The following is a 72,089-nucleotide window of genomic DNA, read 5'->3' as shown; positions in this document are numbered from 1 at the left end:
AGTCTTCTGTTCACATCTTGATTGCCAATGTTGGTGATGGTTTCTAGTACCATGAACTGTAATTGAGAAATGTTGTGTCTATGATCATTGAAGTGTGCAGCGATAGCTGATTTCTCATTTCTAGTCCTTATATTACTTTTGTGTTCCGTTACTCGTGTTTTAATCTTCCTTGTGGTTTTGCCCACATAAACCAGTCTGCATGGGCACTTGAGCAGATAGATTAAATTCATAGAGTCACAGGTTGCTGTTACTTTCAGTTGTATAGGAGTTCCTCGTCGAGGATGAATAATCGTGGTCCCTTTAATTATGGCATGGCAATTGTTACAATTATGGCATGGTATTGTGCCCTTGAATACGTCATGGTTAACTATCTGTGTCCGTTTCGATAAGATTGATGTTGCTGGTTGCACTGTTAAGAGGCAAGAGAGCTTTCTTTTAAATGCTGCGTACATCTACATGACATGCGAGATCATCAACGGAAAAAGACACATCGATTGGTTTTCCTACATTGCTTTGACACATGTTTGCCTATGGCTCTGTCAGTCATGGAATTTCAAACCCACTGAGCTGTCAACGTTCTCCGACTTCCATCTCATTGAAAATGTCCTGGTAGCAAGGTCAAACGTACACCATTTTTGATTGTGAATTAGGGTATTATGTGAATGTGAAGCTGGTCACCACCACTCTAAATGGTGGCTAGTACACAAAAGGTTAATATCATTAATTTGTTTTGATGAGTATAATATTCTGTATTACTGTGGTTAAATGCGATATTAGCATGGTTTTGTATACTCTTCCGTTGCTGAAATGTTTGAAATAGAATGTGTAAATAATACATTTAGAAAATATTTTTTACAGATATATTTTTACCAAAAATAGACATGTAAATAATATCACTAAAAACAATTCATGTTGTGTTAAATTGTGTAAAACATGTTTGGGGGGGGGAACTAAATTAAATCTGTTTTATGTTTAAAAGATCCCAGGGAGAGTGAGGAGACAACAGGCGTTAATTCTGAGACCTTTTTCGAGAGCTTGTCACCATGAAAGAACAGGATATAATAAAAAAAGTTCTGAATAGATAGGCAAACTATTCTTAATTTATGTCACCAGCTGGAGCGAGATCTTCTGCCTCACAATATGAATCCCTATGCACAAACACCAATAGTGAAATTAATGTCTGTACTCCGTTTTGTGAACACAGGATCATTCGACTAAACTGTTGAAGTATCTGGTGGATTGTCACAACCAACTTTCAGTGCTGTGCAATAAGGTGTTATTTCTTCATTGTTGAGCCGCATCAATAGTTTCATACAGTTTCCACCAAATGAGGATTTTCCAATGTGAAGGGAGATTTTTATGCTCTGGATCACCTACCCTATGTGGTTGGAGCAACTGATGGCACACATATTGCCTTGGTGCCACCATCCAACATATAATAACTCTACTTCAATCAGAAACAGTTCATTAAATCAATTTGCAAGTTGTCTGCTAGTAAAATTTGTACATCACAAGCTTTTGTGCAAGCTTTCCATTATCAACACAAGATTCCTTTGAAGTACCCAACTTATCTTACCCCTGTAAATGTCACAACATGGACCTGAGAGGGCCTGTCTTGTTGTTAAGTACAATCTGTTTCTTCTTTTTTTGTTGCTTTTAAGTTTATTGGTAAAAAATTATCTGTAATGTTTTTTTTCATTTTATATTGGAGACTCAAATTATCCTACCCAGCCATGGTTGTTAGCACCACTGACAAATCCAACAATGCCATGGGAAGTCCTTTCAATGAGGCCCATAGTAGAACGTGTAGGTCAGTGGAGTGGGCGTTTTAGGCTCCACCCAATAAGCTATGCAAAATTACTATGACATGCTGCATGCTACGAGACATAGCCCTGCGATTGAACATCCTGTACTTTGCAGATGAAGCCACTGGGTGAGGATGTTGAAATGCCAAATGAAGATGATAGTGGTGAAGGGGATGGACTAGACTTAGATGATATTGACAACTTCTTCACATGAGTGTAAGTGTATATTCACTTATCATGACATTTAAAATCCACTTTTAATGAAATTAGATTAAACGTCTGTGCTAAATATTTTTCTGAAAGTGCAAGTGAAGGTAAATCCAGGGAACAGATGTATTTTGATCTACGTTCTGACACATTGACTACTATGTTTATTTACATTGTTTATCTATGATTGGTTTTAGGTAAAGTGCCTCTCCCAATCTGACATTTGTAATGTGTCACTTTTGTCATGTTACACAAAGCAATTTTTTTATGTTTTAATCTGATTTAGCTTCCTTCACCAGGTGATGTTTATTTGGACATTTCCAATTTGTGACATTTGCTGTTTAATCTGATTTAGCTTCCTTCACCAGGTGATGTTTATTTGGACATTTCCAATTTGTGACATTTGCTGTTATATGCTACTGTTGCGAATTACAAAGGGAAAATGGGTTGATTCTGTGAAAAAGAGATACGCATTTTGGATGTTCACATCCTTTATAAAAACAACTTGCACAATGATTAAATGGTATTTGTTGAGATTGCATTAATATTGTTTTCTGTTGATTGTTGCCACCAAGGCAATACGTGCTGGGTAAGTTGCTCTAATCACATGTGATAAGCCACCCAAATCATCCAAAGCTTACTTCACATGGGTAAAATCCACAATTTGTGTTAACTGTATGAAGCTGTTGATGTGTCTCATCATTGAAGAAATAACGTCTTTTAGAACATCACTTAAAGTTGGAAGTGACATTCCACCAGTTACTGCAACAGTTTACTGGAATGATCCTGTGGCCACAAAAGGGAGTGCTGCCATTATTTTGACAATTGGTGTTATTGATGTGGGATTCCTATAGTGAGGCAGAAGATATGGCTCCAGCTGATGAAATAAATAAATAAGAGCTGACCTATTTAATCCGTTTTTTTCATCATATCCCATTCTTCCATTGTGTCCAGGAATGGAACTGTAAATGATAATTTTGCAAGAGGTTTTTGGATTATGCATTGGTTCTAATGTTTTTTGAAACATATGATGAACAAATCTTTATTGAAATTTAGAGAAATACTAGTTTTTGAATTGTGGTTATTGTTCTGTTTTGTTAATTAATAAGAATACTGAACAAGATTACCTACATGGAATTTGTATATGAATAACCAATCTTTGTAAACTGTATGAATGAACCAACAAAAGTGAACAAATGGAGATAAGAAATACAACACCAGTCTTTGAATTATTTTGGGGGGATTTCAGTAATCAAAACCAAATAAACGTAAACAGGATGGGAACAAAAAAACAAACAAAAAATGTTCAAAGTTAATCATGGTAAGCGAAACTATTACTGAAGAGCCCAAATTGTTTGGAAGCAATGTACAACATACAACTGCCATCAAAAAGTCCAAAAATAGTTCACTGAGTGAATGGTAGACACACTGGAGGAGATTAAGTTCTACGTCTCTTTTTGGTGATGGTGGTCTTGCCATCCTCTCCTGGTGGTCGGGATGAATGTCCACTTCTATGGGGGTACTGATGGATTCACAGTTGCAGGGACTGAGGTGGGTGCAGGTGTACATTTTTTTGGGCAGGGCATTCTTTTCTGTGGCTGAGGCAGATGCAGTAGCCCCAGATATTGTTGGATTACAGGTAGGGGAAGATGTTGTTGGAAAAGCCCTGCACATATGGGTAAGTCAATGCTGCAGCATCTCAGTCAGGGAGCCTACATCTGAGTTAAGATGCTCTATCTGAACATTGTGCCCCTCTGCAATTGCTTTATCTCCCAGTGCTTCGTAGGGACATGCTCCATCATGTCCTGTGACTGATTAAAGAATCCTACGACTTGGTTGTTGGTGGCCTAGATGACAAGGGACCAAGTGGCATCACTTTGCTGGCAGACCTATTGTGTCCCATAACCCCTACCCCCACTACTCTGTGCCTTGGACCCAGTATGGCCCATTCCACTGGTTCCTGGTTGAAGTGGAGGTGGAGGTTGGTGGTGGTGGTGCATCAACAGCAGCCGGGATTGGGGGTCACAAGATTGGGATGGTGTTGCTTTGGACACAGGAAATGGGGTATCCAGAGGCTGGATTGTGGTAAAAGCTGAGGTGGGAGGTGTAGGTGTGGGCCAAGTAAGACTCAACGTAGCTGTCTGTCCAGACAGACCAGATGGACCAGCTTGCTCCTCATCATCCAGACTTGCAGGCTGAATACCTCACAATTGTGGTTCTACTTTTATAATTTCATCCACCATGATTGACTATCATTCCTCAGAAAAATTTGGATTTACCTCCATGCTGTTATGAAATGATAAACATAAATCATTGTAATAACTCTCAAGATAATACAAAGTAGACAAAATGAACAAGAAAGAAAGAAAGCAAAGCAAAACCTGACTTGACTGAAAAAGCACTCAGGAACAATGTTGTGCTGAAGTGTAATGGCAAAGGAACATGATCTGAAATGTATTGTGTTTTATTGTGTGGTATACAGGTGTAAACAATTAGCTTAAACATATCAGGTGTGTGATGCTAGCATCCATCCAAAAGGCACATCAATAGTTCAATGTTGAACACATCCCCTGACGGAATCCCTCCGTCTGCAATTCACCAGTAGGACAACACCAGTACATCTGTGAAATCTAAATAGGCTCAGCACAATCCCACCACCCTGAAGGAGATGGACTAATAGTAGCCAGCTGAGGATTCAACAGTGTCGACAGCAGTAAGCAGCCTATACGATGGACAACACTCTGTCAACATGGACAGAGGATCAGCAAGTCAACATCAAAATACGGCGGGCAAAGATCCATTAGCTCGACTGAGTAGTTGTAAACTCCACAACAGAGGGCAGATAGGAGTCCCACCAACGATCTAAATTAGGCCCATAAAATCCAATCCTTGTTTTCCATTTTCTACCCTATAATTCCAAGATGGATGAGCACAGTTTTCTGTATTTCCTCTTCTCATTCTAATACGGCCATACTCAAGCTATTTGTTGTGTCATTTCCTCTTCATTTTTTAGTAATACTGGAGACGCTACAACGGGAGACGCCACGCGATGGAGCCGGCTTAAACTGCTTTTCCAAATTCCTGCCACATTGGGCTATCTGACCCGAGTGACCCTGGTTGTGAAATTGAAGTGTCTTTCACTTAAAAAGAGAAGAAATTTTAAAATAACTGTCTTTGACTGGATGGAAGAATACATTTATATTTAGTCCTAAGAAGAATTCATTCTATTTGCCGTGAAGAAGTCTGTGGAGGACGAAATGCGTTGGCTGCATTTGTGAAGAACCAAAGAAAGATTGAACTTCTAAAAACATCCAAGATTCTGCTACTGAATGTTTCTCCATTGTGATTCATGAACTTTGATTACTATTGTACATGTTTACAAAATAACAGTTTGTGTGCTGGATCAGTATTGCTAAAAATTGTATGTCGGAACAATTCTTTGTTCTAGGAGATTTAGGGGAATAGAATCTCCGATCCGAAGCACCATAAAAAAAGAACGAACTAGGCAGTACACAGGATAGGTGCAATTGTGCTTAAAACCCCTTTCCCCAATTCTTTTGTTCTCATTTCCTCTTCATGTAGGTTCACTATGTAAGGGCAGCCTTTCCTTCCTTTCAATGCATCATAATTCAGCCACCATATTTTCCAGAAAATTCTTTGGCTCTTTACTCTTTTTTTATCCCTGATGTTTACATTGGAGAACTGGATCAATCTTCATTCTGGGCCCATCTGCAACTTCCCCCTTTGTTGGCCCTCAGAAACTTCAGTCTCCAGATTCCAACTTTCTGGAGCTTTTTATGCCACTGGAATTTTCTCCAGATTGAGAGCCTCCTGCGGACACATGTCTTTCACATGTAATTCATTTAGTGGAAAGGCACAGAGGTATCAAGAAGGATTTTTCCTTACCCCAGAGAGACCAAAATCAAGAATTGCAGCCAACGTTCATGTCCAGTGCTTTTGATTTGATCAGTTCCCAAAAGACGGCACACATTTGGTGACTGTTTTGTAGGTAAGGTACCAAATCTTAATACAGCTGGCTCTTAGTACAGAAATTAAAACTATTACGAAAACAACATCAGTTTCAAGCATCACTCCGATTTTGTGTGCATCTAAAAATCATATTTAATAAACAACACACCATGAACCAGTGCATATGTGTGTTGCCATTATTTACCCATGTCCATTCCTCAAGCTCAGCTTTCCTCACTTGGAAGGGCAGCTAAGACAGCATACTTTTACATTTACATTTAGCCAAGACAGCATACTATTACAAACATGGCCTTAAAATGGACAGTTTAGCATAACATGAAGAGGAGCTTCATTGGTACGAGACTCTTGAGGACTTATTCTCCATATTTTTATACTGCTCATCACAGTTTGCTTTAACTTCACTAGCTTTAAATGGCTTAGCTTTAAAGCTATAACTTTCCCTACCAGACCTCTACTTCCAAAAAGTACATAACTTTTCTCAGGAGCTCAATGGGCTAGTATATAATCATATCAAGTATGGTGCTTACCGCAAGCCTTAAAGTCTTGGAAAATAGAAATCTTCATCGGCTCAGAATTTATATATCATAGCTTTTTTTTCTATAGAGCCTTTTCAGAATCATTAGATTTGATGTGGTTGCACGATCAAGTACTCTTGAAACTCCGATTTTGCAATTACGTTCACTGCTGAGCGGACTTTTACAAGATGCCAAGATTCTTTGCTTTGATCCGGACTGCTTCAAAAAGGCTTGGTAGAGCAGGGAATCCTGTTTTTAAAAGTTTTTCAGTTTTATACTCACAGAGATATCAATGTGCCCATTTTTGAGAGACTACAATCCAAGCTCATAGTGAATATCACAAATCAGAGATGTTTTAAGGCATTGGCAAAGTGAAAAATTGCCCAGGGGCCAAGCCTTCCAAGAGGCTTGCTGGGAAAGTGAACATTCTCTCTATCTCACATCCGTCTATTTCTCCACTCAACTTTTAATGTATTATACAATATTGATTGACATCATGGGGCTTGAATTAGAAGAAAAGGGATAATAAAATGCGAAGCTGTTAGGGACAAGGGCACCTAAAGTAGTTTTTTTCCCAGTACCCCCAAAATCCTTAAAATCAAACTGCAACACGTTCAGGGCTGATGGGAAATACTTGGAGGGAGTTATGTAAATTCATGGGACCCCTCCAGTGTTGGAGTTGCAGATTTCGGTGCAATCCTGGTGGGATAGGCCTTGAGTTTATTTACAGTGATGGGAAATGCTCCCTTAGCTTGCGAATGATCTTTCAGTTAAGGGAAATCCTTCCAAAAGTTTCTATGTTGAACTGTTATCCACATAGAAAGCAAGCAGGGAGGTATGACCCACATAGAATCTCATTATGGATGTGAAGAAGCTTTTCTCAGAAATGTGATATACTTTAAAAGACAAACCAAATGCGTTCATATGCTGATCGTTTATGAAGAGCCAGCCCCCATTCAAAGATAAAAGCATTCCCAGAAAGACCTCCTTCAATCGGACTCCATTTAGGAAAAGTTTTCCAATGACTGGTTAACACCAATATTTTGTGGCCACTGCTTTAAAAAAAAAATATAGTTAATACGTATGCTTTTGCATGGACAACTGTAACATCTATTAGTCTTTTCAAGCACTTTGGAGTTTGGAAAAGCAGAAGAGAAAGATTAACATAGCAGGATACAGCTGGAGGGTGCTATCAATTTTTGCGATCAAATCATCAACTGACAAAAAAAGGCGTGACACATCAGATAAAAAAGTCAATCAAAAAAGTTTCAAGCCATGTTTCACTGACACAAAATTCCTCTTTGTTGAAGATGAATGAGGCAGAAGAAATAAAGGGAAGTTCCTATCTAGCCATAAAGTTGGAAAATGGAACGCCTACTGAATAGTAGAGGGGGTATTCACACTTTTTGTGTACAAACCATAACCACATGAATAATAAATCACAAAAATGGATAGAGTCAGATAAAAAACGATGTGAAATAATGTATATAGAAAAATTGTACAATTTATTCAAAAGATATTACAATCATAAAACAATTTCTTTAAAAATCATTTTTACAAAACAATTTTTGTGCCATTAGGACCAGTTAAAAATGGAACAATTCACATGAAGAACATTTAAAATAATTGTTACAAGGTTGTCGACGCAGCGTTTCGGTTTTATGATAAGACCTTCATCAGGACAAGGTTCTAATTCAGAAAGAAACATACAGTTAGAAACAATTACTGATTCATCTTTTTTTACAAAGTACATCAATAGCATGATTACAACATACAGTTAGAAAGGTCAATAGATTTTTGGCACAATCAAATCTTCTTTTCATTCATTACACATGTGGTACTGGTATTGGAAGGGCATAGGCAATGAAGGGGCATTGGCAATGAAATACTCTAACTAGGAATAGCACTTCTAGAGGGAAAATTAACTAAAGAACACATCTTTGTTAACTTCAATGTGCCTTGTGTTGAACTAATAATGTAAAGGAATAGCTGGACCAAGTCTTTCAATTGGGTCTAGGTGGGGAATATCTACAAGATTGATTTCCACAATTTACAACTGAGGTACAGACTTTAGTTACCTTTTGCTATCTGTAACTCGTAGATGGTTCCAAATTACCACCACACAGGTTAGTTATATAATCAACTTCTTCCTCTGAATTTCATCACTATTTTCTTCATAGATAGTGTACGCATCTAAATTTAGAAAGGAATCAGTATGAACTTGCTAGATATTCTCTAGATTAGCTTCATTTATATATGCTACAAAATATCCTTTTTACCTTCTTTGAATGAGGATGTTCTTTATGAATCAAGGGAGCCACCGATTTTGTGTAAATGATAAAAATAATCCTGATGGGAACAACAAGAAGAGATCGATTCTTTTGTTAATAACACTTCCTGTGTGTTTATTGATGCGAGGTTATAAATACAAAAAGACTTCACTTACCCACTAATATGGAAAAATAAATGAGAAAATACAGCGAGTGGCTGGATGCAATGATATCTGTGCCGTTCATCAACCGCTTTAATTGATTAGCGTAATACACGTCATATTTTCCATGAGCTGCGTTTTTAATTTGTCGAGCTCTACAAGATAAAATCATTTTTTTGCTCTTTTAGTGCCAGTGATGGAAAATAACTATTTTGTTAGGCTGATTTGATAGTTTATACAGTTCTACAAGAGAAAGGCTTTGCTCCTTTCATCTAAACTACGATGATTAAACACTATTATATGGCCACTACCTATCAATAATTTGTTACTTCATTGGACCCGAAGTTTTTCTTCTAACTTTCTGGTCTTTTACCTTTCTACACAAAACGTTATCGCTACATTGCATTCGGTAATTTAATGCTTTAAGTTGACTATTACCTATGCGTGCTTGCTGCCACTAACAGACTATCTTAATCCAATATTTCTCTAAATCCATGATCGCAATTAGTGATCATTGTGGTGTCTAGTATGGTCATCTCTGTATATTTTATGAAGAACATTTAAAATAATTTTTTGTAGGGTATTTCCCACTCCTTCGGCTGTATAAAGATATATCCATTTCTACAACTTAATACTCAGTTTTTGTTTATTCCAAATTACATTCCCTACTAAGCTTAGTCAAATTTATAATGCACTCTGTTCCTCGTAACTGACAATTTATTAACGCAAGTTTTTTTATCTTATTCATAAAGTGCCGTGCCTCTCGCCTTACCTTGAAGCGTTTCGTCGGCCTCCCTGCTCCTCTTGACTCACTTCATGTTCAGGATATGTTTAGGGCACTAAATTGGCGTGTTTATATATCTAGAACTCATTTCAGCTGTAAATGATTCCAGCTAATTATTGCGTCATGGCCTGCGACAAATCGTCAAGGAAGAACTACTCGGGTAGTTTTTTACACTTCCAGTGACTTCTATGGTGGATGCCTCTTCGCGGGGGTGATGTCTACGTGATTTGGGCTATAACTAAATTCTATTTCCTAATTATTTTCGTAATATTTGTGTTAAAACAGTGTTCACTTTTTTCATATAAATTTACAAACTTTCAAGTCCCGATCACGTGATACTTCCTATGCTCGAACTACTGCAGTAGTTCCGCTTGGACTACTGGGGTAGTTTTATTTTTCAGAGCTCACGAGATCTCAAGACCTATTTCTCTTATTTTGATATAAGTTAAATATTCGATCTAGATTATATTTCTTTGATGTTCTGCATGTTTTTATAAAATTACAGAGCCGCTCACCTGAGTAAAGTGATTTGTTTTACACTAGATTTATAACCTCGAATTACTGGAGTAGATTATTCTACCGATCTCGCGATTAGTTTTAATGATACGAATAACAATCTCCCTGTACGTACGTAAATAAATCTATATTGGTGGAAAACATGCTATAGATTTTATCAACATGATAACTTGATAAAAACTTATGGCGGTTCATTACTTTAACTGCAATTCACCAGACTTTGCAGTATCTCCACTGTGGTCACATGTGTGGTCCCTCAACGTATTATCTAACTGACTCAGTTTTCCAGATTACATTGCATTATATATGAGCAATACATATTTTAATACAGTTTCGGATGCAAGTGAACAATATATATTTATCTTACTATTTCTATAACTTTACGATTACAGAATCCGTTCCCAGTCTTCTTTTGTATTTAGTCCCTTTATTACTGTATTGAATCGTGACGTAAAAAATTGCTTGCGTTTTTTGCGTTTAAGGTCTATGTCTCCACCTCTGGCATTAATATAAATTGTTTCTAGCCCACAACACGTTAGGTCATTTATTGTGTGTTGAGCCTCCTGCCAATGTTCGGTTAAAGGAGCACCTTTTTTCATGGTGCGGATTGATGATTTGTGCTCGTTTATTCGTAGGCGAACTTCCCGAGAGGTTTCGCCCACGTAGGCCATGTTGCATGGACTTTTAATCATGTAGATTACATTTTTGGACCTGCAGTAAATGAAAGTCTTGACCTTATGTTTGCTCTTGTTATGGTCAATGCATTCCCCTTTAATCACCAATGCACAATTTGAGCAGTTGCAGCACGGAACCATTCCAGTGGGCAATGGGGCATTATCAATACTTGTTTGAGATTCAGAAACTGCTTCTCTATAGGTATGTACCAAGCTATTTCTTATTGTCTGTTTGCATCTAAACGCAAGCATAGGTTTAGGAAGTTTTTCTTGTTTTTGAGTGGTTACTAAATGCTAGTGCCTGTTTATTGTGTTCTTGATCTTATTTCTGACCGAGCTGTGGTTAGTTACAAAAATGAGTGTTTTTTCTTTTTGAGTTCCATTTCGTTTTGTTTGAAATAAATTGTTTCTGTTAAAATACTTGGATCTTTTGTAAGCATGCTTTACCATGCGTTTCGGATAGCCTCTGATGATGAATTTTTCAGATAAGATCTTCGCATGTTTCTTTAAGTCTGACATTTGTGTGCAATTACGCTTAAGTCTTAAAAACTGACCAAAGGGAATATTTTCCTTCAGTCATGGTGGATGGAAGCTCTTATAATGTAACATAGTGTTACGGTCTGTTTTCTTTGTAAAGAGCTCTACTTGGAGTTTACTCTAATCATGTTTGATGGTGATATCCAGAAACTCACATTGATGTTTATCATAATGTGAAGTGAATTTGAGGTTATCATCCCTCAGATTGAGCCATGAGATAAAATCATTTAATGACTCTTCAGGGCCGGTCCAAATAAAAAAGACATCATCAATATATCGTGACCATCCAGATATATTTTCATAAAAAGGGGCCAAAGAAATAAATATATGGGTGTCCTCAAATCTCGCTACGTATAGACAGGCTAGACTGGGAGCGCAAGTTGCACCCATGCTCGTGCCTTTTATTTGTTTAAAATAATCTTTATTAAACATAAAAAATATTATTTTTTAAAACTAAAGTGACACAATCTATGATAAAAATTTCATGTGCGTTCAGATCTCTATCAGTCCTCGATAGAAGGGATTCTACCATTTCTATTGTGCTGTCTTGTGGTGTATTACTGTAAAGTGCCTCAATATCGAGGGTCACGAAAAATTGAGTCTCAAAATTGAATGCGACCCCTTCAACTTTTTGAATTATATCGCTTGTATCTTTTACATAAGCTTTCTGGGTTATTACATGTGGTTGCAAAAAAATGTCCGCATATTTACCTAATGGTTCTGCCAACGAACCAATGCTTGAGACTATTGGACTCATCGGGGGATCATCAGGATTTTTGTGCACTTTGGGAAGTCCATACAGTGCAGGTACTACTGGATTGTTATTCAAAAGGAATCTATATTCGTCATTACAAATGACTGCATCTTCTTGAGCCTGGTCTAACATTATTTTAACCTTATTTTTAAGAACTAGCCAGTCCTCCCTTTTCACTCTCTGATAGTGATCTCTATTGGCTAATAGTAAATTAATTGTTTCATTGTATTGCACTGTGGACATACTCACAATACTACAGCCTTTGTCCGCGGGCTTGATGGTAAGAGTGTGACAATTTTGTAATTTCTAGAGTGCCACTTTTTCTTCCAGCTTAAGATTAAAATCGATCCAATTCTTTTGATCTAAGAGATCGGATATCCCCTTTTCTACTACTCTCTCAAATGCCTCAATATCCTTATTTATCTGGCCAATTTGAGGGGTCCATGTGGATTTGGGCTTTAAACCTTATTTATTTGAGGAAGGTCTCATTTCTTTATCCTCAAGGAAGGTTTGTAGTCTTACCTTCCTAAAAAATGCCTGGAGGTCCCTCTCTAAATTGAATCTGTCTATGGGGGAAGCTATAGCAAAACCTAGGACTATTTCTAATACTTGAGTCTCAATTTCAGTGAGGTTGACGTCAGATAAATTAATAATGGGCGCCTCATTTATGTACCCGAGGTTTTCTGACTCCTAGTTTGATATCTGTGATTGTAGTAAGGTTGAGGGATATAATTCCCTCTCCCCCTCGTTCTGCCTCGCTGTTGGCCAAAATGTTGACGCTGTTCTATAAAAGACAAAGAATCTTTCCCTGGTCCCATCAAGACCTCTTTGTCTTTTGGGTTTTGATTCCGTCCTTCTCCTGTTGTTTCTGTTTCCGAGTCTGAGCTCGTGTAAGAAGAATCGAAAAATCTAACTTTCTTTTTTTGAAAATTCCTGCCCTGGTTTTGTTGCCAAGGTCTACGGTTTTGATAGACCTCCCTCGGGCGCTCATAGTAATCTTTTTGGAGGTAGGGGTAGACATGTTCTGTGTTGTATTTTGGTATATCCTTCTTTAGTTTGTTGCTTTTTTTATTAAAAAGATAATCCCTGTATCCATTAACATCGTTTTGGATATCTTCAAGCTTCTTTTTAGCATCCTCAAGGCCTGTACTCTCCTCTAATTTCTTTTCCATCTCTTTTATTTCCTGTCTTTCTATATTAAGGATGTCAGTTGCAGTTTCAATTATCAAGAGCATCCATTCACGGCTGCAACGGTTGGCCACGTGGGTCCAATTCTCTATGAATTTTTTGTTATTAATAAAAATTCCTGGTTCGTTAGTGACTTGAAGTCCCCTTTAACAGTAATCAATCAAAAAATCTGCATAGAGTTCTGTCCTAGTTAACCTTTTTTTATTATTCCACAGAACTCACCATTCTTTCTGAATTAGAACCTTGTCCAGATGAAGGTCTTATCATAAAACCGAAACGCTCCATTGACAACCTTGTAACAATTATTTTAAATGTTCTTCATGTGAGTTGTCACATTGTTAACTGGTCCTAATAGCACAAAAATTGTTTTGTAAAAATTCTTTTTAAATAAATTGTTTTATGATTGTATTATCTTTTGAATAAATTGTACAATTTTTCTAGATATATTATTTCACATCGTTTTTTATCTGACTCTATCCATTTTTGTGATTTATTATTCATGTGGTTATGGTTTGTACACAGAAAGTGTGAATACCCCCTCTACTATTCAGTAGGTTTTCCATTTTCCAACTCTATGGCTATATAGGGACTTCCCTTTATTTCTTCTGCCTTACTACTCCTTGTCCCTGATTGGACCCAAAAGGAGACCTCCCTGTCTTTTGAGAAAATGAATGAGGGCCTATGCATTAGAATGTAGATTTACCAAAAATTTCAACTCGGTTGAGTCTAATTTCAAAATATTGAATCATGTACAGTGATGCACTATATAAACCCTATTGAAGGCCTGGAAAAAAAATTGAAAAAATCTTACATGGTCTGAAACATTTTTGATAGTATACAAAGTTTCCAAGTGCCTAAAGCTATGAGCCAAAAAGCCAATGTGGGCTTGGCTTAGTATTTGGACCCAGCCTTTCAGATAATGCAGCAACGCTTTGGCTAATGGGTGATAGCTGTGTTAGCGTCTGTTTTCAGTCGCTAACAGTTTGGGTACGCCCCCTTTGCGTGTTATTAGCTATAAATATCACTGACATGCAAAGCGGGCCCCAAACCTGTAGCTATCCCCTAAAAGCTATCGCTAACTGCTGTTAGCGACAGCTTGATAATAGGGCGAAAAAAATATCGCCGCATTAGCGGGAAAAAGTCCTGCTAAAGCGGCGATATTGCCTTTGCTAAGATGCCCCATAATTATTTATCTTAATTTTTTCCTCGTTTTAACTGTGCTGCACTTAGTGTGCTTGGGATACCTTTCCAAGATTTGGAGCATTGAATGAGAAAAGAAAATAATAATCTTGTAAATCTATTTTGTAACATTGTGAAAAACAAAGGTTTTGAACTTTTACCATGGAAATGGTCTCTTACATCCCAATATCACAATTCAAATATTACCACCCTTAAAGACCATCGACATTACCCCAAAAAATTTATTAACATCAACAAATGCTGCCCTAATTGCCATTTTTAAATGGACAAGTATGTTTTCTGTGCCCTACCGTTTGCACAACAATATCTTAGAAAGGAATTTAAGATATTGAGTAAGCAGCATGATTCTTAATCCAACATACCTAACTCTTATGTATGTCCCTTAATCAGACGTTCTCTTCAATGACATAAAGGCAATTAGTTACTTTTATATTAGAGTGAAAGCACTTTTGATTAAAACAAAAAAAGCAAATGGAATAACAGTAGGACACAATTGGATGGATAACGCAAGCAATGAGTGGAACATTTACACTGCAAAATGTTTTTTTTCTTTCTTGAATAAGCATACGGCTCAGTGTGGATTTGTAGTGCATAACGTCGGTAGGTGGTGGAGTCGCAGGTTAGGAAGAGTTATATCTAAATTTAGCAATGAATTTCATTTTTACATCTGTTTGGGGAATTGGCTTCGAATAGGTTATTTAGCTTGCTCTTTGTTGACATGTTTAATACACTCTGACCTTTGCTAGATCACTGTTAATTAAATATGTTTTATTGGCTTCATTGTTCTGGGAATGTAAAATATCTTAAATTAGTTTTTGCAGATTAATAAGTAAGCCAATCTTTCAAATCAACAGAGCAAAAACTCCGCATCTGCAAAATGTAATCATTTTTATTTCTTTGTTGATGTTGAGATTAGTAATGCAAACACAATTAAAACATGAAGTAAATGAATTGCTCTGGGTCTCAGTTCATGTAATTTGCCATGAGACACCCAGTGATGGCTCCTGTAAAAAAAGAAATAGAAGATTTGGGAACACGTTCAATGAACAAAATTTTGATAATAGAAGAATTGAGAATACGTTCCAAAAGCTAAACTCTGATTTACTTCCCCATAACAACAGACACACACACACACACACACATACACGTGTTACCATCCTTGTGGGGACTATGTGTTTTCACCAGCCTTGTGGGGACTAACCCTTCCCAATGTTTTAAAAATATACCAATAACAGAAACATGTTAAGAAAAAATTCATAATACAGGATCCTGCTTCAATTTTACAAATATGTTGTTATTTAGTCACGCGCACAGAACCATCATTGTGGGGACTTGGACATGTGTTACCATCCTTGTGGGGACCTACTCAATAATTCTCATTTCTGATTGAATACACTAATTATCTAATAGATAAATGCTATTTTTCAGTGCCATACATACACAACATGATACGTTTGTCAAATTTGAATAGGTCACTATGTCCTAGTTGCACCTAGAACAGAGATTTGTCTAATAATGCATTTTACAGTACAAAATGATCTTATATATAAAGTGCATGAACAGGGATTCACAGATGTTTAGCCTATTACTGAGTGCACACAAACATTAAGTAATATGAAAACAACACATAGTTACATTAATTTAGAGGGTTAAGATCCTGCAATGGGGTCAGAGGGCAAAACCAAGTTTCCAACTGACCACCTAGTTGTTTTTCATCAACCTCACCAATTGGCACCATCTACGTATGGCTGTGCATTAATAGTCCCCAAAGAGATGGCATGATATTATAATAATATTCTAGAGCTGACAGAGTAAGTGTATGATGATGATAATTTTCATGCCCCCACAGAGATATTGCATGATTAGATTGATGCCCAAGTCCCTACAGATATTGTGGTTTTGGTGTACGATGATAGTCATGCTGCAGTTCATGCAGAAATAACACTATTACAGTAATGCACACGTCCCACAGAAATAGTTTGTGATTATAGGAATGCCCAGGTCTCCACAGAGATAGTGTGGTATTATAGCCATGTTCAAGTCCCCACAGAGATAGTGTGTGATCATATTCACGTTCAAGTCCCCACATAGATAGTGTGTGATCATAGTAATGTTCAAGTCCCCACAGAGATAGTGTGATCATATTCACGTTCAAGTCCCCACAGAGATAGTGTGTGATCATAGTAATGTTCAAGTCCCCACAGAGATAGTGTGTGGTCATAGTAATGTTCAAGTCCCCACAGAGATAGTGTGTGATAATAGTCATGTTCCAGTCGCCACTGAGATAGTGTGTTACTATAGGAATGCCCGGACCCCCACAGAGATAGTGTGTGATTATAACCATATTAAAGTCCCACATAGAGAGTATTATGATAGTGTTGTTCAAGTGTTGTAGAGAAAGTGTACGATGAGTCATTCTGACATTCATTCAGAATTCGTATAGCGCTTAATTATAGTCACTCTCAAGATCCCGTTGACAAAATGTGTGATTATATTCATGTTCAAGTCCCCTCAGAGATAGTGTGTGATTATTGTTATGTTACATCTCCGCAGAGATAGTATGTGATTACAGTCATGTTCAGGGCCCCACATAGAGAGTGTTATAACAATGATGCTGAGGTGCTTGCTGTTATAACAGTCATGCTCAGGCTCCTGCAGAGGTAGTATGTGATTATAATGATGCCTAGGTGCCTGCTCAGGTAGTGTGTAGTTACAGTCATGTTCAAGTGATGTTGAGATATGTTGTGATTATACTGAATCTTAGGTCCCCAAAGCGATAGTGCATGATTAGGGAGGCCCACTAAGGTGGTGATTATTGACCTATAGAGAAAGTGTGTGATGCATGTAAAGTTCCAGTCCCTCTAAAGACAGTCTGTTATGATATACATGTTGATGTCCCTGAAGAGATAGTATGTGATGAGTCATATTCAATTTCATAAAGTTAAAGTATATGAACCCCCGTCCCCACAGAGATAGAGTGTAATTATAGACATGCCAGGTCCCCATAGAGATATGTGTGATGAAATTCATGTTCAATTACTAAAAGATAGCGCTTGATTGATTATTATTGATGCCCAGGTCCCCACAGATATAGTGTGTGATTATAGTGATGTCCAGGTCCCCACAGAGATAGTGTGTGATTATAAGGATGCCCAGGTCCCCACAGAGATAGTGTGTGATTATAGGGATGCCCAGGTCCTCACAGAGATAGTGTGTGACTACAGGGAAACCGGGTCCCCACAGAGATAGTGTGTGTTTATATGGAGGCAGGGCCCCACAGAGATAGTGTCTGTTTATGGGGATGGCAGGTCCCCATAGAAATACTGTGTGTTTATAGGGATGGCAGATCCCCATAAAGATATATGTGATGATAGTTATGTTCAATTACTCAAAGAAAGTGTTTGATTGGTTATATTGATGCCCAGGTCCCCACAGAGATAGTGTGTGTTTATGGGGATGGCAGGTCCCCACAGAGATAGTGTGTGATTATAGGGGTTCTAGGTCCCCACAGAGATAGTCTATAATTATAGAGATGTCAAGCTCCCCACAGTGATAGTGTGTATTTATAGAAATATCCAGGTCCTCACAGAGTTGGTGTGTGATTATAGCGTTACCACAGTCCCCGCAGAAATAGTGTGTGATGACAGTCTGGTTCAATTCCCCACAAAGGTTGTGTTTGATTGATTATATCGATATCCATGACCCCACTGAGATAGTGTGTGATTATGGACTTGTTCAAGTCCCCACAGAGATAGTATGGCTCCACAGTGATGTCTGTGATTATAGGTTTTATGAAGATTTAAATAGATAGTCATAATCTAGTGGTTTAGCAAACTAATGTAGCCACTTCAACAGTGGCAGCTGCTCCAGTAAGGTGGAAGAGCGTCGCCCCACTGCTTTAAAGCAGGGCAATGGAAAAAAAGAAATGATAATAATGGACCGTATTATCATTTTATTTTTAGTATTCCAGTTGTTTGACATGGTGTTTCTGGTTGGCTAGAGTATGCAGGTATGGTAGGACAGAACCCATCAGTCTAGTCAGGGTAAGATAGTAACACATCAAAGACAACCCCTGGCAGAGCAGTCAGGCTTATCCCAGAGGCAATGTCTAAAGCGTTTGCACAACGAACTCACACAACAGTGACAATTTAGGCACACCATAAAAAGCGACTCCACACAAGTTTACATAAAAATATCTTTTGTATTATTTATTTTTAAAAAGTTAGACCACAATCACATAAATCACTGTGCCACTAGGCACTTTGTCATGACATCACATAAAGTCATACAGTACTTTTGCCAATTGGATAATTGTCATAATTAACAATGTTAGTGAACTTTAGTAAATACTTATAAGTGAACACCACACTGAAAAAATAAGGCCTAACATTACAGTTAATGCAATCAAGACAATAACGATTAGTTAAACATGTTTCCGCTTGAGCCGGTGTCACCAGTCTGACAGGGCAATCTTTTAAGATAGTTGCTTCCAACTTTGTTAACATCCAACTACATCCCCTCTACATCCCCCTGCCTCCTTCTACATGAAAATGCTCCACTGGTTCCCGTAGAAACAGAGAAAATGCCAGGAATTACAGAGACGCCCTACGGGCAAGAAAACGCCAAAAGATCTCCTGCCTGCACGACAGGGAGAGAGCACAGTCTATGGGTGCTTGTGCTCACCAGTGTGATAGGGCCACTGGCCTGCACTCTCTGCAAGGAAACACTACCGGTTTCCATAGAAGCAGGGGAATGACGGAAGTACAGGGGTGATCTGCGGGGTAAGGAAACACCAAAGGATTTTACTCCTGGAGATCAGCCCAGTGGGAGGTCTGTTTGTTGGTGCGAGCACACTATCCCTGGGTGCTCGCACTATCTAGCGTGATGGGTCTACCTGCCCCCACTATTCACAACAATGGGGCCAGAAGCCAAGGGGAGCCAAATGCCTCCGGTACAGCTCCGTAGTGTGGCATGGGTACGAATCTCTTCATGTTTCGCTGCAAGCGGCCTGGTGCAGCTGGGAGGCTCTTGCCTTCCTTAGCAATGCCCGCACCCAGGGGCTCACGTCGGCCACCTAGGGTCTCACATCGGCTGCGTGTGGAAGCATCTGAATGGGCACGTGAGGCTCTGGTCACTTCCAGGTGTGGCTGGGCCACATCTTCTGACATCCAAGGGAACTCCCGGGCTGATATTCCTTGCTGCTTGGGCATGGCCTCGCAGCCATGTAGCAGAGCCCCGGCTGCTGGCCCACATAAACAAAGGCAAGCAATACGAGAGGGAGAGCGTTTTGTTCCGTTCACCTCCTCCTTCTCAATGTTCAGGCCCTAGATGAGGGAGCTGTGCTGCCCATGCTGCAGGGTAAAAGCGCTCCTGTATGGGGTTAGCACAGCCAACTCCTTGGGCAACAGAATTGAAAACGCTTACCACGCGCTATTAGCAAACAGGGAGGCAAGCACTACCTCGTCCCTGGAGACACTGGGGCAGAGAACAGGGCACAGGCTGGCTAGCACGGAAGGTCCCTTAGCAGAGAGGCAGTCACTTCAGCCACCCAGCAGGTTAGTTTCACAAGAAGGTATTCACAAACGGCGGTTCCTCCTGGCACACAGCAGTCATTGGGTACGTGCCCCACATAGTGTTTTTTTATTTTCATGGGGTCATAGCCCCTGTATTTATAGTGCCAAAGTCTTTGTTCTGAGGGAACTTCAACCACATATTAGAAGTGCACAACACTGCCGTTCATATTGAAAGCCTTGGCCCCAGACACACCACAGGGGGTGGAGCCATTATTGTGGAAGGTAGGCACAGACCTTTTCAGGTGCATGTGCAACTCCTACCACCACACCAAATGAAGACCAGGCCTATTCAGGTGCAAGGAAAACTCCCCCTGCCACTCTAAATTCAGGAAAGGTCTATTCAGCCTAGCACTGAGTCACCCACGCAGGGTAGGACACACCTCAACTACCCCATGGACTAGAGTGAATGCACATCCCTTCTCTGTCAGTCAAAACCAAATGGTCAATACACATCAGGCAGGCGCAAAAACTCATAAGCGCACAGAAATACCCACTTCTAAAAGTGTTTTTTCTAACTCTGTTTTCACCAATAAGCAGGATTTATCACTAGCTTGCCTGCCCCCTACGGGCCCCCAGTGTTAAAAACTGCCTGCCTTTCCGTGGTGGCGTTGCCTCCACGGAAAGGCATATCCCAGCCTGCATACAAATATGGATGACGGTGTCTACCAGACACTGCCACCATACAAACTGCTTTTCCACCCTGTAGGCAATCGGGTGGATTGCCTACCTGTGGAAAACCGGCGGACAGAATTCCCGTTCGCTGGGGTCCCCCCTGCCATGGAAATGTGGCGGGGGAAGTTAGAGGCGGGCGGTGGTTTTTGGCGGGTGGATCGCCACCGCCATACGGGCAGTGGCGATCCGCCCATTATCATAATGAGCCCCTTAATATTCCCTTGCCACGCAAAAAACCCATACCCACCCTAAGCCCTAAGAAATCCCTTACGATCCAAAAACTCATACCCACCCTAACCCTGAAAAATCCTTTGTCACACAAAAACCTATATTCACTATAAACAATAAAATATACCTTGCTACCCAAAAACCTATACTCACCCTAAACCATAAAAAAACCTTACCACCTAAAATCCCATACCCATCCTAAACCCCCAATATTCCCTTGGCACCAAAAAACCCCAAACCCATCATCAACCCTAAGGCACAACTTAGAATCCAAAAACCCATAACCGCCCTAAACCCAAAAAATCCATTATCACCCAAAAACTCATACCCACCCTAAACCATAAAATTTCCCTTGCCCCCAAAATCCCACACCCACAATAAACCTTAAAAATTCCCTTGTGAGACAAAAACCCATACTTAACTTAAACCCTACAAAATCCCTTGCCACCAAAATCTTAAACCCATCCTAAACGCTAAAAATCCCCATCAAACCCACAAAACCCATACCCACTTATACCGCTAACAATCCCTTGCCACTCAAAAACTACACCCACCCTAACCACCAATAATTCACTTGCCACCCAAAAACCCATACCCAACATTAAAAATCCCTTGAGTCCCGAAAACCCATTCAAACACTAAAACCTTAATTATTCATTACCACCCAAAAACCCCATTTCAGCTCTAAACCCTAGATGTTCCCTTGCCATCCAAAACCCAAGCCCAGCGTAAACCCTAAAAAAAGCCTTACCACTCAAAAATCCATACCCACCCTAAACGCTAAAAATTCCCCTATCACCCAAACACCCATACCCACCAGAAACCATAACATTTCCCTTGCCCCCCAAAAATCCAGCCCACCCTAAACCTTAAAACAGCTCTTATCACCCAAAAACTCATGCCCACCCTAACCTTAAAAATTCCCTTGCCACCCAAAAACCCACACCCATCCTAAATGCTAAAAATTTCATTGCCACCCAGAAACCCATACCCACCTTAAACTCTAAATAAATCCCTTACCAACCGAAAACCTACACTGACTGTAATCCCTAAAAATTCCCTTGCCACCCAACAACCCCATACTCACCCTAAACACAAAATGTTCCCTTGCCACCTAAAAACCCATAACTACCCTAAAAAAAACTTACCACACAAATATACCCACCCTAAACCCTCAAAATTCCCTTGCCACCCAAAAACTCATACCCACCGAAAAACCCATACAAACTATAAACCCTAAAAAAATCATTACAACCCAAAAAAAACACACACTAAAGCCTAAAGGTTCCCTTGCCACCCAAAACCCCTACCCACCCTAAAAACTACAAAATCCCCTACCAACCAAAAACCCACAAGGACACACCCACCCTGAGCCCTAGAAAATCCCTTGCCATCAAAAATCCCACACCCACCTTAAACACTAGCAAATCCCTTGCCACCCAAAAACCCATACAAACACTAAACCCTAGATGATTCATTACCAACCAAAAACCCATACCCACTCTAAACCTTAAAAAATCCCCAACCACCCAAAAATCCATACCCATCCAAAACCCCAAAAATGAATTTGCCACCCAAAAATCTATACCCACCCTAAACTCTGCAAAATTCCCTTGCCACCTAAAAACCCTTTCCTGCCCAAAATCCTAAAAATGCCATTGCCACCCAAAAAACCCATTCCCACCCTAAACCCTAAGAAATCCCTTACAACCCAAAAACCCATACCCACCCTAACCCTAAAATTCCCTTGCAGCCCAAAAACCCATACCCACCCTAAACACTAAAAAAGCCCTTACCTCCTAAAAACATATACTCACCGTGAACCATAAAAAATACCTTGCCAACCAAAATCCCACGCCCACCCTAAACCCTCAATATTCTCTTGGCACCCAAAAACCCATAACCACCCTCAACCCTAAAGATTCATTATCGCCCAAAAACTCATACCCACCCTAAACCCTAAAGATTCATTATCACCCAAAAACTCATACCCATCCTAAACCATAACATTTCCCTTGCCCCCATAAACCCACAGCCACCCTAAACCTTAAAAATTCCCTTCAAACCCATAAAACCCATACCTACCCGAAACTCTAAAAATCCCTTTCCTTTCAAAAACCTACCCCTACCTTAAACCCAAAAATGTAACTTGCCACCCAAAACCCCATACCCACCATCAAAAATCCCTTTCCCCCAAAACCCATGCAAACACTAAACACTAAATTATTTTTTACCACCCAAAAAACCCATATCAGCCCTAAACTCTATATGTTCCCTTGCCACCCAAAACCCATGCCCACCCTAAACCCTAAAAAATCCCTTTGCACCCAAAAACTGACACCAAACCTAAACCTTAAAAATTCCCTTGCGACCCAAAAACCCATACACCCAGTAAAATCTACAAAATCCTTTGCACCAAAAATCTTACACCCACCCTAAACAATAAAAAATTCCCTTGCCACCCAAAAACCCATACCCAGCCTAAACCCTAAAACATCCCTTACCATCTAAAAATTGATACCCACATTAAATGCAAAAAATTCCCCGATCACCCGAACACCCAAACCTACCTGAAACCATAACATTTCTCTTGCCCCAAAAAATCCACACCCACAGTAAGCCTTAAAAAAAGCACTTTTTGCCTAAAAAGCTATACTCAAGCTAAAACCTAACAAATAACTTGCCAGCCAAAAACTCATACCTACCCTAAACCCTAAAAATTCCCTTGTCACCCAAAAAACCATATCTACCCCACACACTAAGGCAAACGCAACATATTTTCAAAGTCTCCTATACCTGATACAAATGTTCTTGGAAATCGACACAATAGCCTTATTCGAGCAACTACCACATACAATCGTGAAGTGCATGTTATTTTCAATGTTATCATCTGCACTGATGACTAAAAGTAATAAACGCATGGCATGATATACCAGCAGTCCACAAGTCGGCAATGTTCTTTAAACCTAGTAAAATATTGAGAAGGGGTTGAAGTTCCCAGAGATGTCTATCCTCTTACAATGGAATAGTTCACGATAACCAGATGCCCAGAATAGGAGAGCCCTAAACCCATTAAAGAAAGAGACTTACATTAGGTTGGTGGACAGAGCTGGGAACAAGATATGGTGGTCAATTCTCTATCCTAAAGGAAAACCAATGAAAATAGGTCACACGTTCTTGAAAGATGAAGTCCAAGGTATCCGTGTTTATTTCTGATCCAGATTGTTTTGGTGAGCCAAACTGTGAAGGAAAAAGTGCAGCCAGTACGTGTTTTGCCCCTTTTGGTGCAGAGGCCTGCAGCTTTTTCAAAGCTGGAAATAGTACATGAATTGAAACCAAATGCCAAGATAATTACCTATCTGTTTACATTGAAAGTGTCATTATACAGAACAAGAAAACCCATAACATGATCCGTTACAGGGGGTTGGAACACAACCAATAAAATATTATAATTTGCGGTGAAAACAATTGCAACATAAATAAATACCCCAGAAATCGTCCAGGTTAAATAGGGGTAACAAGACAAGCATCGAAATTGTAAACGTCATTAGGGTTAAACATCAATCAACAGGGTCAATAGATAGAAAATAGTCCAAGAACATCATCCTTTCTATGAAGGAGAATACCATACAGTGTGTTGTTACATACCACACATACAGATTCAATGGTACGAAGTAGGTCCTGTCCAGTATCCACAGGATGTAGGGTTACCCACACATGGTATATGCCATAGAGTCAGGGAATGAAAAGAGGGAGTAGTAGTCAGGGAAAGAGTTAAAACAAAACCCGACTTGGTTTGGGCACTTGATTTTGCTGGATTAGTAATTGTGCAAACACGGACTCTTGGTGTGCCCAGTACATTGTCCACAATCCTTGTAGGGAATAGGGTGTCCATTCTGATCTTCATTATCATGTGGTAGTAGGGCATAACATACATCGGGGTTTTGATAGTTAGTCTGTGCAAAATGAGATATCAATAAGTAGTGCCATATGTGCTTGTGCAACCAAGAGGCTACATCAGACCCCGGGGCAATAAAAGCTTGCATCTGTGAATGAAGTTAGAAGATTACCATATTATCTCTAGTCCGGTACTAATAACACAGCATTAAAGTGTGCATGTTCCCTAAAATAATGAAGTAAGACAAGTATAGTGTGGACATACTTAGTGTCGGTGTGTGTATCTGAAAGGAGTCAGATGGTACTTACTGAGGGCCCTTGTGTGCCGGAACGTCACTTTTTGTGATGTTCCATGGCCCAGAAGCCTGCTCTATATTTACGAGGCAGCACTAAGCCACATTTCTTGGCTTAATGTTGCCTCGTAAATATTGTCCCCTTTAATCCCTTCGGAGCTCATGACGGCTCCCAGCCATCATGAGTCACGGTGGGCGTGTGCTGATGATGGCTGAGAGCCGTCATGACCACGCCCGCGATCGGAATATCCAGCACCGGCGCAGAATTCCAGCCGCAGCCAAGGTGTTAAAACACAATTTTCTATGTTAAAGGTGCGTGGGATGGGTGTTGTTGGGGGCGTTCCCAGTAACATACATAGCATTTTGACACTGCCCCAGATTTACGAGAAATTGTAAATCTGAGGCAGCGCCAAAAACATAGCCTCCCCAGACACAACGAGAAATATCTTTATTCTCCTTGTTTTTCTGTAGCACACAACGAAAAAGGAGCAAGACTCTTGTGATTATTTTTGTGCAGGAAGTTTTCCCTTCATGCACAAAAGCAATTATCCCCTCAATGCAGGCACTCTTGCACCATGGTGAAGACGTGACTACGTTGGCGCACAGCAGACTATTGTGCGCTGACGCAAGGAATCTCATAGATCCGGCTTATTCCTGCCCTTTTCTTTTGCGTCGAGCAGCAGCAAAAACACATAAATCTCTCCACCCTCATGTAAATGGTGGAATGTTGTGGTCCTGTGATGCTCAAACAGCTAAAGTGGCGGCGGGAAGAGAGAGACAGGGTCTGGCCACACCAAAGCAACACTCAATAAAGCGAAGGATACTAAAACAGTGATATGGGCTATAATGGCTATAACAAACATTCGAACCTGCTGTGCAGCCTGTATTGACAAATTGTTGCGGGTTAGTATTTCTGTGGTCCCCGTGTGCGTTAGCTCCAATTTTATGCCAGTCATTTATAAAGGAAGTAGCATTTAACCCAGAAGTGGCTGCAAGGAATTATGTGCATTTGCCTGAAGTGGGGGCAGGGGTCATCTTGGGTGTAGCTTATAGTGGCAAGAGAGTGTAATGGAAAATATATTTATGCATTTACTAAGACAGTAGAGCGGGCAAGAGGAGGGTGTCATATTAGGAACTAATTATTTTCACAGTGACATTACATGTATAGATTGCATTACAAGTCCTATCACAAAATAACATGTTATTAATGTCGGTCATATTCCATTGATATAGCCATCTGAAAGTTATGGTGCAGAGCCCATCTTGCAAAACAGGCAAATGGTATTCATTTGGTCCTTGATATATCATTCAATTTGGAATTGTTCATAATATTCCTATTGCACTATGTGCAGGTATACTCGTACATGCTGTTATTATTACTGTAATAAATTAAACATGAACCCATTCACAATCAGATGTCAAATGTTATAAAGCAGTTACATGCACATTCATGTACAGATTCCCGAATCAGTAATTCATAGCCCTAAGCCTGGGCATGTAAGTGCTTAATACATGATTAATATATATCATAGTAGGTGCAAACCAAGTAGCAAGTGAAACCCAATTTAAGAAGGAAATATTCCAATATTCAACTTCAAGTATCCACTTAAATGCCTCCATATTTGGGGGTTCTTAGCATGAGGTAAGGTCTTGTATAGGTATGTGGTATCACAGTGCCTAAAGAACTTGGGGCCATATGCATGAACACATTTTCCCATAGACACAGAATGGGCAAAACCCTTTGATGCATCTGGCCCTTGGTCACATATTCAGGTACAGAAATCCATCGTTAAGTATACCTGCTCTGTCATGAATAAGAAGACATGATAAGAGTGCAAATTTAGCGGGGTGGGCCCTCAAGGTAGTAATAAAACTCCTACAGATGATTATACGAAAACCAAATACTGCCAAGCTTGTGAAGACTGGTCCATCAGGGGAGCTATTAGTCTCCAAGTAACCAACAAATACTGCATTTCAGCATCTCTATTCCATCCTTTTTTGACAGTTTGATATCTAAGAATCAACTCGCTTTCCCTCATGCAGAGTCTCCGCTCTCGGTCTCTACCTCTAGGTAGTTTGGCATTGATCTCGATCCCTGCAAAAGAAAAGGTCTTGTGTGGGTGGATGTTATGGAAGTGTTCGGAAAGCAGCTGTCCACTCTCAAATTTGTGGATATTCCTTTAGTGTTCCTGGTTTGTAAGGGTCTGAATGTGCTACCTACATACGGTAAGTTGCACGGACACAATATAATGTAAATAGTAAATTTGGTGTTACAATCAATCCAGGACCTAATTATGATTTGATGTCTTGCCTGAAATGTAAGGTTTTGTAGTTTGTTGAGTCCCAGTTTGCCAATATTGCAATTATGACGTTTGGAAGCATGGTGGTTTAGCGAGAAATGTAGGTTTTGTGCTTCTGTTGTCAACAAATTCTGATTTACAAGTAGGCGTGCTAAGTTCTGAGCTTTCCTTAAGCCAATTTCTGGATACGTTTTAATGCAGTGTGAGATACTTGGGACTTGGGTTTTGTGTCAAGATATGCCAGTGTTATGGTAGGCTTCTTTGAATGAGTTGTTGACCATTGTGGTAATCCGTAATGAAGCACACTGTGCCGGATTGTAGTAGTTTGGGCTTGTGTTTCAGAATCCCGCTATGTTGATTATTACAAATCTCCTTCATGGTTTTCTTAAGAACTTGTGACCCATTTTTATTGGTTATCCACTAGAATAGAGGATTGACCACCAAATCTTGTTACAAGCTCTGTCCATCAATGTAAACCGTATAACCTGGAATGAGGCTTGCTATTCTTTATTGCTCCAAATATATTGCCTTTTTTGTTGCTCTATGTGATTTGTTTATGGAAGGCTGTGCATTTCGGTTTAAGTAAACTCCTATAAGGATCTTTAGAGACAGTGCACCTTTTCTGGGCCAATGTTTGAGGTATTGAAATATAAGCAAAGTTTTTACACCTGAGAGGGAACAGTACTTACTGAACATAAGATGAACTATGCTGCAAAGGTTGAGTTAAGGCAAAGTCCTGTGAGGTGGATTCATGTCCAGTCTATCTCAGTTGTTTCAGCCAACTGAACTAATGTAGAATCTAAGGGCTTGGTTACGAGTGGGTCAGTGTATGCCAACCAGTGTGTTAACCGTCTGCTTACGGCCGAGCCTAATTATTGGATGTGCTAAGTACCTCAATATTTCTTGTATTTTGTCAGGTTAAATCTGCCAAAATGTAATGTTGGACCAGAATATGGTATGTACCGTATCATTCAGATTTTGATGGGTTACACACCAAAATCCACAGGTTAGTCCACACAAACTTGTAAAAGGCGCTATATATCTCACCAGATAAATATTGTACCTCATGGTATCATTATTTTCAGGTGTGATGTATAGTACCTATGCTTGTAATAGGGGCTTAAGGTCTTAAATATGACTTAAGTGTAGTGGTAATTAGCGATTTATAAGGTAAACAGCTCATGACTGTAAAGAATCGTCCGATCAGGAGTTCTAAATTTCATGTGACATTTGTAGCATATGTGCTAAATACTGCATGTCTATAGACCATGTTCACTTTTCAAAGCATGTGCTATTTACTGCTTGATGTATTGACCTCATGAGAAGAATAATGCCGGTTTTAAATAACACCCAATTACAAGCATACGACTCCATTAAAAATAGTTGAATATGCCACTTTAAAATACTTCCAGTCTAAAGCAGGTGATGACAAGCCCATACAGTGTAGGTAATGAAAATAAAAGTTGAAAACAATACAAAAAAGTCTAACACAATAGTGCAGGAATAACAAACACTGTACATACAAGGCTTAAGCAAATAGAATCTCACACACATGTGCACACAGACTCAGACTCAGGTAAACAGCCATGGACAGTTGAATCTCTCACAGCTTTATAGCAGAAGCTCACACTTCCATTTTGCCTTACACCATCATGATTACAGCACTGCTAGGCCACAATATCATGCTATGCCAGATCCATATTCTGCTACAACAAACCAAACAGGGCAAAATCAGTCATGGTTAACTTGTGTTCCTCTTCAGGTATGATCTGGCTTAACAGTTTAGGCTGGTCTGTTCCCATTGGAGCAGGGTCAGGACTGATATGCCTGAGCTGGGCCCAAACTAAGGTGGCTTGATTTACAAAATAATGATAGATTGGGATGTGGCCTGAGTAATTACCAGTTTCTGAGATTAATTCAAGCATTCCATCCATTACTTTTGGTATACACCAAAATCATGCAGCCTGAGAATTGATACCAGGCCATAATTAATTACCTCAAATGGCACAGCGATATTGAACCAAGATTGACAGAGTAAGGCTGGAACCCATAAACAGAAGGTAGCTTGAATATAGTGGATGCACAGGCTCGATATGAGCACCATACACACTATGTTTTCATTGTCATTATAACCTGGAGAACAACATAGGGATCCACTGCAATCCCCATTCTTGAAAATGCTTGCAGTGCTAGAGTTCTTTGCAACAGGCACCACAGAGCAGAGTGTAGGATTGGTGCATGGCATTTCTCTGCCAACCTTTAGCAAAATGCTAAGGCCGGAAAGCAAGAAGGCAGCCGTGTGAGGATGGCTGTTTCTGCTCTCCCGTTTGCTTTGGCCAAGCTGGTGTGATTACTGGTGCAAAGGTGTTCAAATCGGGGAATGTGACTCGAGAGGAACCCTGGGGAAGGCTAGCCGGAGTTTTGGTGTGCCATTGTTAGGCTCACAATAGAAGTGTGTCACGCCTGGAGATGCCTCGGTAGATGGGTGAAGGACTATGCTGCAGGTGCACCTGGTACAGTCAGACCCCTACAGGCAAGGTTATGGATTGGCTATGTCTGCGCCAAAGGAGACAATAGGTTCAAAGAGCCACAGTGGCAGCATGACACAAGCGGATCAGGCCCCATGGCGGCTGGATGTTCCTCTGCCAAAGAAATCTTCTTTATTGGGTGGCAAGATAATTTTGAAGGTTTGAGGTAAGTGTGGGCTTTTGGGTGACAAGGAAAATGTTATGGTTTAGGGTGTGTATGATTTTTTGGGTGATAAGGATTTTTTAGGTTTGGGGGTTTGGCTTGTAAGGTTTTTTTTAGCTTCAGGGTGGGTATGAGTTTATGGGTGGCAAGGGAATTATTATGGTTTAGGGTAGGCATGAGTATTTAGGAGTTAAGGTACTTTTTAGAGTTTGGGGTGGGTATTGGTTTTTGAGTGGCAAGTGAATTTTTATGGGTTTAAGGTGGGAATGGGTTTTTGGGTGGCAAGGGATTTGCTTAGGGTTAGGGTGGCAAAGGAATTTTTAGGTTTTAATGTGGGTATCGGTTTTTGGGTGTGAAGGATTTTTTAGGGTTTAGGGTGGTTATGGGGTTTTGATTGGCAAGGGCATTTTTAGCTGCTAGAATGGCTATAGGTTATTGGATGGCAAGGGAATTTTGTGTGTTTTTGATCTTGCCTGTATCTTTTATGCCAGTTGTCAAATCTTCACAAAATGTTCCCAAAAAGTGTGCCGGTGAATCTAGCTGTGCATGGAAAGTTTTGGGAGCATTGAAAAATGCAGAGGTCAAAAGAAGTGGGTTTCCAAGTTAATTACCATGAGTCTTTAGACACTCCTGCATGCTGAACTGCTGGACATAATTACACAACATTTAGGAGAGTGGTAGATTATGTTCCAGAGATCACACTTTTCCTTATTTGGTGTAAATCCGTTCAGGAGTTTTTGAGATATTGTAGGAAACCAAATTTGAATATCTGGGCGTATATGGTTCTTTTGTACTACCTTAGCATATATGTTTAAAATTCATGAACTTTTAGAAAACACTAGCAATCACTGGATGATGTCATCAGTGATGTCATTTGAGATGTTATCAGTTATGTCATGAGAAATGTCATTGACCTTGTCATGAGTGATCTAATATGCGAGGTCATAGGTAGTGCATTTTGAGGACATAAATTATAGTTAGCTCAGGTAACTAGTTGCTGAATTTCACTGGTTTTGTATAAGTGAAGACTGAGACTAACTATAATTTTCCTGTAATCTTTGATTTTTTCAGTGAAAATCTAAGTTTTTTTTAATTATATTTCCTAAGTATAACGACCCTGTAACCTTTGGGTTTTTTCCAGTGAATTTCTGTTTTTTTTATGTTAACTAAGATGCCCATTACAATGCACAGTAGGGGGTTAAATACAGGGCCTGGCCTGTCATTGTGCTGCTCATACCTAAGCTTGCTACCCTTGCCCCGCTCCTCCTTGCCATCCATTGTCTAAGTCCATGACCCTGCTCCCTTATTACAGCCATTTGTGGCTATTGTTCTGTCACTGCCCTTCCTGGTTGCCCTAAACAGTTAGCTTGCTGCCCAATCCACCACCTCTGTACCTTCTGTTGTCCCAGTCCATGCACAACCCCATTCTCTCCTGTCCTGCATGGTCTGATGTGCTGCACCTGCCCTTCATTAAGCTTGATGTCCCTGTCCATTCCTGCTGCCCTCCATTGCTCAATTCTATGCCTTATCATTGCCCTCCTGCTTAGACTCGGTGCTTACCATGCTGCCTATACTCTCCTTCCACTTGCCCTCTAATGTCTGTGTGCTTGCCCATGCTCCCTCCTTTCTGCCTACCATTTTCCATGAATCTGTCACACTCTTATCTACTCAGAGTGTTCTGTTGAGCTGGCACTGCCCCTTCCACCTGCCTAGCATGGTCATATGGCTGTTGCCTGTCCCTGCCACCTCCACCCTGCCTGTCCCTTCCACCTCCAAACTGCCTGTCCAAGCTCCATGCCCCTCCCCATTCTCCTGTCCTCCCTGGTCCATTGTGTTGCCTTTCCAATCTGCCTCTATACTCTGTTTTGCCGCCATTGCGCCTCCTGCCTGCCATATGTTGCCTGTTGTGAAGCCCCTTCCCCTGTCATCTTTTGTGTGTGTCCAACCCATACCCCTCTCTTCTGTCCTACATGGTCTTTTGTGCATGCCTCTATCCCCTCCCTCTTGCCCAACATGGCTTTTGTGCTGCCACTAACTCTTCTGTAGCCATGCATGGTCTTCTGTGCTACTGCATCCTACTGCATTTGCCCTGTGTTGTCAGTTTGCTGCCCCTGACACCCCTCCCACCTTTCCTCCAATGTATGTGTGTGCGCCATTATAGTCTCAATATTGCCCTCCATGGTGTGATGTGTTTCCAGTGCCTATTCCTGCAGCCCTTGTGGTCATCTTGCTGCTGCTATCATGCGCTATTGCCCCCGGCCTCCGCTTCCATGTGCAAACCCCAATGCCCTCCTTCCTGCCTCTTCTGGTCCTTTGTCATTACCCAGCCCCTCACTCTTGCCCTTGGTTTGATTTGCTGCAACTGTCCTTCCTGTCTGTCCAGTATGGTCAGCTTGCTGCCTTTGCCTCTTTCCCCTCTGCTATATGTTGTCAATGTGCAAAGTTATGTCCTCATCCTATTGCTTTCCATGGTCTGTTGTGCTGCACTGCCATCCCCTTTGCCCTGTGTGGTGTATTGTGCTGATACAACCCCTGATGCGTGCTCTGTAAGGTCAGTTTGATGCCCATGCCCATATTCCTCCTGTCCTCTCTTATCTGAGTCCAAGTTCCTACACCATTCCTCCTGCCCTCCGTGATCCAATGTACCTAATTTGCCAAGATTTCAAACTTAGAAAGAGGGAGATTTTGAAAAAGAAAACCTGGGAAATTGATTTTCCCCATTGAATTTTTAGGCAGATAAAATAAAGCCCTTTTGGGCATAAAAACATGAGGAGTCTCCTGCCTGAATTGGGTATGTTGTCATGTATGGTGGTACTGTCAATGCCTTTTCCGTCTGCCCTCAATGGGCTTTCAATTTGCCACAGCCTCTTTTGTCTGTACTGCATGGTTGGTTTGCTGCCCTTGCCACCCTTTCCTCTGCCCTCCATGGTCTGTTGTGCTGCCACTGCCCCTCCCACTAGCCCAGCGTGTTCAACTTATTGCCTCTGCACCCTCCTCCATGTGAGGGTCTTATTCCCAGAGAAATTATAGATAGTGCTCTAAAGAACTAAAATGAGGACATATTTTCTGAGTTCACAAATAGCGACATCGCACTTTTAAATAATTTGCTATCTTTATGTTTTTATACAGTTGATCACTTGTTTATTTGTTACACTTAAGAGAGGGGATGTAGTGTTCCAGCCGGAGCTGCAGACATTGAAACTGGGGAACCAGTTTTGAGTTTCAGTGTGAGCTCAACATCCTATGATTCTGGACAAATCACTATATCTCCTCAGTGCCTATAAACAAAATGACTATGTCCTTGAGCAATGATGCTCATGTAATGCACTCACATACTTCCTCATAAAGTCTGCGCTATATAATAGCTGAAGTCACAGAGGGTTGTAGGTTTGTTTTTTGAATATGCCTCTGAACATGTCTCTGAGACGGAGGACCAAGTTGAAGACTCCGGTAGTGAATTTTCTGTTCGAGAGAAATCATTTGATGATGAATTAACTATTAGTGCTTATGAAGTGTCTCTTTTAGAGGAGGGCAGTGATATGCTGATAGTTTAGCAAGAGCAAGCTGGACTGCCACCAGGGGCTGGAAGGCTTTCAATTGGAAGCGCTGAACCCTTGGTTGTCCCTAACATGGTGCAGACTGCTTGCCTGCCTTTGTGTTATTTTAGGGTGTAGAGTCAATATGGAGAACTTTATGGCTATCAATTTCTTTTAATTGTTTATTAAAGATGACTTTTTGGAGACTAATGTGCATACAGAACAGTTTTTGAAGGACAATAGTGCCACACTTAAGAACCACTTGAGAACGTAACTGTAGTACTTCGATCTGAACCCCAGTGCTCACTAGAGCAATTTCCTCTCCTGGATGCTGATTTATTAGACCTACTCATATCCAGGGTAACCTCGAACTCGCCTTCCGATCCAGCCCCCCTCAGACCCTCACCTTAGTCACTAATTCCATCCGCCCCGTAATTCTTGACATAGTAAACTCATCAGTCTCCTCCGGTATGGTTACCCCTGCCTGGAAATGTGCGCTGGTCAAGGCCCTTTTAAAGAAACCAAACCTGGACCAATCCAACTTGACCAATTACCGGCCCGTTTCCCTCCTTCCCTGGCTGAGTAAGCTAATTGAGAAACATATAAACACCACACTGGTAGAATATTTGGAATCCAACAATCTGTTCCATCACTCTCAAACAGGCTTTTGCCCTCATCTCGGGACTGAGACGGCCCTTCTAGCAGTAACGGATGAGGCAGGGAAGGTACTGGACCAGGGAGGCACTGCGGCAATCATCCTCTTAGATCTCAGTGCCACATTCCACACTGTTAACCATAAGATCTTGTCCTGTCGACTCAAGAATCCGAGAGTGACAGGCATGGCTTTAACCTGGTTCCAGTCCTTCCTTAGTGACCGTTTCTTCCAGGTTTTTGCAGGAGATGTTGTGTCCAACCGGTTGCCTCTTAGCTGTGAGGGCCCCAAGGGCTCCTCCCTGAGCCCCACGCTATTTTATATCTATATGAGTCCCCTGGCAGAGATTGCTCATCCATTCGGCATAAAGATCATCACCTATGCAGATGACACTCAGTTTGTGGTGGCATTAAACCACCCCGAGAGGTCATCTTGCACCCTAGGTCCGTGCCTGGAGGCGGTGGCCGAGTGGATAGAACTCTCATTCCTTAAGCTCAACGGGGACAAAACCTTCTTTTAACCCTGCTCTCCTCTGGCCAGATTGCCTCGGTCCTGCCCCAGATCCAAAAGGCCAGATCAAGGGCCTTATTTATGAAAAGTGACGCATCGCTGCCTGAAAACAGCGATGCGTCACTTTTCACTGCGCACTCCTTGCGACACCAATGATGCATCATATTTAATGCATGACGCATCATGTCGCAAGGAGTTACAGATACGTCAGTATTTCTGACGTATCGGTAAGCCCAAAAGTGACGCATTGCTGGAGTGTGTCACAAAAGTGACGCAACTCCAGCAATGCGTCCTTTCACATGGGGAAAGCCCCATGTGAAAGGGCTTGCGTCAGTCTTACGCCTGCTGTGAGGCAGGCGCAAGATTTTGATGCAACAGCGTCCTAAAAGTGACGCAGTGAAATCTCATAGATTTCACTGCGTCACTATTACGAGGCTTTTTGCGGGGGAACGCCCCCTCTGCATACATTATACCTGACGCAGGTATAATGTGGCGCAGGGGTTTAAAAAGTGAGGCATCTACCTAGATGCGTCACTTTTTAAATATGGCGCAACAAGGCGGATGTTTTACGCCACCGATGCGTCACAAAAAGTGACGCATCAGCAGCGCAAAACTGACGCAAGGCCTCATAAATGAGGCCCCAAGAGTCTTGGCATATGGCTTGACTGCTCCCTTAGCTTCAACCACCAGGCCACCAAGCTCTCAGCCATCTGGTATGGCCTGATGAGGATGTTCCGTAAGATCCTCCCCCTCCTCCCCTTCCAGGCAAGAAGGATTATGGTGCAGGCTCTTATTCTTTCTCGCCTGGACTATGGGAATGCCATGTACCTGGGAGCTCACCAATCCACCATTCACAAACTTCAGATAATTCAGAAATGTGCGGCCTGCCAACTTCTTAAGATTCCTTGTAGGCAATCTGTGAAACCAGCACTCAGAAGGCTTCACTGGCTCCCAATCGTGGCCAGGATACAGTTCAAGGCCCTGTGCTTGGCTCACAGAGCCCTTCAGAAATGCGGTCCGGTTATTACTCAATCCATCGTAACCCCCTATCATCCTTCCAGAAACCTTCGTTCAAGCCTCTCCTATCTTGCCACCCCGAAGAAAATACAAAGAGCTAGATGGCGCGGGCGCTCCTTCTCCTTTAACGCTGTCAATCTCTGGGACACCCTCCCTCCAACTAGAAGGAACCTAACCTGCTGGCCTTCCGTAAACTTTTGAAAACCCATCTCTTCAAGGTATTGCTCTAACGCCTATGTCCCTCTTCCCGCCCTGTCCACTGTGCTGGGAGGCCTCAGGGTAGCCATCCGCTATATAAATAAAAATTCAATTCAAATTCAAACTTCAAACATGACTCACCAGGTGTGGCTTGGACCTGCAAGCATAGTGGTTGCTCTGTACAGAGCTCTGCTGTACGAGCACCAACATTCGCCTTTCACTGTGTCTCCGAGGGGTCACCTGCCATGGGTTGAGCGGTAGGCAGTGGAAATCCATAGCCCCAGTAATGATGAACATGCCCTTTGTTTTCTACCCCCAAGGAGCCAACATCACTGTGGTGTGGCCTGTGGTCATCATTGACTGCCAAGGAAGATCAGCAGGATCCTGATGGGCGGCTGCAATGGTACAGAGGCCCAAAACCACCATCTGAGGCATCAGAGGAGTAGTTGCAGCTAAAGTGAGGCTGCTGGCCGGCTAATTCCGCCTGTGGGATCCCAAATGAGGGATAGGGTTCTCGGTCATCTCTGGCAGCCTGCCATGGGAGCAGAGCATGTTAATAAATATAGACTCAATCAGTACTACATCCCTCTGTCCAGCCGGACAGGGTTTCAATATGTAATCAAAGTAAGTTCTTCGAATAATACACAAAAACGTTATGTGGGACACATGCCTGCATCCAACTTAGCAAAAAAAGAGTTGGAGGGGATGTAGAACATACAGTGAAGGGTTCAGGCAAAAAACAGTTTGTTTGTCAAGAACGCAATTCAAATAGAACAAGCAGATTGAAGTTGAAACACCATTACACAATGGACATAACAGTTTGCAGATTGTATATGGCATACAAAGTGTCGACGGCATTTCGATCCCTTAAATAAATGCTGGGATCATCTTCCAGACAGCTGAATTAATGTGCCTGTATACAGTAGCCTGTAATTGCAAGAACCATAAGAGAAAATAAAGAAAGAAAACAGTGAGTTCGAATTTGAGCAATTGGAAGTACATCCAAAGTGATTGTGAGGTTCCTTCGAGTGTAATATCCAACATGACATGCAGCGCAACTGGAAAAGCGAATGTGCACGTGGACCATATTAAAAGTGATGTACCAGAGAGTCTAGGAGCTTGCAAATAAGCACCCTGGTTGGCAGAAGTTTCATGTGCTTAGTTATACCTGTCGTGTATGCAGTCATTGTTGGTATTTCATATTCTACCAATAGGTTAGCTCTTTCTATATGAAAACATGTGCTCTTTTTAGTTATATGTTCTATTTTTTCCTGTCTGCGCTGTTTATTTTGGATGTGTTTTTCAGGAATGAAAGTGATGTGAAGCTTCATTGTGATGTCTGGGTGGTGGTTGGCTGGCTGTGTATGTGGCTGGTGTCTGGCTGGTATCAAACAGGGGGAATAGGGGTGGACGATTTTTGGGGGGGTCCAATGTACTCGTCCTAGGAAGCAGCAAGCAAAAAGTGTTGTACAGAGTTCCCCAATGAGAGCTAGAAAATTAGCTCAGCCTATCTTCTCTCTCACTCAGTTAAAAAAGAGGGGGGGTTATTTAGTGCATGGTGTAGACCCTTTTCAGAATGTAAGGATACCTCACACAGGCTACCGGCAGGACCACAACTGTTGTCCCAGCCGATGACCGTCCAGCGTCATCATCGGTATCCTGCTCCTTCGACAGGCTGGCGGTGCAATGCCCGTCGGGCAGCTAGGGAAGCTGCACTTTGGCGGAGATCTTCTATTCTGAGCCAACGGGTGTGTGTGTGTGAGGGGCCTAAAAAAGTGCAATAGTGAGCATGGTGGTGTGTTTTAAAAAAAGTCAGTAGAGTCCTGTTGAAGATTATTTTAATAGTCAGGCTCACTGCTTTATTAAAAATTAAGGGGGTATTAAGGAGTGGTGAACAATGAGACCAACCCTTATTCAACCCTTATTGTGAAAAAACGGTCGACATGTTTCTCGCCCTAAGGGCGATTCATCAGGACCTTCGTGCTCATATAATTGCTCGGATACTCCAAATTAGGAGGACACCGGTATACGACCTGTAAAAGTGTCGTTCAGAAATGGTTCCACGCAAGGGACTTCCTGGGAACTAAAGAGAGATAAGCAGACACAAATGATGTCAGAGTTAATATGGCTGAGATACATCATATTCGTGCCCATGTTCAAAGTGTCAGAACATGCGTGCCCAGTGGGTAACAGCCTGTCTAAAAAATGACAGCGTGAAGTGGTACAGTGAGAGAGAAGGGTTAAAAATTCAACAAGTCTAGTGCGCGTAAGCGACCCGCACTGCATTGTGCTGCCATGCTGAATCGCTATAGCATGCATTCAAGTGAGAGCGCTGTTCTCTCGGCTATGCTGCATGCTTGGTGGATTGGGTCATCACGCTGCAAGACCAGTGTAAAGAGTACACCTCGGCATAGTCAAGCGGCGTGTGGCACCAGTATTTACAAATTATATATACAATTGTAGACTAAAGATTTAAGCCACAAATGATGAAGCGCCACACAGATAAAACCAATAAATGTGATTTGACACTCTGTTTCAAAAGTTAATTCAGCGCTGGTGGAGTGATCGTATATACCAGCGAGGGTGGGGTGACCGTGTATACCAGCGCGGTAAACAAGAAAACGTGCCCAGTTTAACAGGTGTGAGCGGGGTCAATCTACAACTCAACGGTGCACTTACCCGTAGTAATTCCTCCTGAAGGCCTCACGAGCTGTCCAGGTGGGGCCAGCAGCGGGTGAGGAAATCCTGCGGGGAGAGTAAGGCATCCCGCGGGAACGTTAGGGGAAAATAGAGCCATCCGGTAACCTGCGGCCGGGGGTAGGCTTGCTGCGTGTATTGGCAGATTGCAGGCGGTTTTTTAGCTCAACACCTTACCTCAAAGGTCGCTGAAGGCAGGCATCTCTGCACCTACCCCTCCCACAGGAACTCAGATAACTGGACAGCCGGCACCGTAGTTAGGCACTGTCCGGTTTAGATAAGGGAGAGTTGAGCGCGCACCGAGGGGTGTGTCCCTCAAGTTGCTAGGTGACGGCACGCGGGAGTAAAAAGCGAAGAGGAATTTGCTAGAGACAGCACGGCCCGGACATAGTAATGCGGGCGCCATCTTGGAATGGGCTGAGATGTCTAGTGAGGCATACACAGGCAATTGGAAGTGGACAACAAGTCCAGACTCGTGACTATCTGGCGAGTGTCGTCCAGGGCACCCCATCGTTTAATCCCAATTCATCGCAATGTAATCGATGTATCCATCTCTGTTCATGTCTGAAGAGGGCTTGTTGATTGAGATATGGTAAAGACTCAATAACAGTCCATCGGATGTTTTCTGGAGAATGATTATTATCCTTGCAATGGTCATAGAGCTTAGTGTGTGTCTTGTGACATCGAATGTTACTGTTGTGCTCCATTATCTGTTGCTTGACAGGACGCATGGTCATCCCAATGTATAGATATTCACAAGGGCAGATCAAAACATAAATGCACCTGGAACTGTTGCAGTTCGTATGTTTGTTCAATGTCCACGTGAAATTGTTATTGAGTACAATGGTCTTTCCCTGGATGGTCTGTGGGCATACGACGCAGGAACCGCAGCGATAGTGTCCAGTTACTGGAGGAAGGTCCCAAAGCGTATTGACAGCTTGGGTGCAGGCTTTCTTGGGACGGGTATGGATAAGAGTGTCCTTAAGGTTTGCCGTCCTCTTAAAAGCAAAACGTGGGCGCGGTAACTCCATCCCTGCGGAGTTGAGAATACCCCAGTGAGTACTGACAGTTTTTTTGATAAATGAGGAGTTTCTGGTAAACGAGGTAACACAGGTAATCTTGTCGTCTGGCTCCTTGGGATGCACCTCAAGCAAGGCCTCTCTGTTATTGTTGAGGGCTCTTTTGGTAGAATTTTTCAAAAGGCGCGTGGGGTACCCCCAGTCCAGAAGTTTGGTTTGTAGGGAGCGTGTTTGTTGTTTGAAGTCATTGATTGAACTGCAATTTCTCCGAAGGCGGAGAAATTGACCGAAGGGTAAATTATCCCTCAGGGATCTCGTGTGGTGGCTGGTGTACGGCAACAGACTGTTCCTGTCAGTCTCCTTCTTGTAGAGAGTGGTGCTGATAGCGGTTGGCTCCAGAACTATGGTGAGGTCCAAAAAAGGTATGGATTCATTGGAAATAGTGCCCGTGAACTTAAGGAATGGGTCTTGTTGGTTTATCCATGTACAGAACGCCTCACAAGTCATCCGGTCCCCCTTCCAAAACACCAGGATGTCGTCGATGTATCGATGCCAACACGTGAGATTTTCACGGAATGGATTGTGTTCAGGGGGGTAGATGCATCTTTCCTCAAACGATGCCATGTAGATGCAGGCCAGGCTCGGCGCAAAGGTCGAGCCCATCGATGTCCCGCGAATCTGGTGATACAAGTTGGATTCGTATTTGAAAATTTTTTCGGTGAGTGCGATATGTGCCAACTCCATAATAAATGATACCGGAGTGGAGGACAACCACTCCTCTTGTCGTAGGAGAGAGTCCACTGATTCCAGCGTTGCCTGTTGGGGTATATTAGTGTACAACGCTTCCACATCGAGTGTTAGGAGGAAATCGATATCCTCTCTGCCGTCCATGTCGTTGATGAGACGAAGCACATCTCTAGTGTCCTGCAGATAAGACGGGATGAGTTTGACCAGAGGTTGCAGGAAAGCATCACAGAATTGGGACAGGGGTTCTAAAATAGAACCGATGCCAGACACGATTGGTCTTCCTGGGACTGGGGTGGTGCCCTTATGTATTTTGGGCAGAGTGTAGAAGTACGGTATGACCGGGTCCGTGGTTACCAGAAATTCTGCCTCTTTTTTGCTAAGCCATCCATTGGTCTCCGCTTCAATGACCAGAGACATCACGGTAGTGGTCAGTCGGTTGGTTGGATCCTCTGTCAGTAGTCTGTAGTGGGTCGTATTTGCTAGTTGGCGTCTGCACTCCAGATCATAATCGTCATAGTTTTGTATGACGGTAGCGCCCCCCTTGTCGGCTTGCTTGATGACAATTGAAGTATCCTTACCAAGGGAGGAAGCTGCCTGTCTTTCAGCATTGGATAGTATACACGGTCACCCCACCCTCGCTGGTATATACGATCACTCCACCAGCGCTGAATTAACTTTTGAAACAGAGTGTCAAATCACATTTATTGGTTTTATCTGTGTGGCGCTTCATCATTTGTGGCTTAAATCTTTAGTCTACAATTGTATATATAATTTGTAAATACTGGTGCCACACGCCGCTTGACTATGCCGAGGTGTACTCTTTACACTGGTCTTGCAGCGTGATGACACAATCCACCAAGCATGCAGCATAGCCGAGAGAACAGCGCTCTCACTTGAATGCATGCTATAGCGATTCAGCATGGCAGCACAATGCAGTGCGGGTCGCTTACGCGCACTAGACTTGTTGAATTTTTAACCCTTCTCTCTCACTGTACCACTTCACGCTGTCATTTTTTAGACAGGCTGTTACCCACTGGGCACGCATGTTCTGACACTTTGAACATGGGCACGAATATGATGTATCTCAGCCATATTAACTCTGACATCATTTGTGTCTGCTTATCTCTCTTTAGTTCCCAGGAAGTCCCTTGCGTGGAACCATTTCTGAACGACACTTTTACAGGTCGTATACCGGTGTCCTCCTAATTTGGAGGATCCGAGCAATTATATGAGCACGAAGGTCCTGATGAATCGCCCTTAGGGCGAGAAACATGTCGACCGTTTTTTCACAATAAGGGTTGAATAAGGGTTGGTCTCATTGTTCACCACTCCTTAATACCCCCTTAATTTTTAATAAAGCAGTGAGCCTGACTATTAAAATAATATTCAACAGGACTCTACTGACTTTTTTTAAAACACACCACCATGCTCACTATTGCACTTTTTTAGGCCCCTCACACACACACACCCGTTGGCTCAGAATAGAAGATCTCCGCCAAAGTGCAGCTTCCCTAGCTGCCCGACGGGCATTGCACCGCCAGCCTGCCGAAGGAGCAGGATACCGATGATGACGCTGGACGGTCATCGGCTGGGACAACAGTTGTGGTCCTGCCGGTAGCCTGTGTGAGGTATCCTTACATTCTGAAAAGGGTCTACACCATGCACTAAATAACCCCCCCTCTTTTTTAACTGAGTGAGAGAGAAGATAGGCTGAGCTAATTTTCTAGCTCTCATTGGGGAACTCTGTACAACACTTTTTGCTTGCTGCTTCCTAGGACGAGTACATTGGACCCCCCCAAAAATCGTCCACCCCTATTCCCCCTGTTTGATACCAGTTTCAGCGTGCTTGTTGCACGGGAACCTTTTGTCTTAGGTTACCAGGGGCGAGAAGTTCTCGTCCTCTGGACCAAGCCACACAGTGAACCTCTAGTCCACCCTGTTGGGAGGTTTTTTGACACTCTGTCCTGGCTCACGAGTACAGGGCACCCCTTCCACACCGCACCTCAACATGGAGGATGTCCCAGGCCTCAGCTTTAACGAAGACACTATAGCTGAAACATTAAGGAACACGCCTTCACTACTCAACAATCCTCCAGCTGCTGCATCCGGAACCTCCTCTGATGAGTGGTCCACACTGAGTGAGATGAAAAAAGAACTGATTAGGATAACGATTCATGGGATAATGATGACTGAGTACCTGAGGAGCAATATAGCACCACAGGGCCTAATTGTAAACATCGTCCCTAGGCTGTTCCTGGATGACAAACGTTTTAAAGTAGACTGGTGCCAGGTCTCCTGGAAATGCACCAAGGACCTGCTGTTCCTGATCAGCCAGACCGCTAAACGATTATCTGAAGCACTCCAGGAGAAGATCTCTGCAATAGAAGCGACTATGAAAAATGCCACTTCTAAAAACAACAAAACAGCATTCACAACTAAACTCGCTGAGATTAACCAGGAGATGATGGAGCACCATGACTTCTTGCTCAAACAGAAAACCACCAAATTGGAGAAAGACATAGCCAAGTTTGCAAAGGAGAAAGTATACCCCTATCTCAAAGATGATTTCAGAGGGAAGAAGAATAACTACTCCTCGGACGATAATTCGAACACGGATACCAGGCGTGGCTCCACGAGCAGCGACTCCAGCGGAGGCTATCCGGCGAGAAACGCAAGACCCACACGTCCCTGGCAACAAGGATATCACCAAGGACCAGTGTTCCATGGCCCACCTCATGTACCACCACCGTGGCAATATCCGTTTTACCCTCAGGGCCCCCCGCAATTCTACCCCCTTAATCCGCCTCCTTTTCAAGGCAGAGGTTGGGGCAGAGGAAGAGGGCGAAAGCGAGGCGGGAACAAGGGTGTACAATGGCAAGACCAGACGCCAGAACCGACTGGGGTGGAAACCAGGAGCACGACAACAAGAGGGAGAAGAGTTTGATCGTGAACCTCTCCAAAAGAACCCTTACTACTATAGAGAAGAATGTTCTGGAAAAAGGGCTTGGATTTGTCCCCACACCGACCCCCGACTCATTTCAGGAAATGATCGAGCTGAAGCAGTTTTTCAGGAAGGTACGTCTCCGGGCATTTTTTGATAATCGGCCAGACATCCCCTGTGAAGACACGGGTCTCAGGAAACCTTCCACCTTCACCCCCACTGATGGGATGGTACCACCAGAGGTCTTGACGTTTGAAAGAGCAGTTCTGAGAACCATGAAGGACAAACCCTCAATTAAACCGTTTAATAATCTATCCAATGCTGAAAGACAGGCAGCTTCCTCCCTTGGTAAGGATACTTCAATTGTCATCAAGCAAGCCGAGAAGGGGGGGCGCTACCGTCATACAAAACTATGACGATTATGATCTGGAGTGCAGACGCCAACTAGCAAATACGACCCACTACAGACTACTGACAGAGGATCCAACCAACCGACTGACCACTACCGTGATGTCTCTGGTCATTGAAGCGGAGACCAATGGATGGCTTAGCAAAAAAGAGGCAGAATTTCTGGTAACCACGGACCCGGTCATACCGTACTTCTACACTCTGCCCAAAATACATAAGGGCACCACCCCAGTCCCAGGAAGACCAATCGTGTCTGGCATCGGTTCTATTTTAGAACCCCTGTCCCAATTCTGTGATGCTTTCCTGCAACCTCTGGTCAAACTCATCCCGTCTTATCTGCAGGACACTAGAGATGTGCTTCGTCTCATCAACGACATGGACGGCAGAGAGGATATCGATTTCCTCCTAACACTCGACGTGGAAGCGTTGTACACTAATATACCCCAACAAGCAACGCTGGAATCAGTGGACTCTCTCCTACGACAAGAGGAGTGGTTGTCCTCCACTCCGGTATCATTTATTATGGAGTTGGCACATATCGCACTCACCGAAAAAATTTTCAAATACGAATCCAACTTGTATCACCAGATTCGCGGGACATCGATGGGCTCGACCTTTGCGCCGAGCCTGGCCTGCATCTACATGGCATCGTTTGAGGAAAGATGCATCTACCCCCCTGAACACAATCCATTCCGTGAAAATCTCACGTGTTGGCGTCGATACATCGACGACATCCTGGTGTTTTGGAAGGGGGACCGGATGACTTGTGAGGCGTTCTGTACATGGATAAACCAACAAGACCCATTCCTTAAGTTCACGGGCACTATTTCCAATGAATCCATACCTTTTTTGGACCTCACCATAGTTCTGGAGCCAACCGCTATCAGCACCACTCTCTACAAGAAGGAGACTGACATGAACAGTCTGTTGCCGTACACCAGCCACCACACGAGATCCCTGAGGGATAATTTACCCTTCGGTCAATTTCTCCGCCTTCGGAGAAATTGCAGTTCAATCAATGACTTCAAACAACAAGCACGCTCCCTACAAACCAAACTTCTGGACCGGGGGTACCCCACGCGCCTTTTGAAAAATTCTACCAAAAGAGCCCTCAACAATAACAGAGAGGCCTTGCTTGAGGTGCATCCCAAGGAGCCAGACGACAAGATTACCTGTGTTACCTCGTTTACCAGAAACTCCTCATTTATCAAAAAAACTGTCAGTACTCACTGGGGTATTCTCAACTCCGCAGGGATGGAGTTACCGCACCCACGTTTTGCTTTTAAGAGGACGGCAAACCTTAAGGACACTCTTATCCATACCCGTCCCAAGAAAGCCTGCACCCAAGCTGTCAATACGCTTTGGGACCTTCCTCCAGTAACTGGACACTATCGCTGCGGTTCCTGCGTCGTATGCCCACAGACCATCCAGGGCAAGACCATTGTACTCAATAACAATTTCACGTGGACATTGAACAAACATACGAACTGCAACAGTTCCAGGTGCATATATGTTTTGATCTGCCCTTGTGAATTGCTATACATTGGGATGACCATGCGTCCTGTCAAGCAACGGATAATGGAGCACAACAGTAACATTCGATGTCACAAGACACACACTAAGCTCTATGACCATTGCAAGGATAATAATCATTCTCCAGAAAACATCCGATGGACTGTTATTGAGTCTTTATCATATCTCAATCAACAAGCCCTCTTCAGACATGAACAGAGATGGATACATCGATTACATTGCGATGAATTGGGATTAAACGATGGGGTGCCCTGGACGACACTCGCCAGATAGTCACGAGTCTGGACTTGTTGTCCACTTCCAATTGCCTGTGTATGCCTCACTAGACATCTCAGCCCATTCCAAGATGGCGCCCGCATTACTATGTCCGGGCCGTGCTGTCTCTAGCAAATTCCTCTTCGCTTTTTACTCCCGCGTGCCGTCACCTAGCAACTTGAGGGACACACCCCTCGGTGCGCGCTCAACTCTCCCTTATCTAAACCGGACAGTGCCTAACTACGGTGCCGGCTGTCCAGTTATCTGAGTTCCTGTGGGAGGGGTAGGTGCAGAGATGCCTGCCTTCAGCGACCTTTGAGGTAAGGTGTTGAGCTAAAAAACCGCCTGCAATCTGCCAATACACGCAGCAAGCCTACCCCCGGCCGCAGGTTACCGGATGGCTTTATTTTCCCCTAACGTTCCCGCGGGATGCCTTACTCTCCCCGCAGGATTTCCTCACCCGCTGCTGGCCCCACCTGGACAGCTCGTGAGGCCTTCAGGAGGAATTACTACGGGTAAGTGCACCGTTGAGTTGTAGATTGACCCCGCTCACACCTGTTAAACTGGGCACGTTTTCTTGTTTACCGCGCTGGTATACACGGTCACCCCACCCTCGCTGGTATATACGATCACTCCACCAGCGCTGAATTAACTTTTGAAACAGAGTGTCAAATCACATTTATTGGTTTTATCTGTGTGGCGCTTCATCATTTGTGGCTTAAATCTTTAGTCTACAATTGTATATATAATTTGTAAATACTGGTGCCACACGCCGCTTGACTATGCCGAGGTGTACTCTTTACACTGGTCTTGCAGCGTGATGACCCAATCCACCAAGCATGCAGCATAGCCGAGAGAACAGCGCTCTCACTTGAATGCATGCTATAGCGATTCAGCATGGCAGCACAATGCGGTGCGGGTCGCTTACGCGCACTAGACTTGTTGAATTTTTAACCCTTCTCTCTCACTGTACCACTTCACGCTGTCATTTTTTAGACAGGCTGTTACCCACTGGGCACGCATGTTCTGACACTTTGAACATGGGCACGAATATGATGTATCTCAGCCATATTAACTCTGACATCATTTGTGTCTGCTTATCTCTCTTTAGTTCCCAGGAAGTCCCTTGCGTGGAACCATTTCTGAACGACACTTTTACAGGTCGTATACCGGTGTCCTCCTAATTTGGAGGATCCGAGCAATTATATGAGCACGAAGGTCCTGATGAATCGCCCTTAGGGCGAGAAACATGTCGACCGTTTTTTCACAATAAGGGTTGAATAAGGGTTGGTCTCATTGTTCACCACTCCTTAATACCCCCTTAATTTTTAATAAAGCAGTGAGCCTGACTATTAAAATAATCTTCAACAGGACTCTACTGACTTTTTTTAAAACACACCACCATGCTCACTATTGCACTTTTTTAGGCCTCTCACACACACACACCCGTTGGCTCAGAATAGAAGATCTCCGCCAAAGTGCAGCTTCCCTAGCTGCCCGACGGGCATTGCACCGCCAGCCTGCCGAAGGAGCAGGATACCGATGATGACGCTGGACGGTCATCGGCTGGGACAACAGTTGTGGTCCTGCCGGTAGCCTGTGTGAGGTATCCTTACATTCTGAAAAAGGTCTACACCATGCACTAAATAACCCCCCCTCTTTTTTAACTGAGTGAGAGAGAAGATAGGCTGAGCTAATTTTCTAGCTCTCATTGGGGAACTCTGTACAACACTTTTTGCTTGCTGGTGTCTGGCTGACAATGTTTGTGTACTGGCGTTTGGTTGCCTGTGTGTGTTGTGACTCGCAGCAAGTCACTACACAGACACCATTACTGAACCTCCCAGTCTGCACATTCCAACAGCGGCCAGGTGATGTGATTGCTGTGTCTGAACTGGCATCTGGCTGGCAGTGTGTGAACTGGCATTTGGCTGGCGGTGTGTGTGTAGTGAATTGCTGTTCACTACTCATACAGTGGTAGCCCAATGTCAGTACACACATTTCGTCAGTTGCCAGACGATGTGATTGCTGTTTCAGTCCTGTGGGTGTATGAAACTGATGGGCCCTTGAATGGCACTGTTTGTCCATGTGAGTGTTGTAATGTGCTGGGCCCGTGCCTGAAGGTGTGAATGCATGAAAGTTGTGTGAATGGCCTGTAAAGTGGTTTGTGCCTTATCGTGGCTTTATAGCTCATGAGCTGTGAGTCACTTCTTCCTTATAGAAAAATTATAATTATCTTATTAACAGTGATTTCTCAATCTTAATTACTGTGAAATCATTTTTTAATAAAATGTAATTTTTTTACTTTTTACTCACCTTTATGTCAAATCCAACAGTATGCGTTTGTGAACTTGAGTAGCACGTGGTGGTGCAGTGATATGTGTATTTTCTGGATTTCCCTGGCAGGGTGTACATTGTTTCTACCAAACCCAGATATTTTCATAAACCAGGGGACTCCAGGGTGGTGCTTCTTGAGTAGATCCCACAAGGTCTTCTTACCCAGAAGCCCTTGTAATCCTCAAACATAGGCTAAAAACAACTTTTCTTCATATTTCTGTGACTCAAATTACAGGGAATCCGACCGCATCCAGACATTTCTTAAAACAAAACACATAGGGGAGAGAGTGCAAGATGTTGTGCCTCTTGCGGATCCCACAAATTGGTCTTACACACAATACCCAGCAAAACTCAAAATTACCCTAAAGTTGCATATTTTTCACGATTTTCTTTGACATATTCTTTCAGAGTCGGAAGGAATCCACACAATTCCTACCACCTTGTATTCCCCCACTTCTCCCAATAAAAGTACTGCCCCACTTGTGTGGCAGGGCTTCGTGGACGTGACAGGAACAGATCAAACTAACATCAAAGGGTGCCCTTGCAAATGCACACTCTTTGACCTTGGTCTGATCTGTTTCTGTCTCGGGCACTAGGCGAAGCTACACAAGTGAAGAACCATTTTAATCGCCAGACTTGCAGGAATGGTAGGAGGTAGGAAATGTGTTGCTTTCTACAGATTTCAGAGCTATCCATCACAGAAATGTAAGGACAGTTTTTTTTTAGTCAAGGTTTGAGTTGTGCAAGGGCTTCTGGGCAAGAAAACCTGGTGAGAGGCATGCAAGTCACTCCACCCCATATTCCCCTAGTTGTCTAGTTTTCAAAAATGTGCAGGTTTGCTTGGTTTCCATAAGTGTCAACTGATTTATGGCCCAAAAAATCTACAATTATCCACATTGCAAAAAAAAGAGCCAGTTTTCAGTGGAAAAATATGATTTATTCATTTTACTGTTTGGACCCTTTCTCGTTGCAGGCACTAGGCCTGCCTATTCAAGTGTGGCCCCGTTTTATTGGGAGACTGAGGATAATATAAAACAGTTGAACATGTATACTACTAAGTGTAATTTTCTGGATTTGTGTCATCGAATGTACGTCACTGTGTAAGAAAGAAGACATTTTGAGAAATGTCCACTTAATCACTTGCTAGTATGGGTACCCAAAAATTTAGCAATTAACCACTGGTCCCAAAACCCATATATTGTGCCCAATTCAGAAAAAGATCGATTTCTTGAATACCTCTTTATATCTTTTACCATGTGAATTGCTCTAAAATTGGCACACAATGAAAAATCAGTGTAAGGTGTAGCTAAGTTATTAACTATGGGTACTTTGGGTTGTGAAAAAAACAACAAACCCTATATATCCCCGTAACCACAAAGGCCTAGCAAATGTAATGGTATAATAATTTTGTGAAATTGCCATTGGCACAGAAAGTTACAAATTAAAACGTTGTCACGAATGGATGTTTTTTCCTTCTAATTTTCTATATTTTTTGTTTCAACAGTTAATTTATTTGGAAAAACCTTCAGGGATCTACAAAAAATGTCCCCTTGCTGAATTTGAAATTTTGTCTACTTTTCAGAAATCTATAGCGCTCCAGGTACACCCATGGGTTTCACAGCGATTTCCACCACAAACAGGAAGTAGATTGAAAGCACAAAAATTTGGAAAACTGGGATACCTCTTTGAAAAGTCCCAAAACGGTGGAAAAAAATGTTTTTTTTCTGATTCAGGTCTTCATGTTCCTGAAAGCCAGGAAATGGTGACTTTAGTACAGCAAACCTTTTGTTGATGCCACTTTTAGAGTAAAAAAGAACACTTTTTGCAGTGCACTTTTTACAATTTTTCCCCAAAATGTAGCTATATTTTATTTATTTTCTAAGCCCCCTCCAGAGGAATCCACAAACCCTGTGTATCTCTAAAAACCCCCATAAGGCCCAAATTGTTCTCAAGAATAATAGAATTTAGGGCGTCACCCTGTAAGGTGTGAATAAAGTGCGGCTGGGACTGTACCTCTGTAGTTCTCACCTCAAAGGCTCAATTGGAGCTATGTGGGCAGGAGGAGCAGTTGAAATCACCCACCCGAAGGATGCACAATGGTTGACATTTCCCAGCGATGTTGTTAATTTCTACCTTTAAAGCCTCAATAACCTGGCAACTATTTTGGTTACAAATATTATGGTAACAGTTCACCACTAGTTGCTTAACCTGCAACATATTAGAAATCATAATTAGTTGATACCAAGGGGATGTACCAACAGTGGCCTCGTTTTGACTGAAATTAGCAAAACCAGCCCTCCTTTTGCCTTCCCTGCTGACGAGGGTGTTGCATGGACCATGTGGGAACAGTAGCCATCCAACGTGATGTCGTCCTTATACCACGACTCCTGGAGATAAATGATGTCAAAACCCCTGATGTATTTTAGCCATACCTCATCTGTCAATTTGGGGCAAATTCTGCTATGTTCCATGAAATAAATGTAAGGGGAGACTTGGTATGACCCTAGTTCACAAATCCCACAGATACATTCTTTTTAGCATGCTCAGCTACAGTGGTTGGCAGACCCAGCTCCTTCCTACCCAAAATATAGTTTGCAGTTAAGTTAAGAGGCAAGGAACAACTTTAAAGTTTGTCTTGGCTCTCCCTCCTGATGTTTGAATTAGACAAGGCAGTATCAGATGGATCCACAGGATCCCTTTCACTAGGTTCATCTAAATAAGTTTCTCTTTATGACAACTGGTTGTCTAAAGCACCCAGTCAGTCAATCAATTTCAGACAAGCCAGATAGGGCATCAAAGTTGTTAGGATAACTAAATGGAGAAGGCTGTATAGGGGGTGTATACTTGGACCCAACCATGAGAACTGTTTTCTGAAGAGATTTTGATGATGTGGTAGATAGAAAAAACCCAACGGGCAGACCACTATCAAATCACCAGGTGAATCTCTAAAATACTTTAGGGCAGAGTATACACACCAAGTATTACTTAAATTAAGCACTACACATTTCCCTTCCCCTCGTTTGTCTGTGTGACCCAACCAACTGACCCGCCTGGGGGATTTTTTCAAACCAGTTTATCTTTGAGAGAATTTTCCTAAAAGAACAATGAGCTGCTTTGTTGATAAAACTTTGACAGGTTTCTTGTTGCCAGAGGGCCAAATGGGGGACCCCCTTTAAGATCAAAGTATACAACGTACATCCAGGGGGTAGATTTAACACTTCTTTTGCACCCCCCCCCTCTTTGGCTCATACGCTGGACCAATTGTATTTACATTTCCCCGTAGTGGTCTACCCCTACATATCATACTTGCTTTTATTTGCTTTGTGTCCTACTCACCTGGATTTTGCTTCTTCCTATCGGGGTTCCGATCCAACTCGATGTTCTGTAGTGTTGTGACTAGAAAATTGTTGCTAACATTATTAAAAGGGAAATCTTGATGGGGAACCTGGCCACTTACAATAGGTATTGTGCTTAAAGGGTTCAAGCGATTCAGCGGACACTAGGTTGGACATCATCTATATATATTTTTTTATCTGAGCAACTTGTATGGTTAACACTATCAATCTGTTTATCAAATGCTGACTTATTTCGTAGTCCCGTCAGCACTCTGGCAAGTCGCTCTTCAATGCAGAGTAATCTATATAAAATAGATGTCAAAGCCTCTTATGAAAATTATTTTTGTCAACAGAGGTGTCCATTTCATGTGGCGTGCTAATTCTCCCTCCTCCCAACCAAATTCTGGATGTGTTTCCAGTTAAATGGGGTTACTTATTTATATTGACCCTCGGTGAATGACCTTTTAATTTACAATCAACCCATGGCAAGTCAGTTTGTTTCCTCTTCCCTACGTTTGCAGCTTGCGGTGCTGTAATTTTCCTGACTAGGCAAGGGATAAAATCAACTCCTTCATTAGGAACAAGTAGAGCACCCTGATTCAAAATTTTTAAAGTGGGTGATAATGGAGGTTGCAACCTCTGTTCTGCAACAATTTCTGGTTTAATTACATGAGAGTCAATTGGGACAGGTGGGATAGGGCAAGGGGCTAATAAGGGTCTTTGCTTAACAATTTCTTCTCCTTGGTTATGGTCCCTACCGCCCTTTGGAGATAAACCCCCAGAGTTGTGTCCATTGTCTTTGGTAAGTGGGTGGGTTTCTATTTTCCCACAGCACAATTTACCTTATGTAAGAACAACTAGGGAAAATTAAAAATATGACTTGACTTTTGTGTGAATTTGCAGAGCTATATCTTAATACCAGCGGTCGTCGAGTCCTGGAAGAAAGAAACCAAGAGAGTCGGCCCGGCCCAGTCTCCTCTGGGTTCTGGCAGGCGCAGACGAGCCCGGCCTTGGCCCAGACTCAGCCAGTGTGCAGCCTGGGCATGCCCATGCATGTCTCACACTGCTAGAGCCTGGGCTATCTTAAATGCGCCTGCTGGCGCGAGAATATTGCGTTGGCGACTCCTGCTGCTTTGCACTATGGGGATTGAAGTTCCCCCTTGGTCGGCTGCCAGTAAAGTGACAGAGTGCGAGGAGTTCGGTATGAGCACACTCTTATAAAGCTTTTATTCTCTTTAACAACCTGGTGATTCAGAAATTCATGCCCTAAATTGAGTAGATGATTATGACAATGAGTCGGCAGTCCCACCTGTCCTATTATAATATGACCTATGTGCAGGCAGTTGTAAAATGCCATTTTCTACTGTGGCTTCTGCTGCGTCTCGCAAAAATTTACAAGCCACAGTAGAAAAAGGCACTTTTTAAACATCCATGCACTGTGTGCCAGGCACCATGTGGTGCATGGCACATGATGCATGGATGCTTGCGCAACTTAGCAGTGACCCACGCGGGACGGGGGTCCTGCTTGGGGCCCCAAAGTCCGTTTCCGTTTGCCTTTTCATGCCAGTGGGACTATCATGAATAGGCAGTCGGAAAGGGACAACCTAAACCCTACAGCAGTGCCTGTGTAGACACCACCTCCATTGTTTGACCGCCTCCCAGTTGGTTCCTTAAGCCTACTGAAGATGGCAATCTTGTAATCCGGTGTCAGACGGATGCCCTGGATGTCGGGTGGACCACCACCGATGGTCTATCATGGCGGTCTGGCTGATATCAAAATAAGAGCCTTCGTATTTAATGCCTTCTCTTTGCACTCTTGCACTGAAATGCTGACAACATGTTGGGTATGTGAGTTCTTGAAATCACTGGGAAAATCTCCAAATACAAATGATTAGTTGGTGATGTATTTTTAGATGTACCAAAACTTCCTGTTTAAGGAAGGAATGTTCAAGGTTTAGTTAACCTGGGAAGAGAGTTTCTGATAAAGGGGGTGGCAGGGTACCAAAAAAATAATTTAAAAAATTGTGATTTAGGACATTTAGGAATTACAGTCTGGACATGGAGCCTGATTACACCACGGGGTCCCATTGTAGTGCCTATTGAAAAGGAACAGCCATGGGAGCGCCTACAGCTATTCATAATTGAGAATATTGGGTAGGTGCCATGGGCAGTTAGGGCATTGTCATCTGGTTGTACTGCTATAAAGAAATTTCCACAGATGCTCCTGCTTACATCTATACCGTATTTTTAGCTTACTGTACGAGTAATTCTGGTGTCTCTTCATTACAGCTTCCTTTTCATGTTTTTCTTTAATATGGATGAATGGACCCTACTTTTAAGGTTTAAATATTTTTTTTGGGTTAACAGCCAGTGCATCAATGTGACATACGAAGAACTTCAAATCATGGGCTAAGCAAAGCCCAGGAGAAAGCTTTGGCATAATTCACTAACTGATGGTGTAAAAACAAAAAGAATAACAATAGGGATAACAATTTCCCCTCCCTCTCAACATTCCCCTCCCGTCCACCATGAGTTAGGAATCATGTTTGGGTGCAAAGTGTTCACTGTTGTGACAGATCCCGTTGAGTGATAGCGTTAGTTGTGGTGAGGCATTAAAGACATAAGTGCCTGGGGCAAATGAGTTCATGGAATTCTTGGACCAGGCTAGCTAAAAGTGGTTGCCAGAGCTCTCCAAAAGTCGAGCTCCTCCCTGCCAGCGTGAGTAATATCTTCTCCATCGCCTGTATGTGCCACAAGCACTGGAGCTAACCTGTGTGAGAGGGAATCCGAGTAGTCTACCAGGGATATGAAACATTTTGAGTGGCCGTACCAAGCGCTATTGCTATCTGGCGCCCCCTTCTAGACCTGAGAAGGTATGTTACGGGTTTGGAACTCCCAGGAGAACATAGGCAGGAAATCTGGGGAGCTCCGTGTCTAGGTGTTTGTCAATTTCATCTAGAATCTGAGACCAATACTGTTGTAAATGCTCACATTCCCTCAGGAGGTGAACCAACATTCTGGTTTTCCCACACCCCCTCCAGCAATCCACACTTGGTTTGTAGTCGGCTTAGTGTATACGTTCTAGAGTGTAGTACCAGTAAATGGATAATTTAGTTACCGTTTCTGTAGGGCCCATATTGCTCGCCGAGTGTGACGCCCTACAGTGTACACCTCCCATTCTTTGCTGCTAAGTTTGAGCCCAAGATCCCTCTCCCAGCTTGAGCAGCTTGCATTGTATGCATGCGTGCATCATGTGAGCAGCATCCTATATAGGTCAGAGATCAATTTCTTGTCTGATGATCTTTTGATGAGCCATGGTTTGTAAGGGGCGGAAGCCGGAGGTCCTACTGAACTTTCCTTTATCTGATTTGCCAAAAGAATTAATTGTTGAGGGAAACTAGCTTTTTAGAACGGGTCCCGAGTGACCTTTGCTTTTAGTCGGCGCTTGATTTTAAAAAGCGTATTTGCACTTGTACGACTTCTCCTACCTTCCTCTACCACCTGGGCCGCTCTCAGCTGAGTGTTGACGCTGAGAGCTGGTCCCGGGGAGAGAAGGGTGTCATAGCGGCCATCTTGGGTGTGGGGTCGCACTCTCGCGCTCTAGCTGCCTTAAAAAAGGTACAGGGCTCTCCGCGTAGCGGACGAGCCGGATGCCCGCTGGAGTCACGCCAGAGTCCAGCCCGTCTGCGCCCGTCCGCGCTGAGGACGCGCTGGGCGGCTGGACTCTGGACTCAGACGAAGCAATTTCACCCCCCCATAGATACTCCCTCCAGGAGATGCTACGCCTGAAACCTCGAAGATCAGGGTGTTCGCACTCCTATGAGCCTGACGACCTCCTTTTTCCCTTACGATGTGGCTGTCACCACACGCGTAGGCCTTCTATTTCTGTCCCCCGTCACCTCTCCCCTGGCCACCCCGACGATATCAGTCCTGGGACAGTGGGAGTAGAAGGCATCTTGATCAATGCCCGCTCCCTTGTCAAAAACAAGATAATGTTCAGGGAGATGGTCCTGAACAGAATGCCTGCCCTAGTGTTCGTCACTGAAACATGGGCTAAAGACTCATCTGGTCCTGACCTAACCGAAGCGGTCCCGGAAGGGTACTGCCTGGCTAGACTGGAAAGACAGGGACGAGTGGGAGGGGGTATAGCGATCCTTCACAGAGACCACCTGCAATGCCACACTGTGCCTATACCCGACTTCCCGGATTGCTTCCAAGCTCTTTATTTCACAATAAGGGAAGCGCAATGTCCCTTCTTCAATGGAATTCTTTTATATCGACCTTCTGGCCCGAGGACCGATTTTATGCACAACTTCCTCCAGTCCCTGGAACCCTACTTTGGTCGAGAAAATTTCTCCATTCTAGGTGATTTCAATTACCACTTAGAACGACATGATTTATCTGATACATCATGTCTCACTGAGGCTTTGGCGTCCTGTGGACTCACGCAGCGAGTTAGCGGGGCCACACATTGTGCAGGCCACACGCTAGATGGTATTTTCTCCAATGACCATCATTTGACCACCAAGGATCCGGTGCATCTATCTTGGTCCGATCATCTTGCAGTTCCATTCCTCTTGGAATACCACAGGGTGGATGGAAGTAAAAAAGGGATTCACATAATGGAAACTGCCAGAAATTTTAGGAACATCAGCAGTGATTCCTTTGCGCCTTGGGCTGCCAGCCTTTCTATTACTGGCTTGGACAGCGTACAGACCGCGGTTGGCCATTTCGAACAGGTCACTACTAAGGCCTTGAATGAACTGGCCCCAGTACAGACCCGCCGCCGAGCCAGAAAGAGACCATCTGCCCCATGGTTCTCAGATTCCCTTAGACTCCTCAGGCAAGAAGTGAGGAGGAAGGAGAGGCTCTGGCACTCTAGTTGGGACCTTAAGAACAAGGAAGCCCATAAACTCCTTGTCAGGAAATACAAGGCTGAGATTGTACAGGCCAAACAAGATCACTTTGTGGCCTTAACAACTTCGCTCTCCTCACCGAAGGAGCTTTTTAAAATCGTTTATTCCTTAGTCAACCTACAAGCCCCTGACCCTGTTGTACCATCGCAAGATCTATGTGATAGGATTGCCTCCTTCTTTCACACCAAAATACAGGACATCCACCTGGCTCTCGAGGAGCAAAGAGCATGTACCAGTGTGCCCCCTGTTCAGGTTGAGATGAATATGACCACTATTGACATCTCCCCATCATGCACTCTGGACTCCTTTCCCCCGCTGTCTTTGCAGGATCTGGAGATCTTGCTTAATAAGACCAAATCTGGTTCCCCCCTGGATACCTGCCTACTGAAAATCATCAAGCAGTGTAGGGAGACCTTCCTACCTCCTCTGCTAGAAATAATGAATCTAGCCATGAGAGACGGTATCTTCCCCTCGGAGTGGAAGAGCGCAGTAGTGAAACCCCTGCTAAAGAAGACCTCCCTTGATCCGGAAGTCCTAAAAAACTTCCGTCCAATCTCGCTGCTCCCAGCTCCAGCGAAGATGCTAGAGTCACATCTAAACAAGCATCTCGCTGCCTTTGTGGAAAGCTCGGGTTGCTTGGACTCCTCCCAGCACGGATTCAGGAGGGAACATAGCACCGAGTCGGCCCTCACCATCGTGCTTGATAAGATCCACACGACAGTGGATGGGGGCCAGACCACCCTCCTGGTCCTACTAGATCTAACTGCGGCCTTCGATACCCTCTCCCCCTCAGTACTTACATCTCGCCTGAGGGATGTGGGGGTGAAGGACACAGCTCTTGATCTATTGACTTCCTTCCTTGATGGGCGGGAACAAAGAGTCAAGCTGGGGGAGTTCCTATCTCCATCCCGACCTGTGCTGTGTGGGGTCCCACAAGGGTCGGCCCTTAATCCGACCCTATTCAACATCTACGTGACCCCACTAGCCAGACTAATAAGAACTTTTGGGATGGAGGTAGTTTCTTACGCAGATGACACCCAAATACTCGTCTCTCTTCCCCATTCAGATGTACAAACTGCCTCCAAGTTTAGATCTTGTATGGAGGCGGTTGGTCATTGGATGATCCAGAATTCACTCAAACTGAAAGGGGAGAAGACTGAGGTGATGGTGTTTGGAGGGAAAGAGAACATCTGGTCAGCCAGCTGGTGGCCTGACTCGCTAGGAGAGTGCCCTTCCCCCACAACATCTGCTAAGAATCTTGGGGTGATGATAGACCCTGCCCTGGATATGGGCAGGCAGGTGAGTAGAACCATCTCCACCTGCTGGGGCTTAATTCACACCCTGCGAAGGATCAGGAAATACCTCTCTTTACAGTCCAGAAAGCAAATAGCTGTCGCACTCATTGGCTCACGTCTGGACTACTGTAATACGCTGTATGCGGGGCTAAATAGGAGCCTCCTGCAACGCTTACAGGTAGTTCAGAATGCCACAGCCAGATTTGTTCTGAATGTTCCCAGACGCTCCTCGGCCACGTTGGCCATGAAAACGCTGCACTGGCTACCGGTAGAACACCGAGTACGGTTCAAAGTCCTATGCATGACCTATAGAGCCATTGCAAAAAACAGCGTTATGGGAGTTGGTTCCATCATCTCCCATTACATTCCCGGAAGGAACTTGCGTTCCTCCGGGAAATCGCTCTTGACAGTTCCCCGCATACGAAGAGCCAAGTGGGGTGGCAGGGCCTTCTCTACCCTAGCTCCCAAATGGTGGAATGATCTTCCTCTGGATCTTAGGTCTCTACCTTCCCTACAGAAATTCCAAAGTGCCCTTAAAACTCGCCTCTTTCTGCAAGCCTATGTGTAAGGATGTATGTTTTAATTTTCTGATGGTATTGTTAGGCGCCTTGATACCTGTGGGTTATTGTTTTGCGCGTTATAAATCTTTATCAAATCAAATCAAATCTAGGCTGTCTCTGTGCCTGCGGCCTATTGTCAGGGTGTAGTGCCCAGTGTGGAAGTTGCAAGTAATGCAGCCTTTCAGACTCAGGAAGTCCATAGTCAGATCAAAGCTGAGGGAAGGAGATCACACCCTCTACATCAAATAACTGTCCCAATGCTCGATATTCCATGCCTCGCCAGTCTGTGAAGGAATTCTCGTGTATCCCAGGGCTAATATCTGGGTTGTCAAAGAGTGGATTGAGAGGAGAAGGAAAGGTAGTCAACTTGTGTCTCCTATTAGTCTGGTCCCATGTTGTTAAGATGGTGGTTATAAGGTGAGAGCGTAAAGGTTGAGGGGTCTATGCGATTTCTTAAGGAAGGTGATCTTCCTGAGAGATGTTCCAGCCACCGCTCGATCCTGAAATAGCCAATGCTTCTCTGATTCAGTGCGGTTCCATTCGACCAGATGTCATAGTTGCATGGCTTTGTAATAGAGCCTGAAGTCAGGGATCCTAAGTCCAACTTTGTTAGGCAGGAGGATGCTGACGAGTTCCTTCATTTGTGGTTTACGACCCTGCCAAATGAAGAGAGAGAGCTCCAACTTTACTTGATTCAGCCAACCTGTGGGAGGCCATAGGGGAAGAGTCTGGAAGCGGTATAAGATTTTAGGTAAGACTGTCATCTTAATGGTTGCTATCCTCCCTAGCCAGGAAATTGGGTAATGATTCTACCGCCGCAGGTCAGAGGGGATTTGAGTGCGTAGTTTGGTGTAGTTAACTGATAACGTGTTTTGCAGAGTGGGTGCTAAGTGTATTCCCAGCTATGGGAACGTTTCTCCTGAACGTTGTATGGGATGCTGACTTTGGAGGCATGCCTTCGTGCGCGGTGATAATGAGAGGTTGAGGGTGGTGGATTTCGCAATATTGGCCTTGAACCATGAAGCCCTCACGAAGGAGTCCAGCTCCACCAAAAAAGCTCCGAAGGCTCCAGCTGGATCCTGTAAAGTTAAGAGGTCGTCGTCCGCATAGAGACTGATGGTGTGTACGTCGCCCACGAATCAAATGTCAGTGACGTGTGGGTGTTCCTGGACTTTCTGAGCAAGCAGTTCCATGCACAATGCAAAGAGCAAGGGTGACAGAGGGCACCCCTGTAACGTACCCCTCCTTATGGGGAAATGTTATCTTAAAATTACTTTTACCCCGTACGGTCACCAAATGGTTTCATGGCGCTCATAGACAATAACAGGGGGGCAGGCAGTATGATTACTCAAAAGCTAATTGAAAAAGGTGAGTTTTAAGAAGTTTGCGAAAGCAAGAATAGTTGGGGCAGAGTCGGAGAGAAATAGGAAGGGAGTTCCACAGTGCAGGGGCAAGAAACGTAAGCATGAGCCACCATGCTTTTTACGTTTATAGCTGGGGATAGTCAGGAGGTTGTGGGTAGTGGAACGAAGGTTTCTTGAGGGAATGTAACGCTTAAGGCTGGAGGAAGTGAAAGCCGGTGCAAGAGCAAGAAGGGCCTTAAAGACAGTACAGCCCAGCTTAAAAATGCAACGGGAGGCCACTGGAAGTCAGTGCAATTTCCTCAACAGGGGTGAGACATGTTGATATTTGGGCTGTTGAAAGACCAGTCTCACTGCCTGGTTCTGTACCAGCTGAAGCCGATGAAGGTGGTAGGCAGGAATCCCAACATAGAGAGAGTTAGCGTAGTCAATACGGGAGGTGACCAGAGCCAAAATGACAAGTATGAGAGCCTCAGTCGTGAGAAACCTACGGATTTTGCAGATCCTGCGTAGATGGAAAAAGCAGGAAGATGTAACTGCATTGATTTGAGGTCTCATAGATAAGTCACTAGATAGGAGCTGAAGTGTGTCAATTAACTCTCACTGATGCCGTAGGGGAGTGATAGCAGTTTAAAATGTGTGCTCTCATTCTCTCACCCAGGCAAACGCGGATCATTGCCTGTTCTAGGTATGGCCAATGGACTCGGTCAAAGGCCTTTTTGGCGTAGATTGTAAGGAGCATGTGGTCCCCGGGGATTCTTGATGCTTTCTCCATAAGATATAAGACCTTCTTAGTGTTGTCGATGGTCTGCCTTTGGAGGATAAATCCTGCCTGGTCGAGATCTATTAAACCTGGCATGTAAGGAGCTAATCTACTCGCTAAGAACAAAGTGTATAGTTTCAAACCTATGTTCAGGAGTGAAATGGGCAGAAATGCCCCGCAGCTAGTTTTGTCTTTCACTGGCTTGTGAATGACCATGATTGCGGCCTCAAGCAAGGATCTGGGGCTTTTTATGAACAATTTTGCTCCACTTTTGCGCCCTTACTGACCAGGTTCTGCAATACCTTTGCATCCCCAGAGGTGATCCCCAGATCCATGCTTGAGGCCGCAATCGCGCGCTGTATCTGGTCAACTACATCTGCACACTGCAAAAGGGTGTCCCGGAGGAGCCACAGTCGCATAGGCTGGTAAATAGGCGGTAGGGTCAGGGTGGCTACTACTGGCGCATGGTCGGACAATGATGTCACTATGATTTCCAAAGCTGATGTGATGTCGCGGAGGGATATATGATGTTACAACGCGGACTGTAACAACGCATACCGTTACAACGCATCTTTTACAACGCGAATACTGTTACAACTCATGTATTTACAACGCATTTTTTTACAACGCAGGTACCTTTACAACGCATACCATTACAACGTAAGTATTGGTAAGTATATATTAATATTAATATTATAATCGTAAATTAATTTTCAAAAATATAATTTAATGTAATTTAATTTAATTTAATTTCAATTAATTAATTTAATTTAAAATTAATTTTACTTTATTTTTACCCTGTACCCCTGTACCCCAAAAACTAAAAACTGACCCTAAACCCCAAAAATAAATTAAAGTAATTTAATTTAATGTAATTTCAATTAATTAATTTAATTAAATATTTTAATAATGTAAAATTAATTTTACTTTATTTTTACCCTGTACCCCTGTACCCCAAAAACTCAAAACTGACCCTCAACCCCAAAAATAATTTAATGTAATTTAATTTAATTTAATTTCAATTAATTAATTTAATTTATAAATAATTTTAATTTATTTTTACCCTGTACCCCTGTACCCCAAAAACTAAAAACTGACCCTGAACCCTAAAAATACCCCTTTACCCAAAAACTAAAAACTGACCCTGAACCCTAAAAATACCCCTTTACCCAAAAACTAAAAACTGACCCTGAACCCTAAAAATACCCCTTTACCCAAAAACTAAAAACTGACCCTGAACCCTAAAAATACCCCTTTACCCAAAAACTAAAAACTGACCCTGAACCCTAAAAATACCCCTTTACCCAAAAACTAAAAACTGACCCTGAACCCTAAAAATACCCCTTTACCCTAAAACCCAAAACTGACCCTGAACCCTAAAAATACCCCTTTACCCAAAAACTAAAAACTGACCCTGAACCCTAAAAATACCCCTTTACCCTAAAACCCAAAACTGACCCTAAACCCTAAAAATACCCCTTTACCCCAAACATATAACATTTAAAATATAATTATATACTTACCAATACTTACGTTGTAATGGTATGCGTTGTGAAGGTACCTGCGTTGTAAAAAAATGCGTTGTAAAAACATGAGTTGTAACAGTATCTGCGTTGTAATAGATGTGTTGTAACAGTATTGCGTTGTAAAAATGCGTTGTAACAGGTGTATACCGTCGCGGAGAGCCACAGACCCTTTCAGGTAATTGAGTTTTGCATAAGATTTATGAGCATTAGAATAGCAGGAGTATTCTCTGAGATTGGGTGGTGACACCTCCAGAGGTCCACCAGACCCAATTCTTCCAATCTAATCAACCCTCCAGGGGAGAGTGCACCAACCTGGCTAAAGCGTTGAGCCGACCTTTCTAGAGTGTTATCAAATACCAAGTTAAGGTCCCCCCCAAGAGGATCTTGCGCTCAGGTGTTGCATTCGCCTCGGTCAAAGCCTCATGGAGAAACCATTATTGCCCATCATTAGGTGCGTACAGAGACCCAATGACGAACATGTGTCCCCAAACCGCAAACTGGTAGGAAAGCAACCTGCCACTAATTTCTGCCACCTCTTGTACCACCTTCTCCTTAAATGCCCATGAAATTAAGAATGCAACCCCTGCCATCTAAGAGTGCCTGGAGTAGAACACTTGGGTAGAAATCCTTTCCTAGACCTGAGTCGATGACAGTCTTTTGAGAGCAGGTGTGTCTCCTGTAGGAGACAGATGTCCGCACCGGTACTCTCTAAATACGATAGGATCGCCCTACACTTGATGGGGTTATTGAACCCTCTCACGTTAAGCATGAGAATCTTGAGATTAGTGAGAGGCATCTAGCTGTCTCAGAGCATAGTATGCGCTGGGGGATCCATGACTGAGTCCATGTGCGCTGACCACTTTACAAGTGCAGATTGGGCCCGATATATTAACACCAAGCCTATGGAGGTCAGGGAGCAGTGGACAAGGGTCCCAAATAACAAAAAACCTTGATAAACTGACATAACAAAGTCAAACAAAAGGATTAAAAGTTCAAAGTTCAATCCATCATCCAGGGACGATCGAGAAAAGATCTTTGTGGGGACTATAGTGTGGTAAAAGTTGTCCCCTGCCCTCCCACAACCCACCCCAATGTAAGAGGAAGAGAGGACAGGCAGCCCATACTGTGCTAATGGGGTTTGCATCTTTGCCAACGCCTCTGGAAGGGCTTCTAGTACCACCTGCTGCCCCTTTGTGTTCTCCGCCAAGTCAGGTCGTTCTGAGTGACATCAGGGTCCTTGCTGCCGCCATTGCGTTGTGTGTCTTCGCTTCCTCAGGAATGTTGACTCCTAGCAGGTGACTTGCTTCAGAGGGGAAGCGGAGTTGATAGAGTTTTTCATCTAATAGCAAGATAAGTCAGAACGGATAGCCCCAGGAATTTGAGATGTTGCGCTGACGCGGGTGCATAGTAATAGTTTGAAAGATCTTGCATTTCCGCAGGGTGAGCATGGCAAGGTGCTGATAGAGGATTGGGGTCTGGTCTCGGAAGGCAATCGGGTGCATGGATCTGGCTTTGCGAAGAATGTCCTCCTTCGTACAAAAGTCTTGGACACACACTAATATGTCTGCCAGAGGGGCTTTACCAGAGCAAGGGGGACCCACCCTGTGTGCTCTGTCTATTTTGAAGACTGTGTTGGGTGGGTTACCCAAGACGTGATTAACAAGTTCTCTTGCGTAGTTGAAGATATCACCAGCCGCCTCGGTTGTTCGCACACCTCTGATTCTGATGTTATGTCAACAGGAGTAGTTCTCCAAATCTTCGAGGTGCGTTTGCAAGTCCACCTGTTGATCATGGATACGGAAGACTTCCTGTTGTAGGGTAGTCAGTTCAGTGTCTCTATTATCGCCCTTGTCTTTCAGAGCAACAACTCACTCACCAATGTCGTCCATGTGTTTACCGATGTCCTTGATTTAGGATGTGAGATCTTGCTTGAAAGTTTGCAGATCTGTCATGAATAGGGATTCAAGGAAGGCCTGCGTCACTGGTTCCTCCTTGGTGCTGCCCGCCTGCGAAGTGGCGGGATCACCCAGTAGTGGGTGATCCACCGCAGCTCCACCCTGACGATGTGTGAATAGTTCCTTTAATGTCTTATCCTTCTTTCCCCGGGTAGAGGTCATAGTGTGTTCTGGTAGAGTGGAGTGGGCGCAGAAGGGTCAAGACCGATCGGGACCCAGAGATTGGAAACCCCGACGAGACTAGGGATGCAAGGAAACTCCGTATGTGGCCTCTCAGAGAATCCGACTGCCAGCAGTCAGGCTACTCTATCTGCGCATCAGCACCTTGGTTACCAACCACCCTAGGAGGCTTAAAATCCTGTCCTGAACTGAGGCAATCTCTGTGTGCTGCAGAACAGGGTTGACTGGGCGGCTTTCCCGCCGGGCTGAAGTGCGACCACCGGTGTTACCCTTCTCATACTTGCGGGCTCCTGATATTGCCAGTGTCTCCACTGCCAGATGCTGTTGATCAGTGTCTGAGTCCGGGCCCACCCTGCTGCATCAACACTGGCTCAGGGTTGCCACCCTTCCAGGAATTAGGTCCGACGCAGAGGATGGACTTCCATGTGGCGCTCTCGGGTACGCTGCGGCTCAGCTTCTGTTGTGCCGGTGTTTCCAGAGCCTGAAGGCCTTGTGCTCAATGCTCAGACTGGACCTAGGCCTGGGCGTTAAATTTCGTTCCGTTTGCAGAATTTACGGAATTTGGGTAATTTCGCGTTCCGCGGAGAACGCAAAATTGCCCAAAATTCTGCGGTCTGCGACTTCACAAAATGTTTTGCTTGTTCGCGTTCTCAAATGCGTGTTCACAAGATATTTCCCCCCGAGCATGCAACAAGAGATTACTAACAGCAAAAAAGCATCGCGAACAAGCAATTCCGCGTGTTTGCTGAATTTCTGCCTCTTTGCAGAGATTTTTACGGTTTTGCGGAGATTTGCGTAACGCGATTACACAAATTTTGCCCACCCCTAACTGGACCCTGGCAGGAGGCCGCCGGCAGCAGGCAGAAGGCAGTGAGTGTCCTCTGGGGTTTTAGGCCAGAACCAGGGCAGAGCGGGGGCCGTACGACACACCCACAAGTCGCATCCGTAGGGTGCTGGGCCACGCGCTCGGCAACCATCTCAAATGGCGGTTGTACTCGAGATTTTCCAGTTGCAACCGCTCTCCTCCTGAGCTTGGTCCTCTAATCCAAGGATGCCCTGCAGCACTGAGACACCAGTTAGTGATCAGGGTGGTCTTCAGGGATTCCCAGAAGGGTGCAGCAGTGCCGGCTATGTGCTGCCTCGTAGCGGTGCATGTGCGTGCGGCGAGGTTTTCTCAGGCCTCATCTCAGTCTCTATGCTGATGTGCGCAGGCTTGTAGGCCCTCTCCCCTCCAAACCGCAGGCTTCCCCCTCACATAGCACCCAAGGCTGCTGGGCCAAGGCACAGTCCAGGCTTGGGATTCTACACGCAGTGGCCTCCCGGAGGGCCCGTGGCTAGGCCCACTCTGTCTCTCCGCCGTCCTGTGCTACTCCGTTGCGGTTGAGCCTTGATTGCTGCACTCTCTCCCCCCTTTGTGGTGCAGCCAGCCTGAGGGTGCAGCAGCTGTCTTGGCTGCACCCCCTGTCGCTCACCTTGGAGCCGAACCTGTCTCAGCACCTCTGGCCGAGATGGCGGAGAGGTCTCTCTGGCCAGCATCTGCAGTCAGGCCTCGTCACTCAAGGGCCACACCCCCCAGTTCCGGAGTTGCGGCACGCAGGTGAGTCGCCACCAGCGGGGTACCAGCTTGGCAATACTGCACACTATTTCCAGGTCAAGGGGACGGGCCGCTCAAGAGGCCGCTACATTCTCCCGCGCTGGGCCGCTGCCAGAGCGGAGCGGCCCCCAAGCACCAGGGCCATCACTGAAGTCTACAGTGCCGGCAGTCACAGTCTCCGTGTAACCCGGGCTCCCTAGAGGTTGTGCTGTGTTGGGGTACCTCTTCCCGGTATTCCTGAGATTGTGGGCAGCCGAGGGCTGGTGCTTTACGCGGAAGTCGGTGGGAGAGGCAGCAAGACACGTCCTACCTCGCCGACATCTTTGCCACTTCCCTCTTGACACTACTTTTAGACACAAAATACAATACATCTTGGTAAAATTGAACAACTAACATTGGGAGAGCATTAAGTGGTCGAAGTTTGCAGTTAATAGCATGTCATCAGCTGCCGTGAGGAATGGTGAAGTGGTTACCTAGGGACAACAATTGGATGACGAATATTTGCTTTTGTTCTGGGTAGGCTTTAACAACATACCAAGTTGATTGTCAGCAAGTTTAAATTCCAAGCACTCAGATATATTCATTTGAGTACTAAGGAAGGCAGGATATGCCCACTTTCTGCCCCTTGTTTCCTATTATTCGGAAGGATTTGCAGTCAGCTCAAAGTGCTGCTAGAGACTAAGGGCTAGACGTATGTTAAACTAGTAGCAAAATACTGGTAGCAATTTGCACCCAGTATTTTTGCGACAAGTCTGGAAATTTGCTAAGCAACCTATGTACTAATAGGTCGTTTTGCAAACTACCGATTTGCAGTGGATCGCAATTCGAACTACATCATGAACATTTATGACATAGGTTGCAATTTGTGACCCACTAGGTTTCACTGTCAAAACAGGGATGGTGGTCTGCTGGGGTCAGCAGACCACCATGTTTGTGATTACTTTTAAATAAAACAATAATGTTTTTTAAATGCAGTTTGATTTCCTTAAAAAGGAAAACAGATGTTTTTAAAAATAAAAAATAAATAGTTTCATTTGTTTTTTATCGACATTTTCAGAGGGGAAGGTGTCCCAAGGGGATCTATTCACATTTGTTAATGGGTTACTACCAACTTGAAGTTGGAGGTAAAATATGAATGTTTTGTGACCGCATTTTAGTCTCAAAATATTAATACATACCACTATGATTTTGTATTTTAAAGGCAGGCCTTGAACATGCCCCTTCTAAATAATGAATCTTTATTAGGCAGCAAACTCAAACTGAGATTCGGTAATGTGTTACTAAATCTCATATTGGGTTTGACACGTTAGAAAAAGCCTTTTTGGATTTGCAAATAGCCCGATATGGGAATCAAGCTGTTTGCAGATGAAAGAAGGCTTCGTACATCTAGCACTACATCACTATCCAAGCAAGTATTTTGTCATTTACAATATTTTCATTCAGAAGCAGCTAAATCGCTCTTTGTTTGGTGTACTAGGTAAAACGTTTGCTATGTGTATACAGATCTGAGGCAGCTGTGCCACTCTCATCTACACATTCGGCCTGAATCAAACTAAATCCACTTAGCATCTTGCCGAATCAAGATGCTAAGTATAAATATATGTGAAAGACAACCGTATATTTCAAGAATTTCATTTTTATTGGCTTGGGTGAGCGTACAGTTAAGGAAATTAATTTTGTCAAACATTTGTAAAATCTTTAAAAAATCCTACAGTATAGTGGAGGGGATCGAAGAGAAATGTTCTTTGCCAACAGACGTGCGGTTTAGTTTCCAACCTCCTTCTTCGGAGACATTATGGCGCTAATAAAGATGATCTGTAAATGTTAAATGTTGCCTTAGGCCGAAGTTGATAAAAAAGAGTCCTAGGAGTTTATTTTGTGTCAGCTTCTCCCTCTACTATAATTTTCGAGTATCACTTACAACCGTAGGTTTATTTTTCTGTGTTCTAAACATTGTACATTTGATTTTACAGGTATCTTATCTCTAAATCACAGAGCATATTGAGGTTGTGATTGTGGTACAAGGTGAATTATTCATGTGCACTGTTGTCAAACTGAAGAGCGTAAATCAACACCTCCCCCCACCCAGCTCCAAACAATAATTCACCATTTCGTGATACAAAGGGTCTCATAGAATGTGTAGAATGCATTTATTTCCTGTATGTTGGGATCCTGATTGATAAGCTCCCCTCCATCGAATCTGTATCCTTTAAATTCCCAACCAAGCAAAAGGCATTGATTCATATTTGTGTCACGCTTGCTGCTTTGTCAGCACAAACATGTAGCTCCCAAGACCCAGGGGAGTGTGTATCAAGTGTTATCCTTGCTTGAGAAGACTTTCCCAGATCGGCTATCCATTATCAGGCACAACCTCTTTGTCTCCGACCGGCTGAAACATGTGTTTTGTAAAAGTAGTCAGGTACATTAAAGGCATTTAAAAGTGCTGACCTGCCAACATATGAAAGCTCGGCTAACATACCAATCAGCTACAGATTGCTTCTGAAAAAATTCCATTGGCTTTCCTCTGCTGGATGTGATATATTACCAATTTTATTTCTCTCATTCACAAAAATAGCCCCTGACTTTACAGTGCAAGTGTTGAAAACTGCCAGAACTATATATATATATATATATATATATATATATATATATATATATATATATATATATATATATATATATATCAGTAGCGGTCGGCAGTAGGTGTTTCTATAGGGCGGTGACGTGGGCAGGAGGAGGGGCAGGGTGGGGGGGAAATAATGTATGGATTACGGAGTTTTACAGGTAAGTAAACATTTAAATACATAAAACGAATTTCGTTGCGCACACTGCATCACCAAATGTGATGCAGTGTGCGCAACGAAATTCGTTTTATGTATTTAAATGTTTACTTACCTGTAAAACTCCGTAATCCATACATTATTTCCCCCCACCCTGCCCCTCCTCCTGCCCACGTCACCGCCCTATAGAAACACCTACTGCCGACCGCTACTGATATATATATATATATATATATATATATATATATATATATATATATATATATATATATATATATGTATGTATATATATATATATATATATATATATATATATATATATATATATATATATTATATATATATATATAAATATATATATACAACTGTAGCTCCTCCTCGACTTTCTCAGCGTCTCAAGCCGCAGCCACGCACGCCAGCAAACGAGGGAGACGGACCACCAAGAATCAGCATAAGTTGTTTTTACTTCAACCTAACAGAGACCAGCTACGCGTTTCAGGCAAGTTTGCCCTTGATCACGCTGCTATATATATATATAATGATGGCTGGGAGCACCAACACCAAATAAACCACCTTGCAAAAACTTGGGTCCGTGTCCGTGTTTTCAGGACGAGCTGAGCCTGCCTTGCAGCCGGATTATCCTTGGAATATATATATATATATATATATATATATATATATATATATATATATATATATATATATATATATATATATATATATATATATCGACAGTCACTCCAGGAAACCACCTCCGATCCAACATATATATATATATATTCCAAGGATGTCTGAGTCCCTTGCGCAGAATTTCACAAACTGCAGAAACAGATACGGGCCCAAGATCGGTGCAGAAGTTAAGTCTTTATTTCGTGCTGGGTTCAAAAAATCACCATGACGCGTTTCGCGCTTCACAGAGCGCTTGATCACATGACACAGTACACAGACGGAATTGGCTTAAATAATCACATAGGCAAGGTCACATGTCTCCAGCCTGAAACTAGCATGGATATGGAAGACTTTTGTAGTTCAAGAGAACTACCAATGTTTAACCTTTAATATACAACATCAACATTAAAATGTGTTCATTTGTGCTGGTCGTTTAAATAGCTAAAACCAAATCCAAAAATTGCCAAATTCCTGTATAAATGTTGAAGTGCAAGTGCATAGAACAAAAGAAATTTTCTTATAAACCCACAAGATGATTTTGTGTTTAAAAGCAGCGCACTGCATTGATTGTCTTTAGTTACTGATGACAAAAATATTCTTTTTATTTAGTTGCATTTTCCCTGTTGCAATTTTTATAGAAAATATTTCTTTTTTTATATTAGAGTGACCAAAATGAACCTGTTAATTACCAACCGGGGCCCCGGTGATAATTAAATTAGCCACGTAACAATATTATTATAAAGTGCCATGTGTTTACAAGGGGCAGGGGAGGGGATAGCAGCTATAGATATAACTCTCAGTGCAAATCCTTAGTTTGTTTGTCAGTGCAAATACATGAGTTCTAGCCTTGAATGTTGAGTACAATTAGAATACAAGATAACATTCTAAAATAGTTTCGCCATTATTCTCTCGGGATGGGTACAATACATTTCTCTTATGTAAGCATGTGTGCTCCTAAAGTCAATTCATGTGTGCAAAGAAAAACAATTTAAATGAACGTCATATGAATAAAACCTTTAAAATGGTTAAATGATGACTAAAAAATTGTAGTTTCACTCACCATATAGAATATTTACAAGGGCTACATGCGTACAAAGAGAAACAATCCTAAAAATGTACATTCATAAATATATAAATATATCAATAAATATCTAAAAGACATAAAAATAATTAGTTCATTGTATATTTACACATCCCTGAGGCAAAAGTTCACATTCAAAGTTTTAAGTTTAAAAATTTTTAAATTGTCAGTGCCGGGAAAAGTTTTTAGAGACAGGTGTAAAGGTCCTCCGTGTTATTTAACCCTGAAGGCTGTTTTGAATTGAGTTCTAAAATGTAGCGAGTCTCTAGGCGGCGAAGTTTTTCCTCTCTGTTCCCGCCTCTTTTATTTGGAGGAACACAGTCAATCACAAAGTACTTTAGTTCTGTGCTCTTGGAGTTGTGCTTAGTCTTAAAGTGTCTTGCCACCGGATATGTATTATCTTGATTGTTTATTGCCCTGATATGCTGTAAAATTCTTTTATGCACGGGGAGTTTAGTACTCCCCACATAGAGCAAATCACAGGGGCATGACAAGACATAGACAGCGTACTCTGTCTTACATGTAAGGACTTTTGAGATTTTGTGTTCCTTAAGGTCAAAAGGTGATATATAGCCTGTTTTATTTACTGCTTGTGAGCAAGCTTTACAGACCTTACAATTGAAGAACCCACCATGTGTTTGGAGCCAATTGTTAGATTCAATAATTTCAGGGCTACTTTTTACAAGTATATCTTTCATTGACTGACCCCTACTGTAGGTAATAGATGGTTTTTTAGGGAGATCCTTCCCAATTACAGGATCACAGAGAACCAATGGCCAGTTTTTGTTGATGATGTATTGGATTTGATTATGTTGGGCACTGTATTGGATGATAATTCTGAATTCATTCAAATTATCTGCGTGACCCACATCGGTTCTGGATTTTTTAGGGCAATTATATAAACGTTCTGATCTATTCATAGTCATTGATTTGGAGATGGCAATGTTAATCATTCTTTCTGAATAGCCTCTCTCCAAAAATCTGATTTTACTCGCTTTCTGGGCTGTGATCAGATCATTTTCCCTACTGTGAATTCGCCTAAGTCTCAACATCTCCCCATATGGGATGCTGGTAATTAGATGTTTCACATGAGAACTTTTGGCATGTAGGGTTGAATTGCCCGCTGTGGGTTTACGGTGGAGTCTAGTTTCAATTTTGTCATTCTCAACAAAAATCTCGGTGTCTAAAAATGTTACAGATGAGTTACTTATGGTGGCAGTAAAATGTAGATTGAGTTCATTGTTATTAATGTCTTCCACAAATTTTTCAGCTGATTCCATGCTGCCTTCCCAGATTACAAATAAATCATCTATAAAACGCAACCATGTGATTGCGTGACACTCCATAATTGCACGGTGCTTGACCATGAGGACCAGCTCCTCCCACCAGCCCATGTGAAGGCAGGCATAGCTGGGAGAGAAGCTGGCCCCCATGGCAACACCCTGCAATTGTCTGTATAACACATTGTTGAAAGTGAATATATTATTATTTAAACAAAAATCCACCATTTCCAATATCATTTATTGGTGCTTCACCATGTCACCCAGTGATTTCTGTAGATAGAAATTTAGTGCATTCAATCCATCAGAGTGAACAATACTAGTGTATAATGCACATACATCTAAAGCAATCAGCAAGTAGTGATTTTCCCATTTAATGTCTTTAATTTTGTAGAGAAAATCGCTGGTATCACTAATATATATATATATTTCTCTTAAGAAAAAATTTCACACTTTTATTCAAAGACGAAGTTCTGAGCCTTAAAGTAAACAGGACAAAGCACAAAATACATTACTTTTGCAAATCTTTGCATGTGGCTTTGCAAAGAACAAAAAGCCTTTGTGATTCATAATTACCATTACGAATCTCAAAACGAGCATTGGAATGCATTGTGAGACACAGGGGAGAGGTGTTGGTCAATGGATGTTACTCAACCATGGCGTAGAGCAATTGCTTGCCCAAGTCGTTTGCA

Source organism: Lissotriton vulgaris, chromosome 8 (assembly GCF_964263255.1).
Source record: "Lissotriton vulgaris chromosome 8, aLisVul1.2, whole genome shotgun sequence".
Taxonomy (NCBI): Eukaryota; Metazoa; Chordata; class Amphibia; order Caudata; family Salamandridae; genus Lissotriton; species Lissotriton vulgaris.
This window is presented reverse-complemented; position numbering follows the sequence as displayed.